This window comes from Humulus lupulus, chromosome 2 (assembly GCF_963169125.1).
Source record: "Humulus lupulus chromosome 2, drHumLupu1.1, whole genome shotgun sequence".
NCBI lineage: Eukaryota > Viridiplantae > Streptophyta > Magnoliopsida > Rosales > Cannabaceae > Humulus > Humulus lupulus.
This window is the reverse complement of record NC_084794.1, coordinates 238,124,776-238,196,864: the sequence shown is the minus strand read 5'-3', so window position 1 is coordinate 238,196,864 and position 72,089 is coordinate 238,124,776.

Sequence of the window (72,089 nt, the reverse complement as noted above, 5' to 3'; positions counted from 1 at the left end):
TCAGTGGCCGCGGCCATTGCTCTCTGTCCCCCAGGGCACGGCCACCATCATTCAGTGGCTACAGCCACAACCCAGTTTCAGCACTTGAAAATGTGCTGTTTTTCCAAACGGTTCCAAACCCTCCCAAATGATTTTATTACTCCCAAAACATATTATTGGGGTTAAAATCATATCTCTAACAACCATTTCACATATGACTTTAGGAAATTTATCTCAATATTGTGTAACACAAAATTTACACAATAAAAGGTAATATTTGGAAGTTACAAATTTGTAACACCAAATATGTTACATTATTTGGATATATCTCATATATCTAAATATTGTAAATCTCTATTATCTGTTACAATATGTGACACTCTTTGTCACATCTATTTAATCTAAAATAATATATTATAATATAATATAATATTACATTATATTATAAAATAATATAACACTATCCAGTTGAATGGCTGCTTCAAGGGCGGCCATGGCATCCTTCTGCCGACGATCCATTTCCGCCTGCCACTCAATCAGCTCCTGGCGCTGGAGTTTTATTTTTCTTTGCTGCAATGCCATTGTCTCCGCAACATTCTCCTGATTGGCCCTCAGATTAGCCAACTCATCTTGCAACACTCCTAGCGTTGCCCTCAGTGTTTCAGAATCTAGCTCCTCCTCACCGAACTCCAAATGTGGTTCATTCTCAGCCACATTTGGGGGAGAAGGTTGGGATGGTGCAGTGCCAGCAGCCTGTCCAGTCTTCTTGGATGTTTTCGCCATTATATTTTTTCACAGTTTTTCCTCAAGCTCTCAATGAAAGCCCTAGAATGTTGACCCACGATTTGGCCAACGACACAGAGTCAAATGTATGACAGAAGATAAAACCACAATTAAGAATATAATCCAATGGAAAAGAAGAAAACATCAAGGATTTATAGTGGTTCGGCCCCAAAGAATGGTAATGACCTACATCCACTTAGTGCTATTATTGATATTGAATCTCAAAGCTGTGATAAAAAAACTAGGGTTCTTGAGTTTCACAAACCTTCGAAGAAATACAATGAAATGATGGATAATTTGTAGAGTCCAAGAACTTTACTTAGCTAGTTATTTAGTAGTATTATAGTATGTTTAGTATTATCTATGTAACTGTGGATTTTTGGTTCAGACCGGGAATTATTTGGACACTCATAGTAGTACTTATAGATTTTCTAAGTTTAATCTATAGTTTAAGAATATTAAGTATAACCTAAGGTTTGATTAATGTGACTGATATTATGGATTATATTTATTATATTATAAGGTTTAGACATCAACCAATAGGATTTTAAGCACATGTTATGAATGGTGATTAAGGATTAAGTATTTTTGAGGATTAAATTTAATAAGGAGTAAAGTTTGAATGTTATAGGGTCAGTCAGCAGCTTTGAAAACGTTGAGGGCTTAGTCAAGGCTGTTTACTCCATTCAAACTTAGCTAAAAATGTGTAATTTCGTGTTTAAATATTCAGCGTGTGCCGATATATCGCAGCTATAGGGGGCGATATGTCGCAGCACGTAGATACGGAAAACACGAAACGATGCACGGTCGCCTCGGGCATACTGGCCCAGGCGATATATCGCCTACAGGGGGCGATATATCGCCTCCTCCAGCATGAATTCAAACTCTTTTGAATTCTTTTCCTTTCAGCCATTCAAACTTCTTCAAAAGTCCAGCATCTTTTGAACGAGTCTTCAGCCTCTGCTGAACGATTATTCAAATGATTTTCACCTAAAAAGCCATTATTTTTATTCAAGAAAAATCAAGATACTTTCATTCCCAAACTCTATAAATAGGACCTAGTACCCAGCCATTTCTTCACCTTTTACTCTAAGTTCAGAAGCTGCTAGTGTTAAGTGAGTGTGAGAGTTTAAACACCTGGTTTGGGAAAATCATAAGCTTAAACATCATAAGCTTATCAAACACTTTGGGAAGTGAGGTTCGTTAGTATTTCGGTTGTGGTTAGATTGATCTTGCAAGTCTTTGAGGTAACCAAAACTCTAGTTCATTTCTGTATTATGTTATTTTCTTTCTCATAGTCTTCTACTCAATCTCTAACCTTAATCTCTATTTTGGTTAGGGAATCTAAGTTCTTGAGCACATAAGTTTCGGTAAGCATGTCTCTCAAATGGTTTAGTCTTCTCATTTCCTTTTCATCTCTTTCCTTCTTTCAACTCACTCTTGTTCATTATGGTTTTAGGAGTGTTCCAAAAGTCCCAACTCAGTCCATTATATCCCGGTAACTTTGGTAAGGAAAATAGGCTAGAATCTATATGTTTATGTTTATGTTATCTTATGTGTTATGTTATGATATGTTATGAATATGTTATAAATGTGTTTGTTTGTAGGCTTGGGCTTATGCCCTATTTGACTAACAAGACCCCAAAAAGATTGTGGGCATATGCCTATTTAGCTGGTAGGACCCCACTAATCTCATGGGCATAAGCTTGTTTAGTCTACGGGACCCCAAGTAATAATGGCCATTATAATAAGTGTATTATGTGTTATGATATGTCTTTACGTTATTATGAAATTGATTTGTATGACTATGTGTTAGAATTTTCCTTGCTGGGCATTAGGCTCATTCCTTTCTGTTTATGTGCAGGAAATAAACTTTAGAGGCGGAAAGATTCGTGACGCTTAGAGGATGTGTATCGATGGTGAATGGAGTCAAGGGGCCGAGCGTTATTCGATTCGAGGATGTAGTCTCATTTTACCTCTTTATGGTTTTATATGTATTTTCCGCATTTCTTATGTAATTCTTTTCATTTAAATCATGTTTTTGTTTTTAAAAGACAATGGGATCCCATATCCTTCTTAGTATTCTATTTTGTACGTAACTCTTATTTTCACAAGTTAATCAATAAAATTATGGTATTTCCGCAAAATTGTAAGTTTTATGTATAGTTTCGTTAATGGTCCAAATAGTCTAGAGTAGTGGGTCATTACATAATTGCACTATAGCTCTCTTTCTCTCTCTATCTTAGCAAAGAAATTCAGGGATCAAAAGTCCTTTCCTTGAGCTATTTCATGTATATTTATAGGCTCAAGGAGGGTTACAAGGGCCAACGGGCCATATCTATCTTTAATAACCGTGTATCAAGGTCATAATGAGGAAATATTCAATGTAATTATTATAAGATTACAATTTTAGAAGGAAATAAAACAAACTATACGACTTGACTGGTCATATCTTATAATTAAGCCTAACGAAGTGATGTGCTTCTGGTCGATAGTCGAACAACACTTCTGCCACGTGTCAACCACGTGTGAGAAATCCCTGCCACGTCATCAACAGTCATTTTTATGGTAAACAATCGTGATTGTTTATGTGGCATATTAAAATTGTGAATGTCAATGCTTCCTAGTTGATGTATTTATCATAGAAATATAGAAAATTCTCATCTAGGTCGAGGTTTGTAATTCGTAACTTGAGTATAATATGCTTTTTACAAATTGCTACTTGATAAGAAGGAGAAAAGAAAACCTGCATTAGTAATTTATAGGAGGGATAGTTGATGAGATTAAAACCTCTAATCGTTTAATCTTGAATTTATTTCTTGTGTTCCTTTATCTTTCTTTATTCTTGAAATTTACAATAGTTTATGTTCTTGCTCCTTACTCTTACAACAACAAAATATTGTTAACCAAATAGAAACAAAAAAAATTAATTGATTGGTAATTGATAATTCAGTCCTTGTGGGACAATACTTGGTCTTACCAAGATTTATTATAAATTGCGACTGTGTGCACTTGCATAGCTATTAAATTTCACAACAGTATATCGGGGGTTAAAATGGAGAATTATAGGAACACCCAAGGAATTAGCGGGATGTAGCAAATGACGGGATTGCCCTTGGTAGTATTAAAGGATTTAGGATTGTCCTTAGGGGTAATCAGGTCATTTTGATACTAAGGGATCACTTAGAGTAGGTTGAGTAGTTTTGAGAAACCACTAGAACTAAGTAATCACTCAGCCCTCACTCTCTCTCACATTCTTCTATCTCTCTCTTGGTCTTTGGAGAATTTTTGAGAATTTTGAAGAAAATTTCCCAGAATTGGAGGATTTGAGGCTGGGCATTTGGGGACAACAAGCTAGAAGTACTGGGGAACAGGCTCAATGTTGAATTTGTCATAGAGGTAAGTTTTAGAGAAAGCTTTCTGTGAATTTCTCTATTTGCTTTTAGTGTTATGGGAGTTTTGAACTCAAGAGATTAAGTTGAGTTGTGATGAGTTGTTGGTTCAGTTTTAAGGGTTTATGTACTGCTCTGGTTATAGTGAAAGTGTTTTAGGACTCAATTTGGGCATTAGAACATGTTTGGATTGATTTGCAGGAGGTTTAGAAATTTGAAAATGATGGAGTTTTTGGGTTTTGGGGCTCGAGCACAGAGGATTGGGGGCCTCGAAATTTTTCCCAGGCTCCGCGGCGCAGGCTGAGGAGTGCCGCGACCCGTGGCCCTTTGATGAGAGCGCGTTGACCCTTTAGGACTGGGCCACGACTCAAAAGGGAATTGTTGGCTATTTGAGGGTTTTAGGTTTGGGAACCCAAATGTTAAGGCCCTGGAAGAATCCTACTACCCGGTTCAGTAGGATTTGAGGTCTCTAAGATTAGAATTTTAATATGAAGTTCTAAATTGATTACAGATTGATGGATATCTATTTATTATGACGTTGTGACTAGGTTTTTACTTCAAAGCTTGAGTTTGGGGACCGTGCTCGGGATCGCAATAACTTGTCAGCTCGGGACACATGTAAGAAAACTGTTGGTACCCGTATAGCAGGTCATGGACCTATTATTTGTGTTTCAGGGCACGACCCTCTATATTTGTGTTTAATGTACGTGTAAATACTTGTAAATATTATGCCATGTTGTGCATGCTTATGAATGAACGACGAAGGCTGAGAACGGCAGAGGGCTGAGAATGGCAAAGGGCCGTGAATGGCGAAAGCTGAGAACGACGAAGGCTGAGAATGGCAAAGGTCGGGGTAGGCGCTAAGCATGCTGAGTTCCGCTCGCTAGGGCGAGACCCTTCAAGGGTGCTTTTTCCACCCGCTCGGTGAAGACCGCGAACCCAGGCCTAGTAAAGCACCTGGGTTGGGGTAGGCCGTTATGTGTTTAGTCTGTTGACTGTTTTGCTGTATATTGTTGGATTGGTATGTGATTTGTTATGCGTTAAGTTTTCTTGTTGGGCTTCGGCTCACGGGTACTCTATGGTGCAGGTCAGGGCAAGGGAAATGTCGACCAACCATGAGTTGGAGAGCATGGAGCGGTGTGTACATGTTCGGCCTACCTGGCTGCCATGGTCAGGGTTATTTTGGGAAAATATGTTGTAATGATTCGCTTTGTCACCTAGGCTGATTGTATCTATATTTTTGGGTTGTAATATATTTTCGAAACAATATTTTGGGATCCCAAATGTATAACTTTTCTGATTTTAATGAATGTCCAAATATTGTATAATTAATATTATCAAATGAGTCTTTATTTCAATTTAATCACACTTTTTAACCTAAAACCTAGATTAGCGAGCTAATGACACATTTATAAAACACATGGTAACTTGGGGGTCACTTGGGGAGTTACAATGTTCAAAGCATTAAAAAGATGCTTCAAAACCGAAACTGTCAAGTTACTGATTTGTAACCCCAATTAACAACTTTGGTTAGAAGCTGGGAAAACGTCATAAATTTTCTCTCATGAAATTTTGCAACATCCAAACACTTATTGGGAGTTACAAGAGTTACAAATATACATATTTGTACTCTCTGAATAAATGTTACATTTTGACAAAATATGTTTTTGTCACAACTCTAAATTATCTCATAGTCATTTAATCAAAATACTATATTATTTATAAAATAATACAATATGTAATTTTTTTTGTATATCTTTTGTGTGCACATATTATTAATCTTTATTGAAATATATTATATTATTATTGAAAATAATACTCACACAAACATAGTCTTGCTTTTTTTTAATACTCTCACCATCCTGGACTTTTCATATGTCTTTTCGACTATTGTAACTCACTAACATCAACTCTCTTGCATGTTTTAAATTTTATTTACTTTATATATATTTATTTTTGAAAATATTAGGGTTTAACAGTCACAAGCTAATTTAACACCTTCTATGTCGTGTTGGGTTGTTACATAAAAACAATCGTGGAATATATCACGTCTTGCCACATAAGATTTAATAATCCTACTTCTGATCAACGTAACAAGTCATATAAAATTACTGGCATCTCAAAAATGTTATGTTGAGCCTTGTTCAATGTAACATGTGTATGGGATTGTTATTATGTGGAGTTGGGCTCGTCGTATACATTTTGATGAAATTGAGAAGTAGTATGAAAAATCCTGCCCTCCGCCTGAAAAATGTCATTTCCAACCATTTTGAAGGTAACTTTAATGAGTTTTAATATTATATTAATGTTTTGTGTTTAGTTTTAGTAGGATATAATGGTTATTTGGATTTATTTTGTAGTTTTATTGTGAGATTGAAGTTGATAAATACCATTGACGTGGTTTTTCGTCAACAGTAAATTAAGAAATTTGAATAAGGGAGATTAGACTTTTGTAAACGGTAAAATAAGAACACAGCAAAATTTTACGTAGTTCAGTGGTTAAAATCTACCTAGTCCACGAGTTTATATTATTCTGTTTATGAACTTTTGGAGAAGTTGTTTAAGACAATTTCTATAGAGTTTTTGCGTACAAAATTCGATCCCTTTTACTGTCAATTCCCTCAATATTTATAGGGGGTTGATGGACAATTTTGGATAACCATACAATATTTGGTAACTTACAAGAATGAGTAACTTCCAAAATACTTTAATTCCTTAAATATGCTAATTCCATTGATATCGGGCATTTATGAGATAAATGTAACAAATATTAATTCTACAAATTAATCTTCGAGTTCCGGGGGGATTCGTTCTTATGCGATTCACAAGACTACTGCGAGTTGAATGTGTTCCTCAAACTGGAGGTTATACGCCAGGACGATCTGATCCGAGTGATGCTTGAACCTTGATGAGGGCGATATGGAAGTTATGTTACTTGGTCTCTATAACACACATTTGAGGCGATCTGGAGGATCTCTAAATAGCCAAACTCGGTGACGTAACCTCAAACTATTTAATATGGAGTCAATAAGATATTTTCAGAGTCTAGTATCCTTTATTTATTGCTCGCTAGCTGTACCTTGAACAAGAAGATTGAGCTTGTATTTTTAGGGTACAAAAAATACAAACACTAAAAATTGAGTATTTTTTGTGTAGATTATTATAATCTACATTGTTAGCAAGTATGTAATATTGTGTTAAATTTGTTAGATATCATAATGATTTTTAGAAGCATGAAAATTAATATTTTTTATTCTAATGATATAATTTTTTTTAATATTTTGTTCTCATTTTGAGTTAAAAAAAACTTTGACCAAGTTTTTTATTTTAAAAAAGATTGTTACTTTTTTTTTTAATAAAAAGTGTTCGTGATATTTTATTGTTTTAAAATAATAAATTATAAAGGTGGAATATTTTTTTTTTAAAGAGAAAATTAAATTATTCAGTAATGGATAAATTTTTTTATATAGATGTTTTTTAAAAGGTGTGTGAATAATTTTTATTAGTTATGAAACGTTTGAATAGAAATTGTTAGAGATAAAAATGAAGGTAAAAATAGAAACAACCTAATTTTTTTTTTATAATATGTTGCATCAAGAATATTAAGTTATCCAAATTTATTATTATTTGATATAATAATTAGAGGCATCATCCAAAAATTATCAAAGTAAATCAAATTATTGTATTACTATTAATATTATAGAGTTGTTATTATTATAACATATAAATATATGAATTTTTTTTAGGTAGGAGTATCACTTTTTCCTTATCGTAGGACTATTTTTTTTTTTCGGCATTTTGAGAAATTATAACTTAGTTTTTTCTTATATGATGGCCTACATGATAGTTATGACAGACACCTCGCCAATTTTTGGGAAATTCTGAATAATGTACGATGCAAAAATAAGAGTTCAAACAATCACTTGCACGCTTGCTTGATTTTTTTTATATGTGTGGAAAACAGACTGTTTTAAATATGATTTCAACACTGTATATTATTCAGAATTTCCCAAAAATTGGCAGGATGTCTACTATAACTTTCATCTACACAATCATACAAAAAAATTGGATTATAATTTCTTCAAGTACCAAAAATAAAAAACGCTGCTACGGTAGGGACAAAAGTAATGCCCCTACCTAAGAAGCTCCCTATAAATATATATATCGGGTCCGAGAATCTAAAAGTTTAATTTATCAGCTTTTTGAAAAGAAAAATACACACATACACTCTCTTGAATTGAAACATGTTGGAAATAAAAAAACCAGTGACCCACGTGTCACGAATATAAGGCCCCAACCCTTAGCCTTCTCTTGAACTGACACATCTCACGAAAAAAAAGGAAAAGAAGGTAAAAGCTACTTCTCTCAACCAGGATGCTTCAACGTCCCACGAATAGAACCTAGCACAATTAATGAGCGGAACGCTTGTTCCTATGAGAAGATCTTGAGCCTCTCTCGAGCATAGAACTTTATACCAAAAGTTGCACCACGCCACGAGTTGTGCCATGAAACAAGCTACACTATGTCACAAACTGCACTTTATAGGATGAAACAAGATCCCTTGCTGAAATACTTAACACAACAGATTGCTCCACTAACCTCTTGGCTCATGCACCACATCGTTTGACATAATAGTTGTGGGTTCATCCCCGATTGGCACTACCTTGCATACTTGTGACCAGAATTGTGTTGTCAGTTTAAAGCATAGTACATTAGTCATTTTGTGCTATAGTTGTACTAGTGTAATGTCCCAAAATTCATAATAAGGCTTAGTGCTTTGATTATTGTGCTGGAAGGGCTTAAATGAGGATTATATGTGATATTTTTTATTTTATTGAATATTTATGCGATTGTGTAAATTACATGAGTTACATTATAATATGCTTGACTATGCATGTTTAAGTGTATTAAATGTGCTTAAAGGCTCGCTTTTGTTAAAAAGTTGCATATATGTAATTTTGACCCGTTGAGGGTATAACTGTAAATATATGTGTTATGTGTTTGAGACCGCATTATTATGTGGATATACTTGACATATTCGGCACAATTCAGTCATTTTGAGCCAAGTAGTGGAAAAGTCACAATGGGGATTAATACCCTGCTCGGGGTGAGCTTAGAGGTATTTTGGTAATTTGGTGAATTACCGGGAGTTGTTGGAGTTATGAGATATATTTGGGAAAAATTATTAGTATTTGGAGGATTAGTGAATTTAATTGGATAATATAAGTGAAATTTGAGGTTTAGCGGGAAATTAATGTCTAAAGTCCTTTTTTGCCCTTAGGGGCTTTGAGAGAAGAGTTGAGAAGCAGGGGTAGTTTGGTCATTTGAGACCATTGAGCTGGGTAGATTAAGCTAAATGTTGAGGTACTTAACCCATTTACGTTATACTCTCTCCACTCTCACTCTACTTTGTCTTCAAGAAGAACACTTTGGAATTGTAATTTTTGGAAGCCAGCCTTAGTAGACTTGAAGCTTTTTCTTGGGATATTAGAGGTTGTCAAGCTAGGAACCTAGCTGGGGGAGTGGGGGAGTTCAAATTGTCTGAGGAAATCTAAGCTTTTGAATTTGTTAGTCTTCAATTTGGTGTTTTTGAAAAATCATTGAATTTTGGGTTTGGATGTATGTTGGTGGTTTTTGGTGGTTGTATGTTGTATATCTGAGTTACTGGAGTTGTTTTGGTGGTCTAGTTTGGGTTAAAATTGAGTGTGAATGGGGGTTTTTTGAGAGGTTGTGATTTATGAAAATAATTTTTTTTCTTCTGAATTTCGGGGTGGCTCCGCGACACTTGGTAAGAGCGTAGCAGCCTGCTTGAAGGCTCTCGAGGCTGGGGGTACCTCGAACTGTCTTGGTGTCGCGACACAAGATGTGAGGAAATTGTAAGTGGGCTCTATGCCAAGTTAGGCATCACGACCCTTAGTGGTGGCCATCGCGGCAAAAATTGCCTAAAAATTTAGGTTGGCCTATCTGCTTAGTGTGGGGGCCACGACGCTAAATGGGAAAGTATTAATTTGAGGTCTAGGGTTTCAGGAAACTAATCAGAAGGCTCAGGAATGATTCTACTACTCGGTTGAGCAGAACTCTAGGTCCCGGGGGCTAGGGCTTGGTCTTGAAGCCCTTTATTGGTTCAATTCTTGATGAATATTCCTTGATATGTTGTCACTAGGGTGTACCGCTAGGCTCGGGAGGAAAGGTTCGCACTGGGGGTTGCCTCGCTTTATCGCTTAGGACTTGAGGTAAGAAAATTGCATATGTGTTGAGATTAGGGCACGAGCCTCGATTATTGAATGTGGCTATAACCATGTTTGGAAATGCGTGTTTAAACATCAATAAATGTGCTATACAAGGTTGTGCTGTGTGTAAAATGCATATCTATTTGTATCTGGAAGTGCAGTACACACTAGTGCGGTTCTATAGATGTTTGAAAGATCGAAGCGTGATATGCGCTTGTACGACTCTATAGCCGTTTGAAAGATCGGAGCATGGTATATGCTTGTGCGACTCTATAGTCGTTTAAAAGGGAAAGTGCAGTATGCACTTGTGTGGACCTATGGTCGCTTAAAATGATTGGATGCCTGCTTGAGTATTGGTTATAATTGCTAAGCATGCTATTTATGATATACAATATGTTGAATATCTGATTATGTTATTATCTGTGTTTTTTTTTTGAGCTTTGGCTCACGGGTGCTACGTGGTTTAGGTAAGGGAAATGAGAAGCTGGACAAACCATGAGTTGGAGAGCTTCAAGGGTGTTGTGTTCATATGCAGCCTGCCGGTCACCACGATTGAGATATCTTTGGAGGATCCAGAACTGTCGATCATTTTGCTCCTAGAAGGGCTATTTTGTATTTTTTTTGTCTTGTAACAATTATAAACTCTTTTTGGGATCCCATGTACATACTAAACTCTTTTAATGAAAAATACTACAGTTTTGGCCAAAATTTTTAATACCCAACCTATTTATTAATGTTAATCACACGTTTAAGTCCATATGGTTTGTTTAGCGAATTAAGCACTATTTTAAACACATAGTGTAACTTTCCTGGATTAGTAGGGCGTTACAGCTAGGTACGAGGGGTACTTTTTTGTAATGATACTTGTATCTTATTCCTCCTATAAAAGGAGGAGAAAACCCCATATATAAATAAGGTTCATAACTGTTCATTTTGCAATAGAATCCAAGAGAATACCTAGTTCATTCATACACTTCCATTATAATTGGTGTGCAACTTGTTCAAGTTCCAACTGTAAAATTTTCATAAACTTTCATTGTTTTTCATTCATCATCCCATAATTTTACTTGATTCCTTGATGTGGATGCTCAAAATTCCATACTTGTTAAAGACCCAAATCTCGTGCTAAGTCCCGTAAAAGCCTAAGTACATACCTGTGCCTACATCCCTAGACGCATATTGGGAAGCCTTTCCAAGCGAAGCCCCATTACCCACACGACATCTCAACCTGGTGCCTCATGTGCCCAGGAGGTGTGCCACGCGAGGCTCCTACTTGCGAGACACTCCATCCCGCGCATGTGCAAAAGCCTTGTAGGGCCTCACGGATTCACGGCCCCATGCCTCGCGCCTACGCGAGACTGTCACGCCCCCACATCTCCGCGAGGCCATTATGCCCATGCCTCCACGAGGTCCCCGCGCCTCGCATGCCTCATGCCTACGCGAGACCGTCTCGCCTCCACGTCTCCGCGAGGCCATCATGCCCATTCCTCCGTGAGGCCCCTGCGCCTGGCGCGCTTCGTGCCTACGCGAGACCATTTCGCCCCCACGTCTTCGTGAGGCCATCGTGCCCATGCCTGCACGAGGCCCATGTGCCTCGTGCCTATGCGAGACTGTCTCGCCCCCATGTCTTCGTGAGGCCATCATGCCCATGCCTCCGTGAGGCCCCTGCCCCTTGTGCCTACGCAAGACCGTCTCATCCCCACGTCTCTGCGAGGCCATCGTTCCCATGCCTCCACGAGGCCCCTGCGCCTCGCACCTATGTGAGACCATCTCGCCCCCATGTCTCTGCGAGGCCGTCGCACCCATGCCTCCGCGAGGCCCCCGCACCTCACGCCTACGAATGACTGTGTCGCCCCCACGCCTCTGTGAGACCATAGTGCCTGTGCCTCTGCAAGACAATATATTTCTATGCTTCCGTGAGGCCACCTCACCTCACACCTTTCACAGAAGATCCAACTGCCTGAGTCTTCATGGCTCACGCTTGACCAACGCTTCGCACAACATACGCTCTTCGCACTTGGGAAGTGTATATCCACGAAGGCCACAAGTAGTCTGATGCTTAGCAAATTATAGAGTGGCTTGAGGTATAGGCACATCTTGAAAAGGTGAAAACATTGATGGGGCGCGTGGAGCACGTAAGCGTACGGAACGTGCGTATCAACCAAAAGAAGACAAAGCATGGGTATGGTGTCCATGCCAGACAAGTAGTGGTTGTACGAGTGAGGTACCTAGTGTGGTCATTACCAGCCAATCTCTAACACTCGTACTAAATAAGTAGTGGAGGCACATTTAGGTACTAAAGTGGAGGCGTTCCCACAGACCCTGACTGTAATGCCCTACTTCCTTAGAGCCGTTACTCAGTGAGTTTAAAACGTGCATTTAACTCGCTAATCGAGGTTTTAAGACAAAGGTGTAATTAAACCATAAACAGAGTCATAAACTTTGAAAATAATTCCATTTACTGAAAACCATAAAGTGTTTAATATTTGGGATCCGAAAACACTGGCTAGAAATGTTTACAACACATAATTACAAGCAGAGTCGACTAGACGACAAAATCTAAGTTTAGTCCAATCATCTCCCAAAATACCCCTGGTCGTGGCAGCCAGGCAGGCCAAACATGTATGCGTCTGCTTCACGCTCTTCGTACTCATGGTTGGTCGACTTTTCCCTTGCCCTTACCTGCACCACAGAGCACCCGTGACCCGAAGCCCAGCAAGAAAACCTTTACAAGCAGATAACATATGCATATCAAACACTTATCATATAAACAGGCCATCAATAGGCTATACACATACGACCATGCCGTCCCAGGTGCTTTACCAGGCCCTGGGTTCACGGTCTACACTATGAGGATATCTCAGGTATCCTTTAGGGTCTCGCCTTGGCAGCTCGTACTCCGCGTGCTAAACGCTGCCCTCTGCCCCTTACCGCACTTGGCCTTGCCCTCCACGTGCTTAACGCCGTTCCCGGCCCCTTGTCGTTCCTGGCTCTTGCCGAACATTTACACATATGCATACATAGCATAATAAAGAAAATACTACACATGAACAAACTCAATCAAAGGCATACGCCCTGCAACACAATCATATAGGGCCCTGCCCTACATACAAGCTCTACGGGAACATCAGTTTTCTTACCTGTGTCCCAATATTTTCAAGCACCGATGTCCCGAGCACAGTTCCCTAATCCGAGCCTCGCCGAAACCCTAGTCACAACGCATTAACAATATTCATCCATCAAGTTCCAATCCATTTAATAACTTCGAGCCATAATTCTAATCTCCGGGACCTTGAATTCTATCAATCCGGGTGATAAAATAAATCTCGAGCCTTAACCTTTGAGTTCCCAAGGCTAAACACACTTTAAAGCTGAAAATTGCACTAAGAGCCGCAACCCCATAAGGCCATGCCGCGGCCCACCCCCAAAACAGAGAGCAACCCCAAATCAGGGTAGGCGCGCCGCGACCCTAGCTAGGGCATGCCGCAGCCCGAGCCTTCGAACCCAAAAAAATCCTCCATTAATGCCACGAAAACCCAGCCAATATATCCCAAAATCAACCCAACAATCCCACTCAATCATCACAACATTTCCAGAGCAATCCTAGCTGCAAAACCTAGCAAACTCATCCCAAAACTTACCCAAACAATCAAGAGCAATTCACCATTTTACTCACATGCAAACTCTGGAAATATAAGTAGAAAATCAATATAGTTCATCAAGATAGAGGCTTACCTTTGCTTAATTAATTCCTGAGCTAATCCTCTAAGTTCCAAGCTTCAATTCCCCAAAGCTCCAGCCTTGAATTCTGAGTTTTCCTAGCTTAATCTCCTCAAAGTTCCCCTTGATATTGTTTAGAGAAAGAAAGAGAGAAGGAAGAGGTTTGGGTCGATTTCTCCAAGTTTCTAAGTGTTTCCTCTGTTTTGTTTTATTTAACTTAGGTCTTTAAGGTTACCTCAAGGCTCGGGGTGCCAAAAACATCCCTGAGGGAAAAATGGTAAATTTCCCCAATATTCCCTCCTAAACATTCTAACCTCAAATATATCTCCACAGATTTATTTCCATAACCCGATAACCCCATAAAACATCTAATACCCGGAATACCCCTCGACTCGTCCCGAGTCAGATATTCAACCTTGTTGTGACTTCCTGGCTAACGGCTCCCTAGGACTGTCCCGAATTGTGCCACACAGATATATCACAAGCATATCACATTTATCTCATTTATGCCCTCAACGGGAAAAAATTACAAACATGCCCCTAATATCCAAACGGGGCCCACATGCATATTTAATTCAACTAAACATGCATCTCTAATCACAAATTCACATAAATTTACATATTATAACCATAATTCACTTATTGCCCTCCAGGCACGCTAATCAAGGCCTTAAGCCTTATTAGAAAATTTGGGTTGTTACAACAATCCCCTCCTTACAGAAATTTAATCCTCGAAATTACCTGAACAACTCGCGATACCGCTCCCGCATCTCTGATTCAAGTTCTCACGTCGCCTCCTCAATCTTGCTATTCCTCCACAACACTTTCACTAAGGCGATGGTCTTGCTCCACAAGACTTTATCCTTTCGGTCAAGAATTTGAACCGGCTTCTCCTCATAAGACAAATCCTGGTCCAGTTCCAAATTCTCATAACTCAAAACATGCGACGAATCTGATACATACTTCCGAAGCATGGATACGTTGTAACGCCCTACTACCTTAGAGCCGTTACTAAGTGAGTATAAAACAGAAATTGTGCATTTAATTGACTCAAAGTGGTTTCTAAAACCAAAAGTGTGATTAAACCAGAGTTTAAGGCTGTATTCTTTTAAAATGGTCAACTTCATTGAAAACGTTAAATATAAAACATCTGGGATCCCAAAATAAGGTTTACAAAATGTTTACAACACAAAAATAGATTTACACTTGATCAGCTATCAAAAGAATGGTTAAATACAGCCATATACAAAATGCCCCCAACCAAAGCAGTCGGGCAGGCCGAACATGTACGCGCCGCCCCCACGCTCTCCATACTCATGGCCGGTTGACTGACTCCTTGCTTTTACCTGCCACACGGAGCACCCGTGAGCCGAAGCCCAGCAAGAAAACCCAAATAACACATAACATATGCAAAACAAATAGCTGGCAATAATTCACTGACACAAAGGAAAACCATCATAATAAACAAGTACGGCCATGCCGCTCCCAAGGCCTTACCAAAGCCTGGAGTTTCGGTTCCCACCGCGAGGATAACTCATGTATCCCTTGGGTCCCACCCTGAATATAAGCATCCCAGGTGCTGTGTGTTACTTTCGGCCCCACGGCCGCCCCGGCCTACGCCGTACCCGGCCTTTGCCGTTCGTTTCATCATAATCACACATATAGTACATCCAAAATAAACATTCACACACATCACGGTTCATTTAAGGTTAAGCATTTGCACGTAATACAATCCGGGGCCATGCCCTACAATCACACAGTGGGGCCATGCCCTAAACTCGGGTGTTACGGTTTTCTTACCTGTATCCCGTGCTTTCCAAAGTACCACGGTCACGAGCACGGTCCACAAGCACGAGCCTCTCCCAAAATCCTAGTCACAACACACAAAAGACACTTTTAACAACCTTAAATGAGCTTCCAGGCCAAGTTCTAGTACTCGGAACGTTGAAATTCACCAAACATGGTAAAAGACTCATCCCCGAGCACCCTAGGTTAAATTCCCAAGCCTAAAATCCTAAAAACCCAAATCCCTTAAGCGCCGCGGCATAGGCCACCCATGCCGCGGCATAGCCCCCAAACAGAACCCTCAAAGGCCCAAAAACAGGTAAGGGCCGCGGCATTGCTTGGGCCATGCCGCGGCCCACCCTTCTCCATCAGCATACAACTTCTTCGAAGGGCCGCGGCTCACCAAGAACCATGCCGCGGCTCGACCCTTCGAACCCAGAAAAACCCACCATTTTACTCTCTAATCCTCACCTTAAACCATCCCAAACACATATCTCAACCACAAAACTCAATTCCAAACTTTATATGAACAATCTAACACCCTATAAACACTAGAATCAATTCAAAACATCAACACACCCAAGATCCACTCCTATGATTTCAAATTTCAGCAACTAACCCCAAAACCCAACAATGTTTAGCTTAGGCATTTAAATTCCTTAAATCAAAACAAAATCCATACTTAGATATGTATAATACCTTTACCTCAAATGAAGAATCCACACAAGTCCTTGATCCCCTCCTAGACTCCCACTTCTCCTTCTCTTCTTCTTCTTCTTCTTGCTTGCCCTAGCCTTTCTCTCCTCTTCTTTTCCTTCTCTTCTAATTTTATCAAGACACTAAATGATCCCTTGCCCAAACCGTATACCCCATATACCCAGCTGAAACTTGCCTATTTGCCTTGCCAAAAGACCAATTTACCCCTTCCTAATAATCCCTCCTTAGCTAAACCTTCAAGGGCACTTAAGTCTACACTTTCATTTAAATTCTACCACTTTCTATCTTACAACTTGTTACCCACAGCAGTTACAAATGGTTACCCAGGTTACCCAATTACCAATAACCAACCACTCATTCTCAACTTAACTTATAAGATTCCCAAAGTACCCCTAGGCTTTACCCGAGCCGGGTACAACATCCCGTTGTGACTTTTAGACTAAATGGCTCACTAGGACCGTCTCGATGCGTGCATCCTGATAAAAACATCGCACTCACATGGTACCATTCACATAGTACAATTATCACAGATATGCCTAAACATGGCCAGATTACAATCAGGCTCATTCTAAGACAATCAGGTCTACATGCATACTAATTCACATAGTCGTGCATCTTAATTAATCAACTAATCACATAACGTGCAATAAATCGTAATCATGCATTAAGCTCATTAAAGTCACACACAAAATCCCATCATGCCCTCTAGGCACACTTCCCCAGGCCCTTAAGCCTAAACACTGAATTTGGGTCGTCACAACTATCCCCTTCTCATGAGAATTTCGTCCTCGAAATTTACCTGAACAACTCGGGATACCGCTCCCGCATATCTGATTCCAGTTCCCACGTCGCCTCTTCGACCTTGCTGTTCCTCCACAATACTTTGACCAAGGCGATGGTCTTGCTCCTCAAGACCTTGTCCTTCCTATCAAGGATCTGAACAGGTTTTTCTTCATATGATAAGTCCCGATCCAACTCCAAGTTCTCATAGCTCAACACATGAGTAGTGTCCGAAACATACTTCCGGAGCATGGATACATGAAACATGTCATGAACTCCTGATAAAGCTGGAGGCATTGCTAACCTGTAAGACACCTCCCCAATTCGTTCTAGAACCTCAAATGGACCAACAAACCTGGGACTCAGCTTGCCCCGAACGCCAAATCGTTTTACTCCTCTCAGGGGTGAAACCCTGAGGAAAACATGATCCCCAACCTGGAATTCCACGCTTCTGCGTTTCTGATCTGAATAACTCTTCTGGCGACTCTGGGAGGCGAGCATACGAGCTCTAATCTTCTCAAGTGCCTCATTGGTCCTCTAAACCATTTCAGGACCTAAATACCTTCTCTCACCTGCCTCATCCCAGTGAATCGGCGATCTGCACTTTCTTCCATATAGCATCTCATACGGAGCCACACCGATTGTCGGCTGATAACTATTGTTGTACGAGAACTCAATCAGAGGGAGATACCTACTCCAAGATCCCTCAAAATCCAACACACAAGCTTGTAACATGTCCTCCAGTATCTGAATTGTCCTCTCAGACTGTCCATCCGTCTGAGGATGATAAGCGGTACTAAACCGAAGCTGCGTGCCCATAGCCTTCTGCAGGCTCTTCCAAAACTTGGAAGTGAAAGTGGGGTCTCTGTCGGATACTATCGACCTCGGATCCCCATGAAGTCGAACAATCTCCTTAACATAAAGCTCTGCATACTGCTCTACAGTATAAGTCGTCTTCACAGGTAAGAAGTGGGCGGACTTCGTATACCTGTCCACAATCACCCATACCGAGTCATGCTGACCCACGGTCTTTGGCAATCCTACCACAAAGTCCATGGCAATATCTTCCCATTTCCACTCGGGAATCCCAAGAGGCTGTAATAATCCTGCTGGCCTCTGGTGTTCTGCCTTAATCTGCTGACAGGTTAGGCATCTAGCCACATAATCCACCACGTCCCTCTTCATGCCTGACCACCAATACAAAACCTTCAGGTCATGGTACATCTTCGTAGAACCTGGGTGTAAAGAGTAGGGAGTGGTATGAGACTCGTCCAGAATCTCTCGCCGAATGTCTGGATCAATCGGAACACAAATCCGTCCTTTGTACTTCAACAAACCCATCTCAGAAATAGAGAAGTCCTTAGCTGCTCCCGATAGGACATTCTCTCTACGTTCAACTAACTGGGGGTCCTTTCCCTGTGCTTCCTTAATCCTCTCGAGGAGCGTTGACTGAAGAGTAATGTTGGCTAACCTACCAACCACTAGCTCTATACCTGCTCTGGTCATCTCTCCTGCTAGTCTGTCAGATATCTGCCTCGAACTATACAACTGTCCTGGGCCCCTCCGGCTCAATGCATCAGCCACCACATTAGCCTTCCCAGGATGGTATAGGATATCACAATCGTAATCCTTTACCAGCTCTAGCCACCGTCTCTGGCGCATATTCAAGTCCTTCTGGGTAAATAAATACTTTAGACTCTTGTGATCAGTGTATATCTCGCACCTCTCTCCATACAGATAGTGTCTCCAAACCTTAAGTGCGAATACCACTGCAGCTAATTCCAGGTCATGCGTGGGATACCTCTGCTCGTACTCCTTTAATTGCCTTGATGCGTACGCTATCACTTTCCCAGCCTGCATCAACACGCATCCCAGACCCTGTCTGGAAGCGTCACAGTAGACCACAAACTTCTCATTATCTGTTGGCAGGCTCAGCACTGGTGCAGTAATCAACCGCCGCTTCAGCTCTTTGAAGCTATTCTCGCATCGATCTGTCCACACAAACTTGGTCTTCTTCCTTGTCAATTCTGTCAACGGAGTAGCAATTCTGGAGAACCCCTCTACAAACCGCCGGTAGTAACCTGCTAGTCCAAGGAAACTTCTAACTTCAGGAACATTGCTGGGTCTAGGCCAATCTCTTACTGCTTCCGTCTTGCTTGGGTCGACTAGTAACCCATCCTTACTGATAATGTGGCCTAGAAATGAAACTTGCAATAACCAGAACTCGCATTTGCTAAACTTAGCATATAACTTATGCTCTCTTAACCGATGCAACACAAGGCGCAGATGATGCTCATGCTCTGACTCTGACTGGGAGTATACTAGGATATCATCAATAAACACAATCACGAACTTATCCAAGTAATCCTTAAAAATTTTGTTCATCAAATCCATAAATGCCGCTGGGGCATTGGTTAATCCAAAGGACATAACCAGAAATTCATAATGCCCATACCGTGTCCGAAATGCAGTCTTTGGTATGTCCTCTTCTCTGATCCTCAACTGATAGTAGCCTGATCGGAGATCAATCTTCGAAAACACTGTACTCCCTTGAAGCTGATCAAATAAATCGTCGATCCTAGGCAATGGATACTTGTTCTTGATGGTCAACTTATTCAACTCCCTGTAATCGATGCACATCCTGAGCGATCCATCCTTTTTCTTAACAAATAAAACTGGAGCACCCCACGGCGAGAAACTCGGTCTGACAAACCCCAAATCAAGTAGTTCCTGTAGCTGAATCTTCAATTCCTTTAATTCTGTTGGAGCCATTCTGTAAGGTGCCTTGGAAACTGGCTCTGCTCTCGGAGCCAACTCTATGACGAACTTAATCTCCTGCTGTGGCGGCAACCTCAGTAGATCCGCTGGAAACAAGTCTGAAAACTCGCAGTCGACTCTGGTTTCATTCGGTCCCACTGCCGCCACCTTAGAGGAATCCACTATACTTGCTAGGAATCCTATGCAACCCTCTTGCATCAGGTCTCTAGTCTTTAGTGCCGAGATCACAGGTACCCGCGGTCCATCCACCGTTCCCACGAACACAAAGGGTGCCTCGCCCTCCGGTTCAAAGGTCACCATTCGTCGCCTACAATCAATTGTTGCTCCATACCGCGTCAACCAATCCATCCCTAGTATTATGTCAAAATCGTCCATATCTAGTTCAATCAGGTCAACAAACAATTCTCTACCGTCTACCACTACTGGTAAGGCTCTAACCCACCTCCTAGAGACTACCAGCTCTCCTGTAGGCAATATAGTCTGAAAACCCCTAGCATACAAAATACTAGGTCTACACAGCTGATCAATCACCCTAGCATAAACAAATGAGTGCGTAGCACCAGAATCAATCAATGCAGTAAACAAGGATCCAGCGCTAAAAATCTGACCTGTGACCACTGATGGATTGGCCTCTGCCTCAGTCTGAGTCAAGGTGAAGACCCTAGCAGGTGCGAGGCTGTCTCCCTGTCTAGGCTCCTCCTTCTTAGCCTGCGGGCAATCTTTCTTCAAGTGACTGGTGCTTCCAATCTCTTACTGCCTCAATCTTACTTGGGTCAACCAGAATCCCCTCCTTACTGATGATATGGCCCAGAAATGTAACTTGCGATAACCAGAACTTGCACTTACTAAACATAGCATATAACCTATGCTCCCTTAACCGCTGCAATACCAACCGCAGATGCTGCTCATGCTCTGTGTCTGATTGAGAGTACACCAAAATGTCATCGATGAACACAATCACAAACTTATCAAAATAATCCTTGAAAACCCTATTCATCATATCCATAAAAGCTGTTGGGGCGTTGGTTAATCCAAAGGACATAACCAGGAATTCATAGTGTCCATACCTCGTTCGGAAATTGGTCTTTGGTATGTCCTCCTCTTTAATCCTTAACTGGTGGTAACCTAATCGGAGGTCTATCTTGGAAAACACTGTCCTTCCCTGTAACTGATCAAATAAATCATCGATCCTAGGCAGTGGATACTTGTTCTTAACGGTCAACTTATTCAGCTCCCTGTAGTCAATACACATCCTAAGAGATCCACCCTTCTTATTGATGAACAACACAGGGGCACCCTATCGCGAGAAACTCGGTCTGATGAACCCCAAATCAAGTAAATCCTACAATTAAATCTTCAACTTTTTTAATTCTGTTGGAGCCATTCTGTAAGGTGTCCTAGATACTAGCTCTTCCCCTGGCGCCAACTCTATAACAAAATCAATCTCCTGCTGTGGCGGCAATCCTGGCAGATCTGCTAGAAATAAATCTAGAAACTCACACACCAATCTAGTATCACCTGGTCCAACTGAAAAAACCCCAGAGGTATCCACAACATTCGCTAGGAATCCTATGCAAACTCCCTACATTAGGTCTCTAGCCTTCAGTGCCGAAATCATAGGTATTCGCAGTCCACCAACTGTTCCCACAAATACAAAGGGTACCTCCCCTTCTGGTTCAAAAGTCACCATCCTGTGCTTGCAATAATTCGTCACCCCATACTTTGATAACCAATCTATCCATAGTATCGTATCGAAGTCATCCATCACAAGCTCAATCAGATCAGCAAACAATTCCCTACCATCTACCTCTACTGGTAAAGCTCTAATCCACCTCCTAGAGACTACCAGTTCCATAGTCGGCAACAAAGTCTGAAAACCCCTAGCATACAAAACACTAGGTCTACATAGCTGATTTGTTTGTGACAGTCAGAATCCCGTGATCCGTAAGGGGAAAGACTGGGTAAAGCTGTGCAATCCCACACTGCCTGGGGAAGGTCAAGTGTGATGATTCTAAGACTATGTAGGTATGGGACTACACAGTTGAAGATGGCTTAAATGGATTGATGGGTACTACCTATATCAACAAGATGCATCTTCCTTTCGGTAGCCCATCACTTGAGAACTCCAAAGTTAAGCGTGCTTGACATGGAGTAATCTCAAGACGGGTGACCTCTTGGGAAGTTTTCCCTGGAATCGTGCAAGTGAGGACAAAGCACGCTCGAATGACTCGTGTTGGTTTGTAGGGCTAGTCATCATTCCAGAAAGCAACCATAGTGACGTGGGGCGTTACTTTGTATTAGAGCAAGCCAAGGTTTATGGTTTCTGGAGATTGATTGAACATGTACGCTCGCTGTCAGTGACAAGCTCGACTCAGGGTTGGTTGGTATGATTGGCTAATATGCTTGAATATGTGCTTGAATGCCATGCTTGCCTGTTTACTTCATATTGAGCATGATGAATGAGTTAACATATGCATGATGCTAGGGCATGGCCCGTTGTGTGTTATATGCTATATGTATGTTATGTGGATTGTTGTTTATGGGTTGGTTGACGTGAATTGGGAGGTTGTTTTGGATGTTGTTATCATGCCTGATGAGCGACGTCATTGATTGCATGCATATTTGCTGAGATGCCTCAATAATCATCTAGACTCCGCGGCAGTAGGGTCGAGGATGATAACCAGGGTCAGGACCCTCCACCTGCCCCACATAATTGGAAAGAGATGTTTGCCGAAATGGAAGCAAGACTGTAATGAACAGAGGAGGAACTTCGATAGTTGAGGCAGCAGGCCCCTCCACAAGTCACTGGGTTGCCAGTTCAGCATGTTATGGCGCCAGTGCCAGTTCAACCTATTGTGGAGAACAGGTGGGAACCTTTATACGAGAGGTTCAGGAATAAGCATCCTCCCACCTTTGAGGGTGGATCAGACCCACTACGGATAGAGCAGTGGATGAATATGATTTCCTCGATTCTGGATTTTATGAGGGTTGAGGGAAACGAGAGGGTAGCTTGTGCTAGCTACATGTTTAGAGAGGATGCCTGCATCTGGTGGGATGTGGTAGTTCAGAGAAGGAATGTGTCTGTTATGACTTAGGAAGAGTTCAGAAATATCTTCAATGAGAAATACTACAGTGTAGCTGTCTGAGCTGCGAAGGTTGACGATTTATCAACCTGACTAAGAGCCGGTTGACAGTTACTGAGTATGCTCTGAGATTTGATCGGTTGACAAAGTTTGCACTAGATTTAGTGCCGACTGATGCAGCAAGAAGAGATAGATTTATACGGGGATTGAATGTTATGATCGTTCGTGATGTAAAGAACACCTTGGATCCAGAGACTACTACCTATGCTCAAGTTGTAGACACGGCCCTTACGGCTGAGGGGGCCAAAGATCAGATTTGGAAGGAAAGCGCTATTAGGTGTGAGGCTAGGAGGACAGTGACTCCTTTTATTGGATCCAGTCGGGGTAGTGGCTCTAGTGAGCAGAAGAGGAAGGCCCCAGATTCCTTTGTTCTTCCCAGTTCTAATAGGAGGGCACGAGGTGGTTCTACTGGCCTTCAGGGAGGAAGTGACAATTGGAGGAGTTTTCCAGTGTGTCCACGGTGCAGACGACGACACCAGGGTGAGTGCAGGATTAAGGCCTGCTTTGTCTGTGGGAGTGCCAACCATCTGAAGAGGGACTGCCCACAAGTCAGGAAAGAGGAGCCAAAGCAGAGCGACAGTCTCGCTCATGCCAGAGTATTTACTTTGACTCAGACTGAGGTGGAGGCTAGCCCCTCGGTCGTGACAGGTCAGATTTCTAGTGCTGGTTCTTCTTATACTGTATTGTTTGATTTGGGAGCTACTCATTCGTTTGTGTCTGCTAGAGTGATAGTGTAACGCCCCACGTCACTATGGCTGATTCTGGAAAGACGACTAGCCCTACAAACCAACACGAGTCTTTCCTGCGTGATTTGTCCTCACTCACACGCTTCCTAAGAAAAATTCCCAAGAGGTGACCCATCTTGAGATTACTCCAGGTCAAGCACGCTTAACTTTGGAGTTCTCAAGTGATGGGCTACCGAAAAGAAGGTGCATCTTGTTGATATAGGTAGTACCCATAAATCCATTTAAGCCCTCTTCAACTGTGTAGCCCTATACCTACACAGTCTTAGAATCATCACACTTGACCTTCCCCAGGCGGTGTGGGATTGCACAGCTTTACCCGGTCTTTCCCCTTACGGATCACGGTATTCTGACTGTCACAATCACCCCCCTTACGGGTCTGACATCCCCGTCGACCACACTTCCGGCTGGGTCAAGCTCTAATGCCAAGTTATAACGCCCTACTTCCTTAGAGTCGTTACTAAGTGAGTTTAAAATGTGCATTTAACTCGCTAATCGAGGTTTTAAGACAAACATGTAATTAAACCATAAACCGAGTCATAAACTTTGAAAATAATTCCTTTTACTGATTAGGAGGCCAGTGTAATGACCCACTACTCTAGACTTTTGGACCATTAACGAAACTATACATACAAATACTTAATAAAACTTACATTTGCGAAAATACCATAAATTTATTAGAAACTTGTAGAAATAAAAGTTACTCTCATAAAATAAGTAGGATATGGGATCCCATTGTCTTTAAAAACAAAACATAATTTAAAATAAAAGAGTTACATAGAAAGTGCGGAAAAATTACACATAAACCCATAAATAAAAGACTACATCCTCGAAATCGAACTCTCGACTCCTTGAATTCCATTCACCATCGATACAAAATCTCAAGCATCCACGAACCTCACCGCCACTAAAGCTATTTTCCTGCAAATAAAACAAAAAGGAATGAGCCTAATGCCCAGCAAGGAAAATCTAACACATACATCATGTACATAAATTTCATAATAATCATAAAGACATAACATAACACTTAATACATATACGTACTATAATGGCCATTATTACTTGGGGTCCCATAGACTAAACAAGTCATATGCCCATGAGATTAGTGGGGTCCTACTAGCTAAGTAGGTCATATGCCCATAATCTATTTGGGGTCTTGTTAGTCATATGGGTCATATGCCTAAGCCTACAAACATACATATCATAACACTTATCATAACATAAGAAACATAAGATAACATATAGAACATATAACATATGCATTTCTATCCTATTTTCCTTACCAAAGTTACCGGGATAAGAGGACAGCGTTGGGACTTTTGGAACACTCCTAAAACCATATATAACAGGGTGAGTTGATTTGAAGAAAAATAAATGAAAGGAATGGAAGGACTAAACCATTGAGAAACATACTTACCAAAACCTTTTTACTCAAGAGCTTAGATTTCCTAACCAAAATAAAAATTAAGGTTAGAGGGTGAGTAGAAGACTATGAGAACTTAAAAGAACAAGTACATAAATGAACTAGAGTTTTTGGGTTACCTTGAAGACTTGTAAGACCAATCTACACCTCAAACCGAAATACTATAAAACCTTACTTCCCAAAGTGTTTTATAAGCTTATGATTCCCCAACCCAGGTGTTTACACTCTCACACTCACTTAGCACTTGCAGCCTCTGAACTTAGAGAAAAGGTGAATAATGGTTGGGTACTAGGTCCTATTTATAGAGTTTAGGAATGAAAGGATCTTGATTTTTACTTGAATAAAAATAATAGCTTTTTAGGTGAAAATAATTTGAATAATCGTTCAGCAGAGGCTGAAGACTCGTTCAAAAAGATGCTGGACTTATCAAGAGGTTGAATGGCTGAATGGAAAAAGAATTCAAAAACTTTGAAAACATACTGAAGGAGGCGATATATCGCCCCCTGTAGGCGATATATCGCCTGGGCCAGTATGCCCGAGGCTGTCGTGCATCGTCTCGTGTTTTCCGTATCTATGTGCTGCAATATATCGCCCCCTATAGCTGCGATATATCGGCACATGCTGATTAATTAAACACGAAATTACACATTTTTAGCTAAGTTTGAATGGAGTAAACATCCTTGACTAAGCCCTCAACGTATTCAAAGCTGCTGACTGACCTTATAGCATTCAAACTTTTACCCTTATTAAATTTAATCCTCAAAATACATAATCCTTAATCTTCCATACATAACATGTGCTTAAAATCCTATTGGTCCTTATCTAAACCTTATAGTATAATAAATATTATCCTTAATATCAGTCATATAATCAAACCTTAGGTTAACATTAATATTCTTAAACTATAGGTTAAACTTAGAAAATCTACAAGTACTACTATGAGTGTCCAAATAATTCCCAGTCTGAACCAAAAATCCATAGTTACAAAGATAATGCTATAAATACTATAATACTACTATCTAACTAGCTAAGTAAAGTTCTTGGACTCTACAATTCTCCCCTACTAAAAAGAATTTCGTCCTCGAAATTTACTTACCAAATAATTCCGGATACCGGCCTTGCATGTCCTCCTCCAACTCCCACATTGCCTCTCGTTCAGAACTATTACTCCATAGGACTTTGACTATAGGAAAGCTCTTGGACTGTAACTGCTTCATCCCTCTATCTAGGATGCTAACCGGTCGTTCCTCGTAACTCAAGTCTTTCTGGAGTGCTATCGTATCGTACTTGAGGACGTGAGATGGGTCTGACACATATTTGCGTAACATCGAGATGTGGAACACGTTGTGACTATCAGCTAGTGCTGGTGGTAGGGCTAGTCTATACGCAACTGGTCCCACTTTGTCCAATATCTAAAAAGGACCTATGAATCGGGGACTAAGCTTGCCTTTCTTCCCAAACGGCTTTACACCTTTCATAGGAGATATCTTCAGGAAGACTTGATCTCCAACTTGGCATTCCACATCGCATCGCTTGGCATCCACATATCTTTTCTGACGGCTTTGAGCAGCAAGCATACGCTATCTAATAAGCGCTACTGCTTCTTGAGCTTGTCTAACAGCTTCGGGCCCTAGAAGTTGCCTTTCTCCTACCTCGTCCCAATGCAACGGTGATCGACACCTTCTTCCATACAGCAACTCATAAGGTGCCATCCCGATCGTTGACTGGTAGCTGTTGTTGTACGAGAACTCGATCAGCGGCAAGTACTTGTTCCATGATCCTCCGAAATCAAGTACACACGCGCGTAGCATATCCTCTAAAATTTGAATCGTTCGCTCAGACTGCCCATTTGTCTGAGGATGAAAAGCCGTACTAAGACTTAACTTAGTACCCATAGCTTGCTGTAAACTTCTCCAAAATCTTGACGTAAACACCGATCCTCTATTCGACACTATCGTCTTGGGGACTCCATGCAATCATACTATCTCTTGGATGTAGATATCTGCATATTGGTATGCCGTGTATGAAGTTCTAACAGACAGGAAATGAGCCGACTTGGTTAGTCTATCTATTACTATCCAAGCGGAATCATGCTGCTTATTCGTCTTTGGCAGACCCGTCACGAAGTCCATGGCTATGTCGTCCCACTTCCATTCTGGTACGCTAAGCAGTTGCAATAAATCTGCAGGGCGCTGATGCTCCGCTTTCACTTGCTGGCGTACCAGACACTTAGATACATACTCTTCTATGTCCTTCATCCCTAGCCACCAATAGATTTCCTTGATGTCGTGAGTCATCTTGGTAGACCCTGGATGAACTGAGTACGAGGTGTTGTGTGCTTCTTCCAGAATCGTCTTCTTAACACTTTGATCATTTGGCACGCATACCTGATCCTTATTTCTCAATAAGCCTTGGCTGGATATTGAGAAATCTGTAGTCTTGCCTTCTCTGACTGCATCCATATGTGCTGCTAGCGAGTCATCATGTCTTTGACCAATCCGTATGTTCTTTAGCAGATTCGATTGGATAGACAAGTTAGCCAGCTTGCCTATAACTACTTCTATTCCGGCACTGATTAGCTCCTGCTGTATCAGCTTTTCTATTCCGGATAAGGCTGATAAATTCCCATAACTCTTCCTACTAAGTGCATCGGCAACTACGTTTGCCTTTCCCGGGTGGTATAGGATTTCGCAGTCGTAATCCTTTACTAACTCCAACCACATGCGCTACCTCATGTTGAGCTCCTTCTGTGTAAAGAAGTATTTTAAACTCTTGTGGTCCGTATAAATCTCGCACCGTTCTCCGTAAAGATAATGGCGCCAGATTTTTAACGCAAAGACCACTTCTGCCAACTCCATATCGTGAGTTGGATAGCGTTGCTCATACTCTTTTAACTGACGTGAGGCGTAGGCTATCACCTTGTCATTTTGCATCAGCACGCATCCCAATCCTAGATTTGATGCATCGCAGTAGACAACGAACTTATCGTTGGGTGTTGGTACACTGAGTACTGGTGTTGAGCAAAGCTTATCTTTAAGCAACTGGAAGCTTTCTTCACACTTATCGTTCCAGTTAAACTTTTGTTGCTTCCGGGTCAGGTTGGTGAACGGAGTGGCTATCTTAGAAAAGCCCTCTACAAACTTCCTATAATAACCTGCTAGCCCTAAGAAGCTTCTTACTTCTGATGCGTTCTTTGGTCTAGGCCAATCCTTCACGGCCTCTACCTTTGATGGATCTACTGCAACTCCATCTTTCGATATAATGTGCCCGAGGAACGCCACTTGTGAAAGCCAAAACTCGCATTTCTTGAACTTTGCGTAGAGTTGATGCTCCTTCAATCGCATCAAAATCAACCTTAAATGTTCCTCGTGCTCTACTTCATCCTTGGAGTAAATTAAAATGTCGTCGATGAACACAACGACGAATTTATCTAAGTAGTCTTTGAAGACCCTATTCATTAAGTCCATAAATGCGGCTGGCGCGTTAGTAAGACCAAAAGATATAACCAAGAACTCGTAATGTCCATAACGAGTCCTAAAGGCTGTCTTAGGAATATCTTCTCCCTTTACCTTGAGCTGATGATACCCGGACCATAAATCGATCTTTGAAAATACAGTCGCGTCTCAGAGTTGATCAAACAAATCGTCGATCCGAGGTAGCGGGTACTTGTTCTTAATTGTTACTTTGTTCAGCTCACGATAGTCTACGCACATCCGCATACTTCTGTCCTTCTTCTTCACGAATAGTACCAGAGCTCCCCATGGTGAATGGCTTGGCCTAATAAAACCCAAGTCTAGGAGTTCTTGTAGCTGTGTCTTTAACTCCTAGAGTTTCGTTGGTGCCATCCGGTATGGTGCCTTAGAGATAGGCTCGGTGCCTGGTACTAATTCTATCGTGAAGTCTATTTCTCGATTTGGCGGCAATCCTGGCAAGTCATCGGGAAATACTTCTGGAAATTCTTGTATAACTCAAACATCTCCAACCTTAAATGATGTCTCCTTCTCCACATTCGTGATGCTGGCTAAGAAAGCTTGACATCCTTTCTCCATCATTCGTTTAGCTTTGAGAGATGATACTAATGGGGTGCGCAATCCTGAAGCTTGTCCCATGAAGCATAGTTTCTGGCTGTCAGGAGTCTCGAACATCACCTTCTTGTGTTTGCAGTCGATCGTTGCGCCATGCCGAGCTAGCCAGTCCATTCCTAGTATTACGTCGAAGTCTACCCTATTTTCTCTGATGCATGTTTTGGGTGTTTTTAAGGGTTTTTGGCTCGGGGTTTCAATTCCTAAGGGTCGGGATTGAATCTACTCGCCGTTTGGGTACAATTCGGGGTCCCAGGAGTGAGATTTAGGTCATGACCCTATTATTGTGGATTTCCTTAATCAGAGATTGTATTTGGTTATGACTAGGTGACCGCTAAGGGATTAAACGATCGATCATTCTCAAGGGTCGTTCAATTGTTATTTCTCGCTCGAACCAAAGGTAAGAAAGCTGCACCCCATATGTGACATGCATGGTTATTATTGAGGCATGTTGAGTGTTTAAATGTGGACATGGATTGCATATCAAATGCTTAGCAAATCTTGCTTACTTGTGAATGGCACTAACTTACTAGTCAGAATCAGCAATGGTGACAGATCCGTCTATGAAGCTGTGACTTACTAGTCAAGTTCGACAGCGGTACTAAGCATTGGTCGTGTGTTACTGACCAATGAGTCAGGAGCGCAATAAGCGTCATGAACGCAGAGCTGATAAAAGATTAGATCTAATCGACATCTGCATTGAATGACTCATCATGAGCATTAATGCTGGACTGACCTCAAGTTCGATGAAAACTAAAAGTGCTTGTCTAGTCTAAAGGCTAGTTACTTAGAGCCAGAGTCGGAAAGACTAAGGTGACCTACACGTCACATGGCTAGGAAGGTATGGGACTCCGAGATTGACTTATTAGTCATCTGACCGAGATTGACTTACTAGTCATCTTACCGAGATTGACTTACTAGTCATCTACTCAGAGCGCAGGACTCGACAAACATTTATTTGTACCTGCTTTCATGCGTGATTAAGGCTATTATTGCTAGGCATGCACACTATGATTTGATGCATGTTATTACTATTCATGAGCATATTGAGTTTTCTTGCTGGGCTTCGACTCACGGGTGCTATGTGGTGCAGGTAAGGGCAAAAGAAAGCTGGACCATCCGTGAGATGGAGAGCTTAGGTGACGATGTGTACATATGCAGCTGCTCGACCGCCACGGCCGAGGGTTTAAAGAGGAACTAGGGTTAAACCCTATTTTGCCACTTAGGTCGGCTGGTTGTAAATATTTTGTTGTAATTAACCTTTAAATTATATTTTTGGGATCCCAATATATACAGTAAATGTTCTAGTGAAACATTGTATCTTAACCAAAAATTTAAACCCTAAATCGCTAATCATACTTAGTTACACGATTATGGCCAAATGACTCGATTAACGAGTTTAGCACTGTTTAAAATGCACACTGTAACGGTCCTTGGAGTTTAGGGTGTTACATTCAACATGGAGGTGGCTAAAGTGGGAAGCCTGACAAGGGGAGAACTCAAGATGGCGATCACGGCTGAAGTGCGCCCAGGCAGTAGTCTTTGGGATAATATGCTCAAAAGGGAGGTCATAGACTTAGACGATTTCTACGTGCGGGCACAGAACTACATTCGTGTCGAAGACGACCATGAGAACGTTAAAGCATCACTTGTCAAGCCCTCAGCCCCTAAAAGTTCGAATGACGCAAAGAAGAAAAAGGTGTATGAAGGCATAAGAGATGACCACCAGGGGATGCACAAACACAGAGGTATTTCTAGGCAAACATTCCACACCTTCTACACTGACCTGACACATACTAGGGAGCGTATCTTCATAGCAAACGAGAATCAGGTCCCCTTCAGGAGACCCCCACCAATGAAGAGAGATCGGTCCAATAGAGACCTTGGAAAGTACTGTCAGTATCATAAAGACATTGGCCACACCACCGCAGAATGCACTCATTTGAAGGTGGAAATAGAGGAACTCATACGCAGGGGACACTTGGGTAGATACGCTGAACTCCCAGTATCACCATGGCCCACCAGTTGCTTTCCCGGTAGTTGCTGAACTTCAGGGCCATGCTCATTTGAAACAGAGGTATGATGGACCCCCTGCCCACCAGGCTGTTCCATCTCATTGTCGTGCATTGAGCGAGTGACCAGCTTGATGGGATTTAATTGGAATTTTGATGAAAGAACTAATCTCAACTCTCAATGAAAGCACCAAATTGTTGATGCGGTTTTTTGCCAACAGTGAATTAAGAAAAGAACAAGGTTGAATTAGTGCTTGATAATAAATCGAAATAAGAATTTAACTCTCCAGAACATAGATCTTTTTACGTGGTTCAGTGGGTAAAATCCACCTAGTCCACGAGTCTATATTATTACTGCTTTTCGCTCTCTATTTTGGCAGAGTTTCAGTATTACAGAATAGTCGTCCCCCTTCGTGTCCAATATTCTCCGTATTTATAGAGAAATTTCTTCGACAGGTTTGGGTAACCGCGTGAGTCAATCACAGATTTACATATTTATTACAATTAATATGAAATATTCCCATTCACACTAGGATATGATCTAATCATGATATAAATGGTCTCCTAATCTCTGGGACATTAAATATTACAGGCTGGCCATAAATGAACGTATAAAATATACGGGTCTTTGGGGATCCGCGGATACGCCATATATTCAAGCTACCACGAACTGGATATCTCTTCAAGCTCGTAATATGGAGGTCGTACCTTATGAATATCATAAGCTTGCGCTTCTCAACTTATGCATCCCTAGCTCGTATAGCCATTGTGAAAACTGTGATGTCCACATGGATAATAAATGGACTCCTTGGCTATTTCTTCCATGTATTTATTTGTCAGCTGTACACAAGCTGAGTAAAAGACTCGTACTGAAATTAGGGTACACATTTTCTCCCCAAGTCCCTGCTCGTGGTTTATGATGTCTCCTTCTGACCTACACAGTAGGGACTTTTAGACTTTTGTTGCAATAAACCATGCCTGCCCACCACTAGAGTACTAGACACGTGGAACACTGCAATTGGCGTCTGTTCGGGTTTCGACGACTGCAATAATTGTCTTGTCACCTTTTTTCCACCGTTTTGTCTTTTGAAACATAGCCCTTGTATCTTGTACTGACCAAAGCGGATGGCTCAAATTGATCTATGTCGTTTACGTATAAATAGGGTAGACAATTTCCACAGTTCACCACCTTTTATTCGAAATCTTTCTACCTCTTCTCTTTTATGCGTTTTCAAACCCTTATTCTTTCTCATAGAAACCCAAAAACCATCTGTTACAAAAACTCTCCGAAATCCAGTGACTCAATTACTCACGAGTCTCACAAGAACTCTCCCTGCACAGTCTACTTCTTTTATCGACGAACACACTGTAAGTCTTTTTGTTTCGAAGAAACTTTTCCCTTACTAATTTCTCTGTTTTCTTTACCATGCTCATCCACACTTCACCATAGTCAATATTAGGTTGTTTTGTAAACGTTTTTGGCACATAGGCTTCGACTTAGGTTTACTGAGTAGGTCTTAAAATATATTTTAAAACTATGATATTCATAAAACTGGGTAATTTATAGAGACTTTTAGGAGATACCCATTCGGGATATAGAAGATAAAAATATTTTAGGGTTCGAAACTAGGTTACTTAGGGGACACACTTCTTGGGTGGTTTTGCTATAAATCGCCCCAAGGACAGTAGTGGCCAGATTTTCTGACACACGGATCCCTAAAAATTAGGGGTTTGTTGGGAAACCGAGGCGAGTAGCGTAGGGTAGCGCATGGCATCACGCAACCGGCTGAGACTAACTAAGCTCGTATACCAGAGACATCATTCTCCTTCATACTTTTGTGTCATAAACTTTACAAAATCTTAGGTCGCCTACTAAGTAACTCATCATTCTTGTTTGTTAGACGATCTAATGGCACCCAAGAAGAACGCACCAAAGAAGAATGCACCCAACTCGTTTGCTCAACAAAGAAACATGGGGAAAGAGATCGCCTCAGAATCTCCCCTTCCTCACTTCGGCCCAGTGGTGGAGAGGGAAGTTGTGGTTGACCCCAACGCATTCTTCGAGGTAGAGACAATCGCTTTTAAGATTACGACCCAAGGAAGGGTCAACAAAATTATGCCGAGCCATAGTATCGAGGTGGGTTTCAGAGTCGTTATTGCCCAACCTCCGCTCGAAGGGTAATGGAGCTGTGCGCCTCTCCAAGACGACTTTGCGGCCTGGAGTGACGAGCATTTGAAGGCGGGGGCCTTTCTTCCCCTGGATCAGTACTTTGTCGACTTCCTGAATTATGTGAAATTGGCACCTTTTCAGCTTCCCCTAAATTCATACAGGCTTTTAGCAGGGCTGAAAATACCTCTTTTTGAAGCACAAGTGGGAGGTCCCCACTCTGGCATAAATTATGTACTTCTTCTGACTTAGAGCCATCTTGTAGCAAAAGGGTTGAGGTGATGGATTCTACTACCTCACCAGATTCCCGAACTCTGCTTCGGTCATCGAGCTCCCAAGCCACCCCAACAATTACAAGGACCAGTTCTTTATGTTGAATGGGTTCCAAAGCTGTGAGCATCGTTACTTCAACCGTCCTCGTAAGTCTTTTTTTTCTGTCTGATCTCAGCTCGTAAAATTATTCTCTTTTCAAGACATATTCCTTGTGCTTATGCTAATTGAGTTTATTTTTTGTGCTTCCATATTTGCGAGGACGGGGAAGTCAGTGACCCTCGGGGGTCAATATGAAACATTTTTTGGGCTCCCACCCCGTGAGAAGGATTACTGCCAGCTCGTGAATGACGCCACAGTGGGCGTGTAAATTGATTGGAAAAAGCTAGACGTTGGCCTTAAGAAGGACCCGGGCTACCCTTCCGGTAATCCACGAGCTCCCACCTTCTCAAGAAGAGGACTTACCAGCTACCGAAGGTGAGGGGCAAGAATAGGTCGAGGTGCCTCTTGTGCGGAAGAGGCGGGTTCCTGAGGCTGCTCGGGAACCTGATTTGGAATGAGCTGCGTCAGGGACAGTAGCCGGCCCCCCGGCCAAGGTAACCCATACCCTTATAGGTAACTAGATAAGGATGCTGCCGATTTTAGGTTAGTTAGATTTAACCCAAATCAGCTCGTCCATCACCAGCCTAACAATTCAGACCGTAACATTACCTTGCTCCAGTGTGTGGATCACCTAGTGTTGCGCCATGATACTAGTTACCCTAAGGGCACTATTGTTATAGATAACACCTTAAATTTTAGGTCAGCCATTTTTTAGGAGTATAGGACCAATCGTAGGTAATGGCCTTCTTTGCTCTAGGGCGCCTTTGCCTCTGGATATAGGCAGTATATAGACGAGTCTAGCCCCGAGGTAGAACCTGAACCTGAACCTCCTAGAGTCCAAGAAATATTAGACTTAGATTCCCTTTCTCCTCCAGTAGTCCCAAGGCCGGAGGTCGTGATTATAGACTCCTCCCCCAACCCGGAGGGTAGGACCTTTATTTATTTCCGTTGTGTATGTTTATGACTTTACTTGTGAATTGACCCCTTTTTGTTCTTTTCAGGTGATGAGATGGAATGATCCGGAGCTCCTGACCTCTGTACAACTTTCCAGGGCAGGAAATCCGGCTCGGGTCCTGTCGTGAAGAGGCCCCGCTTTACAAAGAAAACCCCTCCTGCGGCAGGAAATTCCTCCAAATCCCCTACTAAGGGGAAAGGCACGAGCTCGACAACTCCAACGTCTACTGTGACTGAGAAGAGGATTCGTCATCCTCCCCCTCCACCACGGTTCACATCTTCTCGAGATTAGGTATTACAAGCTGATCCCCCAACTCCTCCTGCCCCAGCTGCTACTATGCGCATACCAATTTATCCCCAGGATCTTGAGATTATCGCCGAAGCCTTTTGGGGAATCCTCTACGAGATAGCGAGCCACATTGTGGGGCATGCTTACAAATCCAGCTCGAGGGACCTGAGGACGATAGAGGAGGAGAGCCCAGAGAAATCCTTGGAGTCTACCTTGGGGATGACCCTCACAGTAAGATATCATTCCTTAGTGACATTTTTCTCTTCATCTTTCCAAAGGATACATCTAACTTGCCTTTTTTATTTTGTAGCTTGCCTTGGCCCAGCACTGCAGTATAGCCCGAGCTAGGGCTAGAAATGACAAACTCCAAGCTGAACTCAATGCCGCCAAGACCGCTGCTCAACAAGGCGAGCAAGCCGCCAGAGCTGCCTTTGCCGTTTCTCAAAAGAGTGAGTACGATGCCAAGTTCGCCCTTGCATCGTCTCAAGAAAGCGAGTAGGCCACAAAGATTGCCTTGGCTGCTCTCCAGATCGAGATTGCTGAGGCCAACGCAAAATAGCTAGAGGCCGAGGCAGTAGTTAAAGAATAGAAGGCGGCCTCACTGTCCTCCATGGAAGACAAGTTGTACCATTGCTAGGATTTTAACCAGGATGGCAACTTTTCTTTCATGTCTCCGAAGTTGTGGGATCCATACCTTGAAAATTTCAAGGCCTGGATCTTGCAAGAGCCGTCAGAAACGGGGGACGCTTCTACAATGGGAGAGTAAGAGATCGAGGAGGTCACGTCCTCAGAGTGTCGTGGAGGGGATCAATGAAGTCTTTGTTGTTTTTATTTTTTATTTTTTTGTAAAAAATTTCCCTTGGGCTTAGTTTGAGGTTTTCTCCTCGGGACAAATTGAATTTCAATTCCTATATCTGAATTTTTAATCTATTTGTCTTTTCCTTGATTATCTCTCATGTTTATGCCTTCCTAGACTTGTACATTTGAGATTTTAGGAATCAATTTTTAGATCAGGATAAATATTTTGAGTTCGGTTATACCATAACTTAATATGTTGATTTATATCATACCTGTTAAGAATCAGGCTTTAAACCCTGTAATATACGGTATTTTAAATATCTTAAACTTAGTCCGTGTTAGGTTTATTGATGTCTCGAGCTTCTAGAAAAACCATCGAATATTCAATTTTGCTGACTTCTAAGTTTTGGATCTGGTTGTATCCATGGTTTTAAATGATTTAAACTTAGTTCGTGCTAGTTTATTAACAACTCGAGCTCTTAAAAAGCCGTCGAATAATCAATTTTCCAAGCTTCTAAGTTTCTGACTTGGTTGTATCTAGGATTTTAAGTTATTTAAACTCATTCGACAACCTTGTTCTCATCCACCTCGGTTTATATGCCCCCCAAGTAACCAGGATGTAAAGACTTTATTGGTTGCTTTTACCAACATCAATACACGAGCTAATTTATAAATAACATTATAAAGAAAAATTATTTAAAACCACGTTAACAAGAAAAATTACATAATAATCCCCCTTTATTTAATTAAATGGCTTTTATAATTAAGCCTTACATGGATGGTTGTACTACTTGTAATACTTCTTTAGGTGCATGGCGTTCCAGGTCCGTGGGACTGTTTCTCCACTAAGCTGAGCTAACTTGAAAGTTCCTTCATGAAAAACTTCCATGATCTGATATGGTCCTTCCTAGTTCGGGCCTAAAGCGCCATCTTTGGGATCCTTGTTTGCCAAAAAGACCCTTAGTAGAATCAGGTTGCCCAATCCAAAACTATGTCTCTTGACCTTAGAATTAAAGTAACGAGTGATTTTTTGTTAATAATGTGCGAGTTGTAACTGTAAATCCTCTCATTTCTCATCAATCAGGTCGAGAGACGCGTTAAGTAGCTCATCATTTTGCTCCTGGTAGAATGTCCTTAGTCTGTACGTGGCTAACTTTGCTTCGACGGGAAGGACGACCTCGCTTCCGAAGGTCAAGGAGAAAGGAGTGTGTCTTGTGGAGGTCCTATGGGAAGTTCGGTATGCCCAAAGTACTTGCGGGAGCTGCTCAGGCCCGACTCCTTTGGTCTCATCTAACCTTTTTTTAAGACTCGCCTTTAGGGTTTTATTCATAGCCTCGACCTGTCCATTGGCCTGTGGATATGCTAGCAAAGAAAAACTCTTAATAATGTCGTACTTTTCACAAAAGTCAGTGAAGTGATCACTGTCAAACTGGGTCCCATTATCTACCTTGATCTTTTTAGAAGCCCAAATCAACGTACAATGTTTTTCACCACAGTGTCCAGGACTCTCTTTGAAGTGATGGTTGCCAAAGGCTTGGCATCTACCCATTTCGTGAAATAATCGACTGCCACCACCGCGTAACAAAATCCTCCCTTTCCCATAGGAAAGGATCCTATTAGGTCAATTCCCTAGACTGCAAATGGCCACGGGGATGAGATCATCGTTATCTCGACTGGAGCCGCTTAGGCGACTGTGGAAAAATGCTGTCATTTGTCGCATTTCTGAACATGGGTGTTGACGGTGAAAACTCATCAATGAAATTAGGTCAGAAAAATCAAAGGTAAGTAAGGAGATATTTAACTTTTGACGGTGAAAACTCGTCAACGAAATTAGGTCGGAAAACTCAAAGGTAAGTATGGAGATATTTTGACAAGAACTTAGAATAAACTTAAGGAAAGATAAACACAGATCAACAATGGAGTAAGCCTTTGTATATTGCTTAATATCCTGAGTATACAATGAATTTTTCAACCCCTTATTCTGAGGGGTCAAGGTCTATTTATAGCTAGTATCTAATGGCCCCTTATACATGGTGGTCCCTCGGGACAAATTAGTACATGAGTACACTGTTAGGGGTAGTAGCATAGATGGTAGTGGTGTTGGAAGAGTGGTGGTCTGCTTTAGTACGTGTCAGGGGTTTGCAAAAGTACTCCTGCCTTGGTACCATATTATGCCTCCACCACTTGTCGGGTACGGACCTCATAAGCGTGTTGAGGGAGTCCTTACCATGTACCATTCTTGTACTGCCACTACCTGTCTGGCGTGGAGACCGTATCCATACTCTAACTCTTCTTGGTCTGTAGGTTCATTCGTATCTCTTCTGACTTCATGTTGAATCGTTGTGAGGCCCTTTCTGACCTTCCTCGGATGCATGTTCAAGAGGCCCTTGACTCTACATCTCATGAGACTCATAGGGAAAGTGGTGCCCCATTGGTGGCACTTACCTCACATAGAGAGATAAGGCCTCTTCAACGAGGCCTGCTGCGTGTGCGTTGAGGCATGATGCCTACGTATGAGATTAGGATCTCACCTTGCGGGACCATCGCTTTGCAGCCTTCATGCTTGAGGCCCTTAGTGCGGGGCGCATGGACATCGAGGTGAGGTGCACCTCTATTGGTGTGAGACACTTGGCCTCGCTATGCGAGGCTATGCGAGGGGTGCTTCACTTGGCGTAAGACCCATGGTGGAGACCCTTGGCGCAAGGCCATGGGGCGCTTGGGGCGAGACGCTTGGCACGAGGTCGTGATGCATGGCCCTTGGCATGGGGTGCTTAGACATCAAGGTGAGGTGCGCCTCACTTGGCGTGAGACACTTTGGTGGTGTGAGGCGCGAGGCACCGTCGAGTAGCAGAGGTGCGAGGCGTGAGACCGTGGCCGAGAGGGTTGTCCGATGTGCGTGCGAGGCCCTCCTCATGAGGTGCATGGCGTGAAACATCTGTCGAGTAGCAGAGGTACGAGGCGCGAGATCGTGGCCGAGAGGGTGGTTCGATGCGTGCGCAAGGCCCTCCTCATGAGGTTCATGGCGTGAGGAGCCTATTGAGTAGCTGAGGAGCAAGACCTTCTTCACGGGGTGCATGGCGCGAGACGCATGTCAAGTAGCAGAGGTGCGAGGCGCAAGACCGTGGCCGAGAGGGTGGTCCGATGAGCGCGCGAGGCACTCCTCATGTGGTGCATGGAGCGAGGCGCCTATTGAGTGGTTATACCGCGAGAGGCTTCTAAATGGGCACGCTAAGCGCAGGTCGAGGGCCACGCGGGAGGGCAGCTGCTTGGCTCGCGTGGCCCTGACATGAGATAGGGGTCTCGCTGGGTGCTGCATCTTGGTGAGACGAGGCACCATGTGGCTTGCCGAGCTTTTCTTGGCAGGGCTTCCCAATGCACATCTAGGGGTGTAGGCACATGTGCGCATTTTGGACCTTCAAGGGAGTACTTGGCGCCTTCGGTGCCCCTTAGCTGCTTACTTCAATAAGGGACTAGAATCCTTTTTTTTTTCTTGGTTTATTTTTGGTATCCTCACTTGTCCCCCAGTCTATAGGGAGACCTTTTGGCGTTCTTGTAGACTCTTCTCTTTCTTTTTATTTTTGTTATTATTTTTTATTTTTGTATTTATTACGCTCAAGGTCCTTTTGAGCCCATGCGAAGGTGTTCGATAGGTCTCTCTTTGGTGAACCTTGATTGTATCTATAAGGATATGTTGACCCTTTGGGTTCTAGCAAATCCTTTTATATACTTTTGCGCGCGCTTGTTATTTCTTGCGAGAAACATCCTTCTCGTCATTAGGCATAGTACTATTTTTGCAAGCGTCTTCTTTGAGACCCTTTTTGCAAGTGTCTTCGTTGAGACCCTTTTCATAAGCATCTTCTTTGAGACCCTTTTTTTTGGTTTTTGGGGTGATTTGCCCTCGGGTCAGGACCTTTATGGGGAGATGGTCCGTGTGCATCCTTGCGAACATCTATTTTCAAGGTCCCTTTACCCTTGGTAAGGAAACTTAGTCGGTCTAAACTTGGGGATCTCTTTGGGCTCCCGTTTTGTCTTCTAAAACACTCTGAATATCACAAAGCAAAGCCACCAACTATTACCATAACTTATCTACCATATAACCATCAAAACCTAAGCCTTAAACCAATCAAAACTTCATCAAATTCCCATTTCAATGATCAAAACTTCAATCTCAAAACTAACATAAAAACAGAGCAAGGAGCCATAAACTTGAACTAAAACCTTACCTTAAGCTTGAATTGAAACCTCTTCATTGGCTAAACACTAGCATAAGACCTCAAGCTTCAATCTCCAAGTTTGAATCCCCAAACTTGCTTCAAGATTCAAAGGAAAAGAAAAGGGAAAATGATGATCATGAGGGAGGAAAGACAAGGCTCTGTTTTGGCTAACCTTCCACAACCTTCAACTTATATATAACCTAGGTCAAATGACCAAAATACCCCCCATGCTTAATTCATCTCATAACATCCCCCACGGGCAAAACCGTCCTTTCCCGCTTATCTCGTTAATCATAATTAAGGCCCTCTAATTCCCGTTACTCTCAAATACTAATAAAATAATATCCATTACCCTTTAATTCCCAGTAATTCTCTAATCATCAAATCACCCCAAGACTCACCCCAAGCCCAGAATTCAACCCAGTTATGACCAAACCGATAACTTGTATTCAAAGATAGTCTCACGCCGAATAGCTCGAAAAAATCCACGTTATAATGTGGCCTCAACAATAGTTCACCAACATGCATGAAAGTATACAAATATGCCCTCTGTTTATCCATAAATCAGTTGGTGATGACGTGGCAAGGATTTTTGACACGTGGCGGACACGTAGCAGAGATACGACTCGCGTATCGACCAACATTGTTTTTGCACGACGGGTCAAGTTTAATATACGACCAGCCTGGTCGTATATTCAGTCATTTATGTAAAAATATGTACAGTTGTGATGATATCCGAGAATATCTCTTCATTATGACCTACAGATCCGATCATTAAGGATAGATATTATTTCCTAATCTATGTAACTCTTCCTGAGCCTATAAACACACAAGAGATAGCTCATGGAAGGGGATTGATCTCTTTTTTCTGAGAGAATTAGATTACTATTATCCATCATTGTATTGTCTTCTTCTTCTAAGGTCCGTGAAACTCAGGAACCCTTGTTCTTTGATCATACCTTGGGAGTTCAATATTAATAATAGTATCAAGTGGACGTAGGTCGTTACCAATTCTTGGGGCCGAACCACTATAAATCACTGTGATCTTTATCTTTCCATTAGATTATTTTCAAGCTCTATTTCATTTTCTTGTCGTTTCCTAGACTCCGTGTCGTTGACCAAAATCAGGGTCAACAAAGTGTAACAACAAATAAGTGGCATTTTGCTCTGTTGTTGACCCCTCTTAACCTCATCAAGTTATTGAGGTAGTCTAAGTGATACTCTGGGTCCGTAGTACCCTTGTATGGAGTCATGCGAGGCTCTTTGAGGTTGGCGGGGATTTGCTCAGCCTGGATCTCCCTTGTGAAGGGCGAATCATGGTCAAATTCTTCATCATCTCCGTGCCCCCCAGGTGCGGTGATAATCTTGCCTCGAGGGTATTGCATTTTGATGTCTAGTTCCCTCATCTTTTTGCTTAAAGAGTCTTGCAGGTTCTCAGACTAATGCCTTTCCTTGGTTGTGTTCCTCGGGGGAGCCGCAGGGGGTGTGTTTCTTACTTCTGACCTCTTCCCATGGAGCTTTTCTCTTAGGCCAGGGGTCGCCTCTTTTGAGATGACTTCTACTTCATTCTTACAACCATCGTTGTCCCTTCGCCTTTGCTCCTGGGGGTATTTCATCGGCCTAGGTCCCTCATGGTACTTTGTCTGGGGAGTTTTACTGGTGGAAAGTCGAGTTCTCCCATCGTCTACGGGGACATTGTTTTCCTCTTTTTCACACTCCTTCTCTTTACGCTTATGAAGGGGTATGCTCGACTTTCCTTGCAGGAGGTCGTTTAAATCCTCATGCATGTTCTATAACATGGTTTCTAGCCTTCGAGTTATTTTATATAACTCGTGAATCTCATCCTTGTAGAAGTGAGTCCTTGAGCTGGAACTTACCAAGTGTACTCGGGGACTCTTGCCTGGCCTGTGCGTCGAGGTACCCGGGTCTTGGTAGCCTAAGGATGGTGCCACCGGGGACCGGGGATGTGGGTACACTGGCGGCTCTGAGTGACCTCTGTCGAGCCAGATAGCTGGGGATGATGCTTCCTTCTCCTCCCTTGGGGGAGGACATTCCTCCAGTGTATCTCCATGCCCATGCGGAAGAGGGTCTTTCCTGGAAGCCCTCATTCGTTTTCCGTCCAGGTGAACCTCAACATCTTACAATTGTCACAAGCGTTGTGAACGCCTTGACATCTTTCTTTTCTGGAAGTGATGAAAGAACGTTGGCTTGATGCTTGTTCTTCCCATAGACGACGCCAAAATGTTGACGGTGAAAACTCGTCAACGAAATTAGGTTGGAAAACTCAAAGGTAAGTATGGAGATATTTAACTGTTGATGGTGAAAACTCGTCAACGAAATTAGGTCGGAAAATTCAAAGGTAAGTGTGGAGATATTTAGATAAGAACTTAGAATAAACTTAAGGAAAGATAAACATAGATCAATAATGGAGTAAGCCTTTGTATATTGCTTAATAGCCTGAGTGTACAATGAATTTTTCAACCCCTTATTCTGAGGAGTCAAGGTCTATTTATAGCTGGGCTCTAATGGCCCCTTATACATGGTGGTCCCTCGGGAAAAAATAGTACATGAGTACACTGTCAGGGTAGTAGCATAGGTGGTAGTGGTGTTGGAAGAGTGGTGGTCTGCTCTAGTACGTGTCAGGGGTCTGCAAAAGTACTCCTGCCTTGGTACCATATTATGCCTCCACCACTTGTCGGGTACGGACCTCTCTAGCGTGCTGAGGGAGTCCTTACCATCTACCATTCTTGTACTGCCACTACCTGCCTGGCTTGGACACCGTATCCGTACTCTAACTCTTCTTGGTCTGTATGTTAATTCCGCATCTCTTCTGGCTTCATGTCGAATCGTTGTGAGGCCCTTTCTGACCTTCCTCAAATACATGTTCAAGAGGCCCTTGACCCTACATCTCATGAGACTCATAAGGAAAGTGGTGCCCAGTTGGTGGCACTTACCTCAGGAAGAGAGATAAGACCTCTTCAACGAGGCCTGCTGCGTGTGCGTTGAGGCATGATGCCTACGTATGAGATTAGGATCTCACCTTATGGGACCATCACTTTGCAGCCTTCATGCACGAGGCCCTGGGTGCGGGGAGCATGGACATCATGGTGAGGAGCTCCTCTCTTGGCGTGAGACACATGGCCTCGCTATGCAAGGCTATGCGAGTGGTGCCTCACTTGGCGCGAGAACCATGGCGCGAGGCCATGGGGAGCTTGGGGCGAGATGCTTGACGCGAGGTCATAATGCACGGCCCTTGGCACGGGGTGCTTGAACATCGAGGTGAGGTGCGCCTCTCTTGGGGCGAGACACTCTGTTGGTGTGAGGCACGAGGTACTGTCGTGTAGCAGAGGTGCGAGGCGCGAGACCATGGTCGAGAGGATGGTCTGATGCCGCGCGAGGCCCTCCTCATGCGGTTCATGATGTGAGACGTATGTCGAGTAGTAGGGGTGCGAGGCACGAGACCGTGGCCAAGTGGGTGGTCCGATGTGCGTACGAGGCCCTCCTCATGAGGAGCATGTCGTGAGGCACCTTTTGAGTAGCCGAGGCATTAGGTCTTCCTCACGGAGTGCATGGCGAGAAACGCCCGTCGAGTATTAGAGGTGCGAGGCGTGCGATCGTGGGCGAGAGGGTGGTTCGATGCGCTTGCGAGGCCCTCCTCATGTGGTACATGGTACGAGGCACCTATTGAGTGGCTGTGACGTGAGGCTCTTCTGAATGGGCGTGCTAGGCGTGGGTCGAGGGTCTCGCGGGAGGGTAGCTGCTTGGCTCGCGTGGCCCTGGCATGAGATAGGGGTCTCACTGGGTGTTGCATCTTTGTGAGACGAGGCACCGTGTGGTTTGCGGAGCTTTGCTTGGGAAGGCTTCCAAACGCACATCTAGGGGTGTAGGCACATGTGCGCATTTTGGACCTTCAAGGGAGTACTTGGAGCCTTCGGTGCCCTTTAGCTGCTTACTTCAATAAGGGACTAGAAACCTTTTTTTTTCTTTGTGGATTTTTCGTATCCACAATGGGAGATGGAATATTTTGTTAAAGTGCGCCAAAAATAGCTCTACCTTAATATTTTTAAGGCTAGGTTTTTCCCCTAGCATGATCTCCACAAAAGCCTCATGCACCTCTTGCATAATAGTTTTAGCCTCCTCAAGCAGAACACATCGTAGAAGAGGCATTGAATGACCACGTCGGTATAATTTTTCATTCACTACCACACACCTCGGAGCTTGATAGAGTATTTTTCTCGCGTCCTTTCTTTCCTCAGGTAGCCTTCCTGTTGTAAGATATTCCACTATGGGGGTCATCCAGGTCAGCCTCATGTCAATCATCTCGACCTTTACCATTTTTTCTGCCACGCTTGAACTATCCAAGAATTCCACTGGTACTACATTCAAAGTCTCAGCTTCCTTGGCAGTGGCAAGCCTTGTCAAAGCGTCAGCATTAGAGTTCTGCTCACGAGGTATCTGTTCAACAGTATTGTGCTCAAATTCTGATACCTCCCCCTTCTCCTTAGCCAGGTAAGTCGCCATCTTGGTACCTCGAGCTTGATATTCCCCCAAAACATGATTGACCACGAGCTGTGAATCGCTATAGCACTGGAAGGCCTTTGCCACTCTAAGTCCGGCGAGCAGGGTCTCATATTCGGCTTCATTGTTAGATGCTTCGAATTCGAATCTCAGAGCGTTATTGAATCTATGCCCTTCCAGAAAGATCAATATAATCCCTGCTCTGGATCCATTCTTGTTCGATGAGCCATCTACAAATATTTTCCACAACTCCTACACCGGTTCCTTCAAAAGCTCCTCTTGGAATCCGGTGCATTCAGCCACAAAATAAGCAAGAGCCTGGCTTTTGATTGATGTCCATGATACGTACAGTATCTCAAACTGGCTAAGTTCAACTGACCATTTTAAAAGACGTCTCGATGTTTTAGGTTTTTACAATACCTGCCTTAGAGGTTGGTCGGTCATGACGTGGATTGAATGGGACTGGAAATATGGTCTAAGCTTCTTGGAAGCTAATATTAGGCAGAATGCTATCTTTTCTATCATTGGATATCATGATTCATATCCGAGAACTTTCTTGCTTATATAATACACCATTTTTCGAGCGCGGTCTTCTTCTCGAACTAACATGGCACTGACTGCATTTTCTGTCACATCAAAATAAATGAGCAGGGGTTCTTCAGACATAGGTTTAGACAATACTATGGGTTCAGCCAAGTGCGTTTTTAGGTTTTGGAATGCCTGCTCGCCCTCCTCCTTCCATTCAAATTTATTGTTTCCTCTGAGCAAGTTGTAGAACGACAAGCACTTGTTAGTGGATTTTGGAATAAATCGGTTCAGGGCTGCCACCTTTCCAGTCAAGCTCTGAACTTCTTTACGCGAGCTAGGTGAAGGAATTTCCAATAATGATATGATTTTATCTGGGTTAGCCTCTATCCCCCTTATATTGACTATGAATCCCGAAAATTTTCCCGACGTCACTCTGAAAGTACATTGATGGGGATTCAGCCTCATATTATACTTCCTCAAGATCTCAAAACATTAATTTAGATCGGATACATGGTTATCGGCAGTCTTGGATTTGACTCTCAGATCATCGACATACACTTCCATATTTTTCCTGATCTGACCAATTAACATTCTGTTGACTAACTGTTGGTAGGCAGCTTCGACGTTCTTAAGCTCGAAGGGCATAACTATATAACAATATATATTAGCTGGAGTCATAAAGCTAGTATGCTCCTAGTCCGCAAGATTCATCACGATCTGGTTAGATCCAGAATACGCATCCATGAAGGGCATGAGCTCGTGTCCTGCGGTGGTACCTACCAACTGATCAATCCTCGATAATGGAAAGAAATCTTTAGGACAAGATTTGTTCAGGTCGGAGAAATCGATGCAGGTCCTCCACTTTCTGTTTGGATTCAGGACCAAAACAGGATTTGAGACCCAGATTGAATATTTTGCTTCACGAATAAACCCACAATTTAATAGCCGAGCTGCTTCTTCCTCCAGTGATTCAGCTCGGACTGTTCCCAAACGTCTCTGTTTCTTGTATTTTGCAGGCATGCTTTTGTCCATGTTTAGAGTGTGTGTAGTCACACTCGGGCTTATTCCCACCATATCTTCTTGGGACCAGGCGAAAACATCTAGATTCCCTTGTAAAAATTTAACCATCTCCTTTTTCCTATCATCACCAAGATTTTTCCCAATCTTAACAATTCTTGAAGCGTCTTTGGATTCCTCGAGCTCCTCAATAGCTTGGAGCTCTGAACTGTCCTCGCCCATTCGTGGGTTGATATCATCACTTGGGACGACGTCACTATCCTTTGTGTCTTGAGGTTCTTCCATCCCGCAGGTAACTTCCACTTCCTGGGACTCCTCACCTCCGTCACTTATGGCCATCGCTCGCTGCCCGGGTTGTGATTTTCCCTTTATAGAAATGCTTATGCATTCCCTAGGAGCGAGCTGATCACCTTTAATGGTGCATATTCCCACAGATAAGGGAAATTTGATTGCTAGGTGGCGGATAGAGGTTATGGCTTCAAATGCCATCAACGCAGGTCGGCCCAAAATCGCATTGTACGTGGATGGACAATCGATGACCACGAACTCAAGTAGCTTGGAGACAGTTCGTGGACCTTCACCCAATGTTACCACTAATTTGATCATTCTGATAGCAGCCGACCCTTCACCAGAAAAACCATATACAATCATTGAAATTTCCTTCAGCTCGGTTACAGACAATCCCATTTTTTCTAAGGTGGACCTAAAAAGTTAATTCACAGAACTTCCATTGTCTACTAGTGTCCTCCTAACTCTGTGGTTGGCGAGCTGAAATGTTATGATCAGTGGATCGTTATGTGGGAACTGGACATGGCTGGCATCTTCCTCCGCAAAAATGATTGGTTGTTTTTCCAATCGCTGCTGCTTTGATAAACATTGCTTCAAGACAAACTCCACTCTATTATGGGACTTCAGTTCGTTGATATACCTCTTTTGGGAACCTCTGCTCGTACCTTCCAGATGAGGTCCTCCCGAAATAGTGGCCATATCTCCTCCTGTTATCGGAGGAGGATTGTCCAGATTCATCTAAGCTCCGGCTTGATTCATTGGAGCTTCAGGAGTTGACGGAGTCTTTTGTCCAGCGGGCTGACTGAGAGTCACTTGATTCCGAGCGTACTGAGCCAAAGGTCATGCGTTAATGAGAGTCTCGATCTCATCCTTCAGCTGTCTACAATCATCAGTATTATGGACGATATCATTGTGGAATCGGCAAAACTTCAAAGGATCTTTCTTCCCTCTTTGATTCTTTAATGGTTCAGGCTTCTTCCATGGAAGGCGAGTAGAATTAGCTAAGAAGATGCGTTCTCTAGTATCCGTGAGATTGGTATATGTTGTGTAGACCGATTTAAATTTCTCCATTGACTTGTTTTTCTTTGTTCCGCTCTGGTCACCCTGACCATTTCCATTTCTCTTATTATTTCCCCATGGTTATTTTGGGCAACAGTTTGAGCCATAGTTGTAACATTTGTTTCCGTTCCAACGGGCAGGACAAGGACTTGGTTGGTTCCTGCAATGGAAGCTCGCACCTCTTCCAAGTTAACCCACCTTTGAGCTTGTTTCAAGAACTCGTCCATAATATTAACTCCTTTCCTTTGTAGCTCTTGCCACGGGTCGCCTCCAACAAGAATTCCCGTCCTCATTTCCATGATCTTAGAACTTTCGTCGGCATCTCTAGCTCGCGCAGCAATATTGAAAAAACTACTTAGATATGCTTTCAATGGTTGATCAGGTTGTTTCTTTACATTAGCCAAAGAATCAGCCTTAATTCGAGCTGCCTGGGAAGCCCTGAATGCTCTCTTGAAATCAATGGAAAAACTCTTCCATGAGCTAATTACATGCCTCTTGTACTGTTTGAACCACTGCCTAGCTGGTCCAATCAGAGTCAAGGGGAGTATTAGGCATCTTAGCTCGGGCCCAATGTTGTGGGCCATCATTATGGTGTTGAACATCCCCAAGTGATCAGATGGATCCCCATCTCCGTCAAACTTTGAAAAATGTGGTATCTTGAAACCCAGTGGATATGCAGTTGCCACAATATTCGGGGCGAAAAGTTCGAGCTCATCCTTTGAGTCACACTCATCTTTCTCTTTTTCCGATAGAAGCTTCTTCATTAGCTCCTCCATCTGGGATAGCCTTTTGAGGGTTTAGTCTTTGGTTCCTAGGCTATTCTGAGGCTGTTCAACGGCTCCCGTCCTATCGTACGCGTTCGGCGGGTTGTTGTCCCTCCACGTTCGGGCTTGGTTTTGTGGGACATTCCCATTATCACGTACTTCTTAAGGATCTCCCCCTTGATGAGTGTAATTGACTCCTTCATTTCGGGCTGAATTTCTTCTCTGTGAATTTAGGCGATCTCGCAGATCAAGCTGTGGATTGTATCGAGGACTCTGTGCCGAATTTCATTGGTTTTTCAGATCGCCCTCGGACCTACCACTTCGATGACTTTTAGTACAATAACTTCCATTTGCAAAGCTTACTGCTCGCGATTGAGGCTGAGGATCTGGATTATTGTCAGGTGTCTACAGGACATAGGTAGGGGCAGACGGAGGAGGATTTCTCCTGCTGTCTCCATAAGCAGGAATGTCTCGTGCAGAACGAGGCGGTGTCGGATGTCTTAAGGGTGATGGGGGATGCCTGACTGGTGAGGAAATTCTTGTCCCATCAGGGCGAACTAAATTAGCCCACGCTCGCTCCGTCCTATCATTTCTAGCTCTTTGCGTTTGGCGATCCGATCGTGATGCAGGAGAGTTGGTTGGAACATTTTATCTCTGGGAACCTGCTCCGAACCCTCCTCGTGGGTTTCCATGCGCGTGTGATGGAGGTACCAAACTTGGGGTCGTGGTTCTAACCGATCGACTGACGTGCTGATGACCCCTGGGAGGGCCATCAGGTTGAGCATTTTGGCTATCTCGCGCTGTAGGCACATAACTTGGGGTGGAAATTCTGACTGACTGATCGACTCGGTTTGGATTGGTTATTCTTGTGGGACTTATGAGACCCACGTTGCCTCTTTCCGACATTAACGTCAGTTGAAAGAGGGGATAACTGAGCCAAAACCTCCTCAATTCGCCTGTTTTCCTTAGCAAAATGGCCTCTTAACTTCATGTTTTCAATTTCTACTGCAGTTAAGTAGTCTGGGTTTTGATTCGGCGGTAATGACACTGAACTCCCAATATCGCCATGGCCCACCGATTGATTTCCCGGTTATTGCTGAACTTCAGGGCCATGCTCAGTTGAAACAGCGGTATGATGGGCCCCCTGACCACCAGGTTGCTCAATCTCATTGTTGTGCATTGAGCGAGTGACCACCATGATGAGATTTGATTGGGATTTTGATGAAAGCACTAATCTCAAATCTCAATGAAAGCACCAAACTGTTGATGCGGTTTTTCGCCAACAGTGAATTAAGAAAATAACAAGGTTGAATTAGTGCTTGATAATAAACCGAGATAAGAATTTAACTCTCCAGAATACAGATCTTTTTATGTGGTTCAGTGGTTAAAATCCACTTAGTCCATGAGTCTATATTATTACTGCATTTCTTTCTCTATTTTGGTAGAGTTTCAGTATTACAGAATAGTCGTCTTCCTTCCTGTCCAATATTCTCAGTATTTATATAGAAATTCCTTGGACAGGTTTGGGTAACCGCGTGAGTGAATCACATATTTACATATTTATTACATTTAATATGAAATATTCCCATTCATACTAGGATATGATCTGATTACGAAAAAAATGGTCTCCTATTATTTGGGACATTAAATATTACAGGTTGGCCATAATTGATTGTATAAAATATCCGGGTATTTTGGGATTCGCAGATACGCCATATATTCAAGCTACCACGAACTGGATATGTCTTTGAGCTCATACTATGGAGGCCATGCCTTATGATTATCATAAGCTCGTGCTTCTCAACTTATGCATCCCTAGCTCGTATAGCCTTCGTGAAAATCGCGTTGTCCGCTTGGATAATAAATGGACTCCTTGGCTATTTCTTCCATGTATTTATTTGACAGTTGTACACGAGCTGATTGAAAGATTCGTGCTGAAATTGGGGTACACAAAGGGTTAGAAACTGAAGGAAGGACTCTTTCATTCTGATGCGTATAATGTAAGTATTCTTATCATTATTTTTCTTTGAATTCAATTTAAGAAACGTGTTCTTGGTTGTCTCATATTAACTTGTTTAATATTAGATATACATGAAAATAAATAAAGATCCTATATAAGTTTTCCCAACACCACGCCCCAACACATCTATGCCTGAGGCCTCTTTCAATGCGACATGTGTCTCACTTGTCCCACTTTCATCATAATTTGAAGCCATTTTATCCACTACCTATTATACAATTTTATCACATTTTGGGATCTATTTTTACTATAAATAGCACCCTAAAGCTAGTGAAAAATGTTTAGTTTAGAGATATCATATTAGAGAGTTTAGAAAGAGAAATACACTTATTATTTTATTTATTTCTTTTATATTTTTGAGTGAGAACAATACCTATTTTAGGCTAATTTTCTCATTGGTGAGATTAGAGAGGAGCTTATGTTAGAATATTTTATATGTGAAATCATTCTCTTGATTGTAGTGTTTACATTTTGAATTTATTCAAGTCTTCTTTATCTTCTTCATTTCATTTATTTACAAAGTATTATATGCCATGTTTTATATAAATATTAGTCATGCTCTACTTTTGTAATTTATCCATATAAATATTTTTTAGCATTATTATACAGGATTATCTATTACTGCAAAATTTTCATGAAGAGTATTTTGTCGCTTTTTAGATATCTTATTAATAATCATTTATTCAAGATAACCATAAAGTATGAATTATTTTCCATGTAAAATACAAAACATAAGTGAATATTTGTTATATTATACAAAGCATAAAACTTTGCGCATAAAATTCTAATTAAAAAAAAGTATTTAGGACATTTGTGTAATTTTGAAATTGGTAGAAACCAAACTTGTTTTGTCTATGAGAGATTGCTTTTTAAATAAGTATAACACCCTAATTCAATTAGGACATATTCGTTGAATAAATATTTTTTAATGCAAAAGAAAATAGTCTTTATCAATGCTCCAAGGCTAAGTTTCGTAAAGGATAAAGCCAAAGCATGCAATTTAAATAAAATGTGTCCCAACATAAAGTAAATGTATTTCATAAAACAAATAATAAACGATGGTGTTCATAGGATCGTCATCGTCCATGCAGTCCCCTCACAGAGCACATGCACCTTCTTGGAACAGTCCCCACTCACCATGCCATCACATATTTAGTTCTTGCTTGTGGATAGGGAAAAAGGGGGTGAGCTAAAGCCCAGTAAGGAGAATCAAACCAAACAATCAACATAAAACAAACCTCATAAAGCCAAACCATAAACTCATATCATAACATAGCATCATTATCATCATCATACAGAAAACCTATGCGCACACTATGCATGTAAATGAGAGAGATAACTACTAGGAAGCTCTTGTTATCCTCTCTACGACCTCCATGGTCAACTTTGTGGCAACCTTTATCCACATTCTTTCCTTCCCAAGTACATAACCTGAAACATATAGCATACAACATGCATTCCATAAACATTAACAATCAAGCAAACATGTTTAACCTCCCCACCTTGGCGTGTGTGTAGAGTCCTTGAAAAAAGAAGAAAGTGATCTCGTTTATCGATCAAAGCCTATCCACAAAATAACAATAACCTTATTTAGACCATATCATGCTTACATTGATACGTTACACACCCAAGAATCCCTTTGCATGAGCCATGCAACAAGTAGCCTTATTTTATTAATCTTAAGTATATCATTCCCATAAATCAAACTTACCCTAATACCAATACCAAACAACCTTCAAAATAATCAATGATACCTTAAGTAGATGTGTAGGCCAAACCACTATGAAGCACCACCACCTTAGAGATTATGAACCCTAATCAAGAATCATATCTCCCAAATAACCTTCAAAAGAACAAAAGGAGAATGAACTTGAAGACTAAACCATAAAACAACATTTTACCTAAAAATTTTATTCCCATCCTTGACGAAAATCTCGAGCCCTTGAGCTAAATCTCCAACTCCTCGGCCCTTTCTCTTTCTTTCTCACACCTTCTTTATTTCTTTCTTCCCTCACACCTATCTCTCTCTCTCTCTCTCTCTCTCTCTCTTGTTCTTCTCTTTATGTTGTTCGAAAATGAGAGCTAGGCTCTCTCTATTTATAGGCTCCAGGGCCACTCATTAAATCCTCCCAATTAAATTTGATTGATTCCAATTTTCATTCAACATAGTCTAATTGATTCCTAATCACCATTGATTGATCATATCCTATTCACACTAGCATGAACCTAGTCCTCATTCTTTCCATATTCGTCAAACACTATCACCATTAAACCTAATTGATTCTAATCCTAATCACCACCATAAACACATGAACCTAGTCTTGATCTTGCACCAAGTTCTTGATTGATCTCCAATCATCTTTTAATTTCAAAATCTCTTATTCTCCATTACCTTTATTGCTCAAATCACCACTTAAATGGAAAGAATTTCAGTAATAAAATCACCTATTATCTTGTCATAACGTTCATAAATCAATCAACTATTAATGATTTTCTAATCACTCATAAATTCAAAATTATCTAGTTCTCATCACCCAAAATCATTCATTCCACACACATTCTCTAAATCCTATTCATAATTTCGAAAATCAAGCATTACTTATCATGTTTGATTTCTCTAATTCATATCCTAAGCCAACTAGGAAAATTGCCAATCAAATTATAATCACATTAATTCCTCAATTAATGTTGAAATCACCAAGATTGCCATGCTTGCTTCTCATTGATTATCAAACAAATCAATGTGGTCACCTCTTGATCCTTTCACACCACACGTCCAAGGCTTGGTCACACACACATTATCATATAATTATATCAATGTATAAATAAGTAAATAAAATAAACTTAAGTAAATAACTACATAAATAAATACAGGAATAACTATTATAGTAAATAATGTGACAACTAATTAAACAAGTAAACAAGACAATATATAAGAATATTAAAATAAAATAATTAAATAATTAAATTAAAAATAAGTGAATTAAATAAATTAAAATAATTAAACAATAATTAAATAAATTAAAATGAACATTAATTAAAATGTGTGTGTGCTCGGATATTACAATAAGGCATGTGTTAGTGTTACCCTCTAGCATTTTCTAAGAACCTCGGGGAGTTCTAGAAAAATCTTGGGCCTGAAGTGGTACCTTGGAAGCCTTCCCAATTGGCCTGAGAAATTTTTTGGTGTATACTAGTTATACTATTACACATTTGCGCTTTTAATACTTAAAAGAAAAAAAATATAAAAACAAAAAGTGAATGACACGAAGTAGAGACACATTAGGGAGATCTGTGAGACAACAAGTAGAAGCTTCAGAAAATCTCCTAACTCGTCATTCTCTTCCATTCACTCTCATTCACCAATTTCATTGAGACTTCCTGAACCACACACGATGGCTCAACAAGATGAAGTCCAACCAAGAATGCTACATGATTATCTACATCCTACTCGTATGGGCACATCTTCGTTCATCATGTATCCCACGAATATACCAAACTTCGATTTCAAATTTTACCAACCTTCCATGGGTTGGAAAATGAGAGTTCGTATGTGCACATTCGAGAATTCGAAGAGGTGGTGGCCACATTCAACAACCGAGTTGACGTCACAAACATTGTGAGATTAAAGTTCTTTCCCTTCTCTCTTAAAGATAAGGCTAAAAGCTGGTTGTATCCTTTAAGGCCTAGATCTATTGGAACTTGGGACAAAATGACATTTCTTTCTTTGCCAAATACTTTCCACACTATAAGACTAACAACCTTAATAGAAAATTTTGTATCTTTACTAAAAAATAACATGGGACTCTTTGCCAATCATGGGAAAGGTTGAAAGATTTGCTTAATCAATGTCCCCGCCACGAATATGAAAGTTGGTGTCTGGTTAGCTACTTTTATGAAGGCCTCACATATCAAGAGCAAAAATTCATGGAGATGATGTGCAATGGCGAGTTCCTCCAAAAATATCTTGAGGAAGCATCCAAGTATCTAAAAAAAATTGTTGATAAAGCCCACACATGGACTGGACCAAGTCCTACTTAAAGCACGAGTAGGTCTCGACAAGCTGGAGTCTGCCAACTAAGGGAAGAGGATAGCCTTAAAGCCCAAATTGTAACGACCCAAATTTCCTAATAAGGCTTAGGGCCTTGATTACGGGGCCAAGATGGCAAATCTTGGAGTTATATGATTATGTGAAATTTATGAGTATCATTATGTGAATATGTGAGTTATATTATAATATGACTATATATGCATGTTTAGGTGTATTAAATATGCATGTGGGCCCATTTCTGTTTAATTGGGCAATTTTAATATTTTGGCCATTTTGGCCATATTTGGCATATATGTGGTATATGTGTGGTGCTTCATTATTATTTGGTTATGCTAGGGTTACTCAGCACGAGACAATCCTAGGAAGCAAGTTAGTTGGAAAGTCACAACGGGATTTATAATTGACTCGGAGTGAGTCAAGGGGTATTTAGCACATGACCGGGATATTGGGTAATGGGAATAAATATTTGATGATAAATTGGGAGTTAGTGGGACTATGGGGAAATTGTGGGAGTTTTGACTATTTTACCCCCAATGGGCATTTTCGAGACCTCGAGCATTAGGATTTGTTTGAGGTTACTTAAGTTTAAAGTAACCTGTTTAGAAATAAAAAGAACGATCAAAACGTTCTCTCTCCCTCAAAGTTCCATTTTCGACACTCGATCACATTTTCGAAGGAAACTTGAGTTTTAGGACACAGATTCAAGCGAGGATCAAGGCATAGCAATTCTAGGGAAGACTAGAAGCTTTTTAGCTAGAGGATTTAGTTGGAAAACGACTCAATTGGAGGTAATCCAAGTTTTGAGCTTTTAAAGTTTTTAAGCTTTGATTGGATTTTGTGTTTTGATAGTTTTTAAATAAATTGAAGCTTGGGTTTTATTGGTATGGGATAATTAGGATGTTTGGGAACTTTTATTTTTGAATTTGGATATGCTTGGGTAGGATTTTGGAAGGATTTAAGTGGCGAAAATCGTAGGATATGGCTGATTTCATGGTCAAGTCGCGGCCTGGTTCAAGCAAGTCACGACTTGGATGAAGTCAGATGTAAAAAAAGGAGAAGCCTTTAGGGCGCGCCGCGACCCACGAGGGGTCAAGTCGCGACCCGCCCTAGTGCCCAGGCAAGGGAGCTCTCTGACTTGGGGAAAGTCGCGACTCACTAGGCCAAGTCACGACCGGCTTGGGCATTTTTGCCTAGATTTTGTTTTAAATCATGGGAACTTAACTCTAAAGGCCTCAGATTGAGTGTACTACCCAATTGAGTAGGATTCGATGTCCCGAAGGCTAGGTTTGGATTTGGAAGTATTTATTTACTCATTTTGATGAGGTTTTATATTATGGATGTGACTAGGTTATCGCTAGGGGCTTATAAGCAGGATCGTGCTTGTGGCTTGTTTATTGGTAATCTGTGCTTGGACCAGAGGTAAGAAAACTGCACCCAGTATGTGATGCATGAGATACATGTGATTAGGGCAGGACATGAATATTGAATATGAGGTTGATCAGAGCTTGAGTCTCTGTAAATGTGCATGATCATAATTATGCTAGTGATTGTTAAGTAAGCATGTTGAGTGCCCTACATTTGGATATTTGACATATGATATATGCCTGGTTGCATTGCTTACTTGTGAGTGGCACTGACCTATGAGTCATAAATCGGCAATGGTATCAGTACTAACTGTGAAGCTGTGACTCATTAGTCAAGTTCGGCAATAGTACTGAGTACTGGTCGTATAGTATTGGCTTACGAGTCAAGAACAATATTTGAGTGTTTAATGAAGCCGAAAAGATTAGATCTTATCGACATAAGCATTGAATGAATCATCATGAACATTAATTCTTGACCGACCTCAAGTTCGATGATAATTAAAAGCGCTTGTCTAGTCTGAAGGCTAGTTACTTAGAGCCAGGGCCAAAATGCTCAAGCGACTGCAACGTCACAGGGCTGTGGGTGCTGAGCCCAAGTTTGTTACTCCCTCATCAGTCACTCATCTGATTTGGGCTACATGCCTTAGTATGATTATCAGAATCTCAAAGTAATAGTCACTCATCTGATTTGGGCTACATGCCCCAGCATGATTATCAGAATCTCAAAGTGTTAATCACTCATCTGATTAGGGCTACAAGCCCCAGCATGGTTATCAGAATCTCAAAGTGTTAATCACTCATCTGATTAGGGATACAAGCCCCAGCATGATTATCAGAATCTTAAAGTGTTAATTACTCATCTGATTAGGGCTACAAGCCCCAGCATGATTATCAGAATCTCAAAGTGTTAATCACTCATCTGATTAGGATTGACTTGATAGTCATCCATACAGGAGGGCAAGATCCACAATCATTATTTGGACTTATTTGCATGCATTAATAGGGCTATTATTGCTAAGCATGCCTATCATGATTTAGTACCATGTTCTTACTGTTCATGAGCATATTGAGTTTTCTTACTGAGCTTCGGCTCACGGGTGCTATGTGGCACAGGTAAAGGCAAAAGAAAGCTGGACCATCCTTGAGTTGGAGAGCTTAGGTGACGATGTGTACATATGCGGTAGCTCGACCACCACGGCCGAGGGTTTAAAGAGGAACTATGGTTAAACCCTATTTTGCCGCTTAGGTTGGCTGGTTGTAAATCTTTTGTTGTAATTAACATTTAAATTATATTTTTGGGATCCCAACGTATACAGTAAATGTTTTAGTGAAACTTTATATCTTAACCAAAATTTTTTAATCCTAAACTATTAATCATACTTAGTTTCACAATTATGTCCAAATGGCTCAATCAGCGAGTTTAGCACTGTTTTAAAATGCACGCCGTAACGGTGCCTGGAGATTAGGGCATTACACAAATTTAGTCTCTAACTAGACAAGTTGAGGCTCTTACAACCAAAGAAGGTAGTGGAATTCACATGGTTTCCAAGGCTGAGTCATGAAAGCCCTTTTTTGTTTGCGCTGGAATCGAACATCAAGTACTAGATTATCCAATTTTTAGCGCAATGAGAGGGGTGTACGAGGAGCAATATAATTCTTTATACAGTAAGCCCTATACTTCATACTCAAACACTTACAATCCTGGTTGGCGTAACCACCCAAACTTCAGCTAGAATGATTCAAATCAAGCATTTGGAAGTCAATGGAGACCCAAACCATAGCTATAATCATCTTCAATGAATTTTGCACTGCAGAATGATACATTCTCAAGGAGCTCTATTGAAAACACTATGCCCATGTTTATGGAAGTACAACATAAGACAAACCAACAAGTGACAGAAGAAATCAAAGACTTGAAAAGACAAATTACATAGCTAAATAGTACTTTGGCTATTCAAGAGTGACGTAAGTTCCCATCTCAGGCTCAATCCAATTTAAAGGGACAACACATGGTGCAAACCTCCAATCTTGAACACTCAAATCTTAAAGAGGTCAATGCCATTTCTAATCATAGTGGTCAAATGAATTTTGATAAGCCAAACACTTATACTTCTAATACTTAAAATCCTGTTCCAAACAATGGTCTACCCACAAATATTCCAGTAAAGGTGCCCTTCCCTCATGTTTTGAAATCCACTAGGAAAGCACTGGAAAATCAAGGTGAAATCCTAGAAAATTTGAAATAGGAGAATATCAACTTGCCTATTTTGCATGTGATCAAAAGAAGTACCGGCATACGCCCAGGTCATCAAGGATGTACTCACCATGAAAAGGAAGCACCATTGATTAACGCCAAAATTTGACTACCACTAGTGGTTGTTGTAGTATAGACCGGGCAGTCAATTCTACAAGGAGGTAAAGAAACAAAATTAACAATAATTAGAGTTACATGTAAATAATGTGTGGAAAATAGAAAAAGTGACATTTTGTGTTGTTTTTGATGATTTAAAGATTACAAATACAGAGAAGATAAATATGTGATGTAACAAAAGGTAACAAATAGGAAAGAGAGTCACATAATACTTATTTATTTGGATATTTGATTCACAAAAATTACACAAATAAAAGTTCACATCCCAACTATTTATTTGGAAGATTTAACATTGAAGCACAAATATATTTCATAAAAAGGTATTTAAGTAAATAATATTCTTTACCATGGAATGAAGAGGTAAGTCTTATGAGAAATCTAAAAATGACACTATACCATTGACAATAATGCAATAAAATATTTGACGTAAAACTTAACACAAATATTATTTTTAGTATTTATAAAATACATAGAAAGAGCATGATTAAATCTTTATAGATTTAGCAAAAGTAAATATATATGAATGAGATGGAGAAAATGATGAAGATATTATCCATATTATTTTTACTAATTTGATAATAAATATAAAATGTTTGACAAAATCTATATACTATTAGTAAATATAAATAGAGATAATAAGATGAAGAAAAATAGATAAAAGTGAATAAATCACTCGAATACATAAAATTGAAGCACATGGTAAATCAAAAATACCAAACATAGTCATAGTACGTATAGGATCATCTCTAACCTTCCTAAGAAGGTTAGCCGTTTATGTTACACATTCTCATAAAAATTATAGAGAGAAAAGAGGAGAAATGAGACTAAAATTTGGTAGAATTTTGCTACCTAAAAATTACATATCAATTATTGAAAATGAGCTCTTATTTATAGGGCCTAAAAAGGACTAAAAATAAATAAAGAAAAGTTTGAAATAAATATTGTTGTACCCTAAAAATTAGCACGAGTTTAAGTTTTCAGCTATGGGTACAATTGGTAGATGAATATATGAAAAAACAGCCAAGTAGAACCTCTAGTTAATAATGATGAGAGTAACTCGAGTTGGGACTTGGAAATAAGACATTCAGGTTATTATCAGGCTGCCTCTTAGTATAATGATCTAGTTCGAGACCTACAGTGGTCAGATCCTCCTATGGGTGCTCTGAAGTTAATCCGAGCGCTAAGGTTCGGATAATCTTTGATCACCAGCTCGATGAAGATATTCAGCTCATGGAAACCAGGCCAGAACGCATACTGAAGGATCCCAAGAGACTCGGAGGCTCTTTATATGTTCATTAATGCCAGGTTGTGTTGCACATTTATCATTTATTATCTGAGATAACAGGAGTATATTCTATTATGCAATCATATCCCAATGTAAATGGGAATTATCTATATTAAATGTATACCATATTTATGCACACAGTTACCCAAACTTGTCTAGGAAATTCCACTATAAATATCAAGGATAATGGATAGGGAAGATGTTGTATTACTGAAACTCTACCAAAATTGTGAGAGAAAAGTAATAATATTTCCTCGTGGACTAGGTGGATTTTAACCACGTAAAATTTTTGTGTGTACGAAAGGGTTCTTATAATTTCATTACAGTTTACAAATAAGCACTAATATCCTTATTAGATTTCTAAATCTACTTTTGGCAAAAAACTGCGTCAAAAATTTGGTGCTTTCGTTGAGAGGAAATTAGTGCTTTACAAGTATCATTTGGCGTTCATCATGGTGGTTACTCGATCGATGCATGACAACAACCTGGTGGGTAGGAGGCCCATCATACAACTGTTCCCACTAAAAGGGGCCCAAATGTTCATCAACGTCCTGGGAAGCAACCAGTGGGCCAAGACGACGCTGGGAGTTCAACGTCACTCCCACCAAATCAAAATCCAGGATACTTTACAACCATTGAGATGGAGAATTCTCAATTAAGGACCCATCTCTCTAAGGAAAATAGACAGATTGAGGAGGTCCTAGCTTGGTTACCCTCTCTTGCAACCAACGCTAATGTCGGAAAGAGGAAAAGTGGGTCTCATAAGTCCCACAGGAATAACCGATCCAAACCCAGTCATTCTGTCAGGACTGCCACTCCAAGCTCTGTACCTTCAGAGCGAAATCACCGAAGAGATCAGCCTACTAACCATCACAGGAACCATCATCTGCATGTCAACCGATCGGTCAGAACTGAGACCCCTAGCTTCGTGCCTTTTGCACAGATTCCCAGGAATGCCCACAATAACCCACCAGGGAGAGCTGGGACAAGTTCATGGAGACAAAACGCCCCAGCGAATCCACTTGTGCCGCAATTAGAACCCCAGGCACAGAGAACTTAAGACGTTGAAGTAGAGTCGAGGTAGGTTAATTTAGTTCATCCTGAAGAAACGATAAAAGCCTTACCAATAAGACATCCGCCATTGTCGGTTAGACATCCTACACCATTGTGCCCACAAAGAGACGCTCCAGCTCGTGGAAATAGTAGGAGAAATCCTCCCCTGTCAGTAGACTCTTACGTCCCACAGGTACGTGCTGATAATCCAGGTCCTCGATCTAAGCCGCGGGTTGAAAGTTTTGCAAATGGTAGTTACTGGATGGGGAGCCAACGTGGAGGTAGGTCTGAGAGCGACCTGAGGAATCACCTTAGCTCAGCGCAAAGTCCTCGGTATGATCCACAACCCGATCTGGGTGATCATCTGAATTCACAAAGGAGGTATCCAACTCGCAATAATGATATGAGTTATACTCGACATGAGGGAGGTCCGTCTATCGTACGTGACAATGGGAATGTCCCACCTAACCAAGCGCGAACTTGGAGGGACAACAACCCTTCAAACGCGCACAATAGGATGGGAGATGGTGAATAACCCCCAGCTAACCTAGAGACCAATAACCTAACCCTCGAGCGACTGGCCTTGATGGAGGAGCAGATGAAGAAGCTCTTATTTGGAAAATGGATTGATGACTGTGACTCCGATGAGGAGCTCCAAACATTGCAGAAGTCGTGTATCCTGTTGGCTTTAGGATGCCGAACATGCCATCATTTGATGGAAACACAGATCCATCTGACCACCTCAGGTTGTTCAATGTGTTTATGATGGCCCATAATGTTGGATTCAACCTAATTTGTATTCTGTTCCCCATGGCTCTGGTCGGGACCATGAGAGACTAGATCAAGAAAAATAAGAAAGCGTTATGAGCTTCAACGGCAGCTTGCATAGAGGCCGACTTATTGGCCAACATAAAACAACAGTCTGGTGAGTCTTTGAAGGCATATATGAGTAGATTCGCTAACGTTGTAGCACGAGCTAGAAATTTTGATGATAGCTCCAAGCTTATGGTGATGAGAACAAGAATCCTGGTGGGAGGCGATCTATGGCAGGAACTCTAGCGGAAAGGAGTTAAGAGTGTAGATGAGTTCTTCGCCCGAGCTCAGGAGTGGATAAACTTAGAAGAGGCGCGATCTGCTATCGCAGGAATTCGGCCATGTCTCTATTCAGCCCATTGGAGCAGCGACATGTGTTGCAGCTATGGCTCAACCTGTTACCAGAATAACCAAGCAAGAAAAAAAATAGAAAATGGAATGGTGAGGGAGACCAGAATGGCACGAAGAAGAACAAGTACAGGGAAAAATTCAAACCTGTTTATGCCACCTACATTGACCTAATGGATATACGGGAACATATCTTCCTGGCGAACTCTAATCACCTTTCATGGAAGAAACAAGAACCTTTAAGGCATTAGAGGGCGAAGAGAGACCCTTCAAAGTTTTATTGATACCACAATGTCATCGGTTATAACATAGATGATTGTTGACATATGAAGGATGAGATTGAGACTCTCATCTGGGCTGAACCGTTAGCCCAGTACACCCGAAATTGAGTTGCTCCCAATCAATCTGCCGGGCAGAATCCTTGTCCAGCTCCAGAAGCCCTGACCAGTCAGCCGAGGGCTCAGACAGATCAAATGAATCAGAATCAAGTCGACCCTCCCCCAATAGTAGGAGGAGATATAACTACTATTGCCGGAGGACCTCATTTGGCGAACATGAGCAATGGAGCCCAAAAGAGGTATATCAGGGGATGAAAACTCATAACGGTGTGGAATTTATTCTGAAGCAGCAGTTATCAAAACAACAGTGGTTGGAAAAACTACCAATCATTTTCACGGAGGAGGACACTAGCCATGTCCAATTCTCACATAATCACCCACTGGTGGTAACCGTGCAGCTCGCTAATTGAAGGGTATGAAGGATATTGGTAAATAATGCGACCTCAATGACATCGTACGAATTTCCAGGTGAGGGGAAGGTGGCCATAGGAACAATCAGACTGGTGGTTGCGCTAGGAAATGATGCATGAACTATTCCTAAAATACTTGATTCGTGGCAATCGATGCTCCGGCCGCGTATAACGCGATTATGGGACGACCTGCATTGATGGTTTTTGAAGTCATCACCTCGATCTGACATCTGGAAATGATGTTCCCCTAAACCTTGAGGATATGCGCCGTACGTGGAGACCAGCTCGCCACATGGGAATGCTACAACATAACCATGAAGGGAAAGCCACAACCCGGACAGCATGTAATGGTCATAAACGAAGGAGGTGAGGAGTCCTAGGTAATGGAAGTTACCCATGGGATGAAAGAACCTCGAGAATGAGACAATGAGATTGCCTAGCAAGACGGCATTGATCTACAAGTAGGCGAAGATGGATTTGAGCTCAAAGTAGTTGAAGAGCTCAAGAAAATCACTATCGATCCAGAGTTGTAAAAGTTGGGAAAAATCTTGGAGCTGAAAGGAAGAAAGAGCTGCTTGAATTCCTGAGGAAGAACCTAGACTTCTTCGCCTGGTCGCATGAAGATATGGTTGGAATCAGTCCGAACATAATAATGAATACTTTGAACTTGGACAAGAATGTGCCTACGAAGTCCCAAAAACGAAGGCTTTTGGGGACCGTATAGTCGGAAGCATTGGAAGAAGAAGTAGCTCGCCTACTTAAATATGGTTTTATGAGGGAAGCAAAATACCTGATCTGGGTTGCACACCCAGTTCTATTCCCGAAGGCAAATGAGAAGTGGAGCACTTGCATTGATTTTTCCGATCTCAACAAAGCTTGTCCTAAGGACTATCCATTACCAAGAATTGATCAGTTGGTAAACACCATAGCCGGTCACGAGTTCATGCCTTTCATGGACGCATATTCTGGATATAACCAAATCGTTATGAACCCTGCAGACAAAGAGCATACCAGCTTCATGACTGAGCATAATGTATACTGTTACAAAGTAATTCCATTCGGGCTAAAGAATGCCGGTGCTACATACCAACGATTAGTCAAAAAAATGTTTGCTAACCAGATTGGGAAAAACATGGAGGTGTATGTCGATGATATGTTCATTAAATCAAAGACTGCTAGTGATCATGTATCCGACCTGGAAGAATTTTTTGGCATATTAAGGAAATATGACATGAAGTTGAATCCCCAGAAGTGCACTTTCAAAGTTTCTTTGGGAAAGATTTTAGGGTTTATAGTCAACGCAAAGGGGATAGAAGAGAATCCAGAGAAAATTAGGTCGTAGTTAGAAATGCCTTGCCTAGGTCGCATAAGGAAGTACAAAGTCTAACTGGAAAGATGGCAGGCTTAAATCGCTTCGCTTCAAAATCCAATGACAAGTGTCTCCCATTTTACAACGTGCTCAAAGGAAACAAGAAGTTTGAATGGACCAACGAATGCGAAAAGGCATTTTGTGATTTGAAAGCACACCTGGCTAAACCCACCGTACTATCGAAACCGACGTCTGGGGAATGTCTGTGTAGTCATATCTGGCCGTTACAGAAAATGCGATCAATGCTATGTTAGTTTGAGAAGAAAATCGGACGCAAAAACCCTTGTATTATGTAAGTAAAAGACTTCTCTAAGCTGAATCCCAGTACCCATTGATTGAAAACCTTGCGTTCTATCTTATTTTGGCTTCAAGGAAGCTCAGACCATACTCCCAGCCCCATTTTATTAATGTCTTAACTGACTATCTTTTAAGGCAAGTTTTAAAAAACCTGAAACGTCAGGAGGTCTACTAAAATGGGCCATCGAACTCAGCCAATTCGAAATATTATATATGCCATGGGCAACAATCAAGAGTCAAGCCCTTGTTGATTATGTGGCCGAGTGCACAGGTTTTCAGGACGAGCTGATAAGAGAACTAGTGCAGGAATTGTGGAAAATCTTCGTTGATGGATACTCTAACTAAAACAGATCAAAACCTGTGATAATTTTAATCTCACTTGAGGGGCATCGATTCCAGACAACTCTCAGGTTCGAATTCTAAGCATCCAACAACGAAGCTGAATATGAGGCCCTATTGACAAGGCTAAGGGTGGCGAAAGAGCTAAAGGCCAAAACCATCCAATGTTATAGTGATTCTCATCTCGTAGTCAATTAGATATTAGGAGAATACAAAGCTTGTGGTGATCAAAATGGTGGCCTACTTAGCCAAGGTTAAGGGTGAGTTGTCTGAGTTTGAGTTTAGCTCCATGGAACAAGTACCCTGCGAGCAGAATTCCAACATTGATGCTCTGGCTCGACTTGCTACCACCAAAGAGGCAGAGGCACTGGATGTTGCTATGGTGGAATTCTTGGAAATTTTGAGTATAACATCACAAACAGTTGAGGTCAGAATGATTGACATAAAACCAACCTGGATAACACCCGTAGTGGAGTATCTCACAACTAGAAAGTTATCTAACGATCAAAAGGGTGAAAGAAAGCTGTCGTATCAAGGTCTGTGATATCTTATGGTTGAAGGGATTCTCTGTCGACGAGGGCAATTGCTACCTCTCCTACGATGTGTTCTACTCGAGGAAGCGCATACTATTTTGCAAGAAATACACGAAGGCTTCTGTGGAGACCATGCTGGGGGGCAAAACCTAGCTCTAAAGGTACCGAGGTAGGGCTAATTTTGGCCCACACTGACAAAGGACTCGATCTCGTATGTGCATAAATGTGACAAATGCCAACGCTTTACCATAGTTGCCTGAGCTGCTCCCGTCGAGCTAGCCATGATCTCTTCCCCTTGGGTGTTTGCAATATGGGTAATTTAATTAATTGGTTCTTTGTCGACAGGAAAGGGAGGAGTTTGGTATGCTATTTTCGCCATCGATTACTTCACAAAGTGAGTAGAGGCCGAAGAGAGCTTTTAAAAGAGTTCAGCCTATTTGGATGAATTCTAAAACTTAGAGTTTAGAAAAATTGATTATTTAACAACTTTTTAAAGCTCGAATTTTCAAAATTTCAAACACGAACTAAGTTTAAGAAATTTCTAAAAATAAAAACCCACTTTATATAACCAGTTCTGAGGCTTGATTCCTAATAGCTACAAATCTATTAAGCATATTAAAACCCCTGGATATGACTAGGTCTAAGGTCTGATTCCCAATAGGTACAAATCTATTAAGCCTACTAAAACCCCTGGATACAACCAGGTCTGAAGCCTGATGTCTTTCAGGTATGACACAATTAGGAGGGAAAAATCTTGGATGCAACTAAGATGTCTACTAAAATTAGTTAGTCGAGCCATCAAAAATATATCCCGATCTAAAGACAACCCCTAAGATTTCTATTATACAAGAATCTAAGGATTCACAGACGTGAGAAAATAATAGACTAAGGGGAACAAAATAGATCACAAGTTAAATATGTATTAAAAAATATATTGTTATCTCGAGGAGAGAAAACCTCGACTTGAGCCCGAAGGCAATTGTTTTGGTCCCTAGGACTTAGTTACAAAGCATAAAAAAAATCATCATTGGGGTCTGTTGACTAGCTCGGAGGAGGTCATTTCCTCACCATCTCCTATAGCAGCATTAGAAGCTTCGGCGATCTCTGAGGGTTCTTCTGAGAACCGAATCTTGAACTTGGCAAGATATGGTTCCCAAAACCCTGGCTGCATAAAGGTGAAGTTCCCGACTTGGTTGAAAGCCCAGCAATGGTAGAGCATCTCCACCATTTGGTTCGATGACTCCGCGATCTCTGACCTCGCTCTCTCAGTCTCCTCCTTGCCCTTGGCCTCGATCTCGTCAAGTCTCTTTTTAAGCCCCTCATTCTTGGCCTACAGCTGGTCTAGTCGATGACTCACTTCCATTACCTAGTTCTTAGCCATCCACTTGCCTTCATTTGCAGCTCGTCCACTCTCCTGGGAGGAAACTATTTGGCGGACTGCTTGCCCTCTTGGGCATTGCTCAAGGCGGCTCAGAGCTCCTCATCCCTAGCTCAAACCCAAGAAAAGAAAAGGCAAGTCAAGGTTAGTTTAAAATAAACTAACGAGAAAAGAAAAAGAAAAGTTAGAAGAATGAAAAGGAATCACAGTAAGGTTCATCCCCATAGCAGACTCGAGGACATCCTCAGGAGTACGCTTGTAATGACCCAACTACTCTAGACTTTGGACCATTAATGACTACTATACATAGACACTAATTTTTAATAAAACTCACAAGTGAAATAATCATAACTTCATTTAAAACTTGTAAGACCAATGTTAAACTACATAAACTTTAAAGTAGGATATGGGATCCCATTGTTTTTAAAATAAAAACATAACATAATTCTAAATAAAGGGATTACAAAACAAAGTGCGGAAAATACATATAAAATTTAAAGAGACTTCATCCTCGAATCGAACGCTTGGTCCATCGATTCCATCCCACCTCAATACACATCCCCAAGCTTCCAAGAACCTTTCCCGCCACCAAAGCTATTTTCCTGCACATATAAACATAAAGGTGTGAGCCTAATGCCCAGCAAGGAAAACCTAACACGTAAACCATACACATAAAATTCATAGCGCAACATATAATAAAACATATCATAAACATATGTCACACATACTATAATGGCCATTTTTACTTGGGGCTCGTAAACTAAACAAGTCATATGCCCATTAGATTTGTCGGGCTTGCTAGCTAAGCAAGTCATATGCCCATAAATTTATTGGGGCTTTTTAGTTATACAAGTCATATGCCCAAGTCTACAACATACATATCATAACACATAAATCATAAGTTAACATAACACATAAATCATAAGATAACACATATAGCATATCTAATATCCTATCCTATTTTCCTTACCAAAAATACCGAGATATGTGAACAGGTTTGGGATTTTGGGACACTCCTAAAAACCATCAAAGAAAGGTGAGTATACTTAAAGAAAAAGGGATGAAAATAATGAAAGATCTATACCATTGAAAGATACTTACCAAGAACCTTATGTTCAAGATCTTAGATTTCCTAACCAAGAATAAAGAATAAAGTTAGGATGTTGAGTAGAAAACTATAAGAACTTTAAGGAAAACAATACCAAAATGAACTAGAGTTTGGAATACTTTGAATGCTTCTATGACCGATCTAAAACTCGAACCGAAATGTGCTATAAACCTTACTTCCCAAGTGTTTGGTAAGCTTATAATCCCCAACCCAAGTGTTTAAGCACTCAAAAATAACCTAGCAGCTTGCAGCCTTTGAATTTAGCTTGATGAATGAATAAATGGCTAGGTACTAGGTCCTATTTATAGAGTTCAAGAATGAAAAGATCTTCATTTAACTTGAATAAAATAATGGCTTTTTAAGTGAAAAATATTTGAATTATCGTTCAGCAGAGGCTGAAGATTCGGTTAGAATGATGCTGGACTTGTCAAGAGGTTAAAGATTAAAATGAGAGCATTTTCAAAAACATTAAAAAATCCATCAAAGGAGCCGATATATCGCCCTTAGTAGGCGATATATCGCCTGGGCCAGTATGCCCGAGGCTCGTCGAGGTGATCGTGCGAAGTTGCGTGTTTTTCGTATCCCCGTATTGCGATATATCGCCCCCTATAGCTGCGATATTTCGGCATACACTGAATATTTAAACACGAAATTGCACATTTTTAGCCTAATTTGAATTGAGTAAATAGCCTTGACTAAGTCCTCTAACATTTTCAAAGCTGCTGACAGACCCTAGGATATTCAAATATTACTCTTAATAAACTTATTCCTAAAAAATACTTCATTATCATTAAACATACACAAGACAAGTGTTACTATCTTATTGGGTCTATCTAAACCTTATAATATAATAAATATCACCATCAATATCAGTCATATTAATCAAACCTTAGGTTAAAATTAATATTCTTAAACTATAGGTTAAACTTAGAAAATCTACAAGTGTTACTACGAGTGTCCAATTAAATCCCGGTTTGAACCAAAATCCACAGTCATAAAAATACTACTACTATTACTATTATTACTACTATCTAACTAGCTAAGTAAAGTTCTTGGACTCTACAATTCTTCCCTACTAAAAAGAATTTCGTCCTCGAAATTTACTTACCAAATAACTCCGGATACTGGCCTTGCATGTCCTCCTCCAACTCCCACGTTGCCTCTTGTTCAAATCTATTACTCCATAGGAATTTGAATATAGGAATGCTCTTGGACCGTAACTGCTTCACCCCCCTGTCCAGGATGCTAACCGGTCGTTCCTCGTAACTCAAGTCTTTCTGGAGTGCTATCGTATCGTACTTGAGGACGTGAGAAGGGTCTGACACATACTTGCGTAGCATCGAGATGTGGAACACATTGTGACTATCTGCTAGTGCTGGTGGTAGGGCTAGTCTATACGCAATTGTTCCCACTTTGTCCAATATCTCAAAAGGACCTATAAATCGGGGACTAAGCGTGCCTTTCTTCCCAAACCGCTTTACACCTTTCATAGGAGATATCTTCAAGAAGACTTGATCTCCAACTTTGAATTCCACATCGCGTCGCTTGGCATCCGCATAGCTTTTCTGACGGCTTTGAGCAGCAAGCATACGCTGTCTAATAAGCGCTACTGCTTCCTCAGCTTTTCTAACAGCTTCGAGACCTAGAAGCTGCCTTTCTCCTAACTTGTCCCAGTGCAACGGTGATCGGCACCTCCTTCAATATAGCAACTCATAAGGTGCCATTCCAATCGTTGACTGGTAGCTATTGTTGTAGGAGAACTCTATCAGCGGCAAGTACTTACTCCATGATCCTCCGAAATCAAGTACACATGCGCGTAGCATATATTCTTAAATCTGAATCGTACCCTCGGACTGTCCGTCTGTCTGAGGATAAAAAGTTGTACTAAGACTTAACTTAGTACCCATAGCTTGCTGTAAACTCCCCCAAAATCTTGATGTAAACATCGATCCTCTATTCGATACTATTGTCTTGGGGATTCCATGCAACCGTACTATCTCTTGGACGTAGATATCTGCATATTGGTCTGCCGTGTATGAAGTCTTAACAGGCAGGAAATGAGCTGACTTGGTTAGTCTATCTATGACTATCCAAGCGGAATCATGCTGCTTATTCGTCCTTCGTAAACCTGTCACGAAGTCCATAGCTATATCGTCCCACTTCCATTCTGGTACGCTAAGCGGTTGTAATAAACCTGCAGGCCGCTGATGCTCTGCTTTCACTTGGTGGCATACAAGACACTTAGACACAAACTCTGCTATGTCCTTCTTCATCCCTTGCCACCAATAGATTACCTTGACGTCATGAGTCATCTTGGTAGATCCTGGGTGAATTGAGTACGGGGTACTGTGCACTTCTTCTAGAATCATCCTCTTAATCTTCTGATCATTTGGCACACATACCCGATCCTTATATCTCAATAAACCTTGACTAGATATTGAGAAATCTGTAGCCTTGCCTTCTCTGACTGCATCCATATGTGTTGCTAGTGTGTTATCATGTCCCTGACCAATCCGTATATCTTCTAGGAGATTTGACCGGATAGACAAGTTAGCCAGCTTGCCCACAACCACTTCTATTCTGGCACTGATCAGCTCCTGCTGTAGCGGCTTTTCTATTCTGACTAAAGCTGCTAAACTTCCATAACTTTTCCTACTAAGCGCATCGGCAACTACGTTTGCTTTTCCCGGGTGTTATAGGATTTCACAGTCGTAATCCTTCACTAACTCTAACCAGCTGCGCTGCCTCATGTTGAGCTCCTTCTGAGTAAAGAAGTACTTTTAACTTTTGTGGTCCGTATAAATCTCGCACCGTTCTCCGTAAAGATAATGGTGTTAGATTTTCAACGCAGAGACCACCGCTGCCAAGTCCATATCGTGAGTTGGATAGCGCTGCCCGTACTCCTTCAACTGTTGTGAGGCGTAGGCTATCACCATATCATTTTGCATCAGCACGAATAGCACCGGGGCTCCCCATGGCGAATGGCATGGCCTAATAAAACCCAAGTCTAGGAGTTCTTGTAGCTGCGTCTTTAGCTCCTTGAGTTCCGTAGGTGCCATCCGGTATGGTGCCTTAGAGATAGGCTTAGTGCCTGGTACTAATTCTATCGTGAAGTCAATTTCCACAGTTGGCGGCAATCTTGGCAAGTCATTGGGAAATACCTTAGGGAATTCTTTTACAATACGGACGTCTCCAACCTTAAGTGGTGTCTCCTTTACCACATCCGTGATGCTGGCTAAGAACGCTTGACATCCTTTTTCCATCATTCTTTGAGCTTTGAGAGATAATACTAACGGGGTGCGCAATCCTAAGGCTTGTATCATGAAGCATAGTTTCTGGCCGTCAGGAGTCTCAAACATCACCTTCTTGCGTTTGTAGTCGATGGTTGCGCCATGCCGTGCTAGCCAGTCCATGCCTACTATTACGTCAAAGTCCTTGATCAGCAATTCTATCAGGTCTCCTTCTAGTTCTACGTCCTCAATCTTGATCGGTACGCCTCGTACTATCCGTGATGATAGAACTACTTTGCCCGAAGGCAACTTGGTTACAAACCTAGTTCTAAATCTTTCACAAGGTTTGTCTAGTTTTTCTATCATTCCTAACGAGATATACGAATGAGTGGCTCCCGAATCAAATAATACAGAGCATATGTTATTGAGGATAGAAACCTGACCTATTACTACCTTATTGCTAGCATCAACCTCTCCTTGGGTTAAGGCAAAAACCCTAGCAGGAACCATCTTGTCGTCCTTCTTCCCCTCTGGCTTGCGCTGAGGACAATATCTTTTTCGGTGTCCTTCCTGACCACAGTTAAAACATTCCTTGGTGTTTGTGAGACATTCTCCAGGATGTTTCTTCTGACACTTAGCACATGGCGGGTATTCCACATAACCCGGCCTATTTCCTCCATTTTTTTTCCGTGCCCTCTTATCGCTGTCAGATTGCTTGTTATCAGGATGCCTTCTCTTCTGACCGTTACTGTTGTTTCCAGAATGATTGTTGCTATTATGGTTGTTGTTCTGACTGATCTGAGGTTGACCCTGCTGTCTAGGCTCAGGCTTACTGGCTTCCTCTTTCCTTACATTAGCCTGCAACATCTCTACTTCAATTTCCGTTTCTAGAACGTCGACATACATAGTATTTCCTGGGTTTGCTAGCTTAACCCCCAGCTCGATCTTAGGTTGAAGTCCTCTAACGAACTTGTTCACCCTCAGAAAATCAGTTGGAACCATTCGATAATCTTTGATCACCAACTCGATGAAGATATTCAGCTTGTGGAAACTTGGTCAGAAGGCATACTGAAGGATCCTAAGAGACTCGGAGGCTCTTTATATGCTCATTAATGCCCAGGTTGTATTGCACATTTATCATTTATTATTGGAGATAGCATGAGTATATTCTGTTATGGAATCATATCCCAATGTTAATGTGAATTATCTATATTAAATGTAGACCATATTTATGCACACGGTTACCC